The sequence below is a fragment of the Solanum dulcamara genome, chromosome 8 (assembly GCF_947179165.1).
Source record: "Solanum dulcamara chromosome 8, daSolDulc1.2, whole genome shotgun sequence".
Classification (NCBI taxonomy): Eukaryota; Viridiplantae; Streptophyta; class Magnoliopsida; order Solanales; family Solanaceae; genus Solanum; species Solanum dulcamara.
In genome coordinates this window covers 61,705,125-61,777,213 of record NC_077244.1, presented here as the reverse complement: position 1 = coordinate 61,777,213, position 72,089 = coordinate 61,705,125, and the positions used below count along the sequence as shown (strand labels likewise).

Below are 72,089 nucleotides of genomic sequence, written 5' to 3'. Positions count from 1 at the left end.
TAGGAGGCCCATCAATTTGATACCTTAAATGTCATGATATATTCCTTGGTTTAGTTTAAAATGAGTAGATGCTTATGTAATTTTATTTTGGTGCATGTGATATCAATTGGAGTCCATCTTTGGACTCCATCCTTACATATCGTTAAGTTTTGAGTCTCCCATCATCTTGCTCGAATTGCTGGAAAGTTGATACATGAAAAAAAAGCTAATATACATGGTTTGAATATTGATATTGGGCTATATACACGGAATATAGGTGAAAAAAAGTATTATATACAATGATATATAGTATATATACACAGTCCGATATGCAAGAAAATAATGTTATATACACTAATATACAGTGTATATAAAGTCTGATATACAGTGATTTACAACATATAGAGCCCGTTTGGATGGGCTTAAAAAAAGTAACTTTTATGTATAAAGTGCTTTTAGAACTTTAAAGTGCTGAAAGTTATTTTTATAAATAAACAGTTGAGTGTTTGGATAAAAGTGCTTAAATGAGGAAAATTATGTGAATTTTAGGATTAAAAGAATAAAAATGGTAGTTTGGAATTTAGTTAAAATATAAGGGATATAAAAGTAATTTTCATGGTCAAAGAAAATGACTTTAAGCACTTACAAAAAAAAGTTAGAAATCCTAACTTTTCATTTTTGACTGACTTTAAGAACTTTCTGGCTTAAAGTTAGTATTAGGCAAACACGTCCAAAAGCTGAAAAGGGGCTTTAAGTTGGTTTTGACCAACTTAAAGCCAATCCAAACGGGCTCATAGAGAGAACAAACAGGTGATATACAGTCTGTATACAATTTAATATACAGAAATACAATGGTGATATACAACAGAATTGGGCCAAAAGCCCACAACGCAGGTGGCCCAACAGCTTAGTCCAGGCGTACAGAAACTAAGTGTCGGGCCACATTTTCATAAGTTATTTATTATTTATTTTTATTGATTCGGTTTGTAATAATTGATTTACTTATGTTGTTTATGATTGCTTAGATATTAATCTTAGTTTAGTTTAACTTAATTAGATTCCATAAAGATAAATCATTTCATGTTGATTTACTTTATAATTGATTTTCTACCTTTATTTAGCCATTTTGACAAACTTTACTTTCATTTCATATTATTTCCAATGTATAAGTTTGATTATTTTGTTTTTCAAAAATAGTTTTAAAGTCTTTATTTAGTTTTAAATTAATATTTTCAAAAGTTAGTCAAATAATTTTTAAATTGTCGGATAGCCGCGTGTTAGCGGCCACTTTGAATGCTAATACATTCTCAAAGTAGAAATTTGAACCCTTACCTATTTTCTCTAATTTTAAGACTTAAATCTGTTAGGGTCTTTAAAATTAAGGTTTCTTGATTTTTCTTAAAAATTAAGTGGCGACTCTTTTTTCTAAAATTAATTTTTTCTCTAAAATGTTGAAATTAATTTTAAACTGTCTTTTTTCGACATAACAATAGCCCCATAGGCAGCACATAGCCCTCTTAGGCATTATCATAGCCCCGTAGGCAAATATAGCCTTCTTAGGCATCAACATAGCATTGTAGGCAACTCATAGCCTTCTTAGGCATCAATATAGCCCTTTTACGCATCAATATAGCCCCGTAGGAAGAACATAGCCCTTCTTGGCAAAGATCATATTCCTGAGCTAACCACAATAGCCCCAAGTGCAACAATAACAATTCAATAGGCTAAAGGCGCGGACAATTTAATTATAAGCAACCTATACGAATAGCCTTTAAGCCGTGGCCAACATAGGACAGCTACTAACAAAATAAGAATCCTGATAAGGGAAGAATAACCACTCGAGCAACCAACAACCAATAATCATGGCTATATGTGTAACAATGATAACTACAATCTTCTTGTATTGCTCCTAAGCTTTAAGGAAACATGTCGAAAAAAGGAAATAACCTTAACATACCTTTTTCAATGATTTCAAGCGGCCTATGGACTTCTTAACGACCCCCTTGCTACTACAACATGGAAGCACCACAATTAACACATCGAATATAAGACAGCACGACAATCCAATAACAAAAAAATATGGTTTTCCATCGTAGATGGCTATTTGCGGCTTATTGAAGATAGAATTGGTGAAAAGAAGACCTTATGTTTATCTTAGTCTTGTAATACAACTAAAATATATCACAACAACACAACAAAACCCTGCTGCCACAACCTCCACAGAGCTACGCCACACAATTCAAAAAGAAAAGTATACCAAAGCGACAACTCATAACATAGAGCAATTTTCGTTAAAGATCCAAGATGAGAATATCAATGTAAAGAAATGATTAAGAGGTAATTTCTCTAATTTTGGGGGGTTTTCACGAATTAAAAATGAGGATTAATGAAGAATATAACCTTTTATAAAGCTCCACCGACCTAGGGGCCCACTTCACATGCCTGCTTGCGTAGTCTTATAAAAATGCAAATATCTCCCTATTTTAAAGTAGTATGAATGAACGGTTTGATACATTGAAAACTTTGGTAGTTCGTTGGCCCCCATAACTCTTTATATATTGTGAGAAAATCTCCAAGACATTTGACAAAAATTTTAGAAAAATCTTTGTAAAGGAACTTACAATAACTTTCACCAACTTTTTTTTTTGCCACTTGCTTAACTTCAAAACTTGAGATATAACCCTTGAACACTTAAAATAATACATACCACACCATTCTTAATTAATTACTCACCTTCTTTGTATTTCCATGAAGGTACGAGTTAATTAGATGTTTTAAGAAGTTGGGGTGTTACATCCTTCCCCCTTAGAAATATTCGTCCTCGAATAAAAAACTTAGTCACACGGTTAAGTCTTAAGGATTTGCCAAAATATTGGCAGAGTTTACTCTGTAAATGTGACTATCTATGAACTTAAAATGCTAAAATTCCAACCTTGGCATTTCATAGGATTACATAAATAGCTAAGCACCATAGCTCCGTAATAACAGTGCGAGCAAAAATACAACAATAACGACCAAAATAATAAGCAACAATATAAAGACCAAATAGGTATCTTACCTCACTACACTAATATAAACTTATTTGCCATCACCATGGGGTATGAAATAAGTGAGGATATTTGTACCTCATGCCATCTTCAGCTTCCCAAGTCACCTCTTCTCTAATCTTGTTTTTCCACAATACTTTAACCGATGGTCCTCAATCTTTGGACCTATTGATCTAATATGGAAATCAGAGTTAACTTCTTTGTGATCTAAGCATCCTCAATTGCGGCATCCCGAGAGAAGGATCTCCTATGAACTTTTATAGCATCGATACATAGAAAATTGGATGAACAGATTCTAACCCTGAATACAATTCTAACTCATAAGCTACTCGTCTTACCTTCTGAAGGATCCAATATGGCCCAATAAATCTTGGACTAAGCTTGTCTTTCTTTCCAAATCTCATAACACCCTTCCTAAGTAAGACTTTTAAGAATACCCAGTCATTGACACAAAACTTTAAGTCCCTTTATCGCACATTTGAGTATAACTTCTATCGACTTTGAGCTGTGTATAGCCACTCCCAAATGAGCATAACTTGCTCAATTATTTATTGTACTAAGTCGGGTCCAATCAACCCTAACTCACCTACCTCAAACCATCCAATGGGGGATCTACATTTCTACCTATACAAAGCCTCATAAGGTTCTATCCCGATGCTGGAATGATAACTATCATTGTATGTGAACTCGATAAGAGATAAATGGTCATCCCAAATTCCCTTGAAGTCTAGCACGCATGCACGTAACATATCCTCAAGTGTCTGAGTTGTGCACTCAACTTGATTGTTTGTTAGAGGGTGAAAGGATGTACTGAGATTAACTTGTATCCCCAGTCCTTTCGGGAAAGACTTCCAAAAGTTAACGATAAATTATGCCCCTATATTAGAGATAATAGATACTAATTCGAAATAGAAAAATCATCAGTTGGAGAATCCTTTTTACAGGGTAGGACATTTTACAACCAAATAATTTATCTAATATAAAGCCATGCATAGTTTACGATTGTAAAAGTAGTCCTGACTGGTAAGAAATGGACTGATTTTGTTAGCCTATCAATAATTACCCAAATAAAGTCAAGCTTACGTCGCGATTGAGGTAACCCAGTAATAAAATCCATATTAATTGCCTCCCACTTACATAAAGGAATGACATCTCCTGGACTAGCCCAACTGGCTTCTGATGCTCAACCTTCACCTATTGAAAGTTAGGACACTTGGTCACAAAACACAACACTGTCCTTCTTCATCCTGTGCCACCAGTACATCTTTTTAACATCATGGTATACTTTGGTGGATCCTGGGTGAATAGAGTAACGAGAATGGTGTACCTCTTCAAAAGCCTGTTGTCGAAGACTGCAATATTCGAAACACATAACTGATCTTTTAATCTAAGGATTCCGTCTCCTGCTGAATCCAAGGCTAAAGACTCCTATTGCTGAGCCTTGCCTTCGAGCTGCTCTAAGTTGGTATCTTTGTATTGTTGTGCCTTCACCTCAACAACTAAAGTTGATACTGTTGTTTACTGATCTATAACCCCAGCATCATCAGAGTCTAATAGTCTAAGCCCCAAACTGGTTAGTTGATGAAGCTCTTAAAATATCTCTCACTTCTCCACTCCCAAATATAATAGATTATAAATAGACTTATGACTAAGGGTATCCGCTACTATATTGGCTTTTTTTGAATGGTATAAGATATCCATGTCATAATCTTTATATAATTCAAGCTATCGGCGTTGTCGTAGGTTCAACTCTTTTAGTCTAAAAATATAATGAAGGCTCCTATGATCTATATAAATATCAACATAAAATCCATACAAGTAATGCCTCCAAATCTTTAGGGCATTAATAACTTCAGCCAACTCTAAATCATTGGTCGGGTCGTTCTTCTCATCCTTCTTTAACTGTCTAGAAGCATAAGCAATTACCCTTCCGTGTTCCATCAACACACAAACCAACCTAATGCTTGAAACTTCATAATACATTGTGTAGCCCTCTAGATATTGTGATAAGGTCAGAACTGGTGCCGAAGTCAATATATCTTTTAGCCTCTAAAACCTTCGCTCACAGGGTTTGGTCTATTGATACTTAGTTTCTTTCTAATTCAACTTTATCAAGGGTCTTACAACTAAAGAATATCTTTCAACAAACCTTCTGTAACACCCTACTAAAAACTATGAACTTTTGTCGGGGTCATGGGTCTACATCAAGTCTTTACGGCCTTAATTTTCTGTAAGTCAACCTGAATACCAGCATCTGATTCAATACTACCCAAAAAGAAACATATAATGCGACCAAAACTCACACTTTGGGAGCTTAGCATACAACCTCCGATCTCAAAGTACTTGAAGCACTTCTCGGACAAGGTCTCTATGTTTGGTCTCTGAACTAGATATATCAAAATATCAATGATAGACACAATGACAACAATTCTAAGAATGACCTGAAGATACTATTTATCAAGTTCACAAATATTGCTGGGGTGTTCGCCAACCTAAAAGATATCACAAAAAAATCAAAATTTCCATATCTAGTCCTGAAGGCTATCTCAAAATTATCACTCTCCAAAACTTATACCTAGTGGTACCCTAAGCATAAATCAATCTTTGAGAAAAATCAGACTTCTTGGAGCTGGACAAAAAAATCCACAATCTTAGGTAGTGGATAGTTATTTTTTGATAGTCACCTTATTCAGTTTTTGGTAGTCTATACACTTTTGCAACAACCCATCTTTCTTCTACTCAAATAATAGTGGTGCTCTCCATGATGACGCACTAGGCCTGATGAAGCCCTTATTTAATATTTCTTTAAGTTGCTTATTTAATTCCTTTGGTTATGTTGGTGCAATTTTATATAGGGGAATTGATATCGACTGATCATCTGATAATGTAGTGATAGCAAAATCAATCTCTCGTTCTAGGGGAATATCAAGAAGCTCGTCTAAAAACTCATTAGCTACTGAAATAAATTAAAGATTCGATAGCTCAAAATTAATATTTTATAGTTGGATAGCATGGTAAATTCTACCTTTAGCGATAATTTCATTACTTTAATATAGAAAATAAACCTACCATTCAGTGTATTACCCTTCTACTCTCGAACTACTTCCTAGCGGGTAATGGGATAGCATAGGATAATATGGAGCTGGATCTATCAAAACATAAACACAGTGGGGGAGACCACTCAATATACCTATCACAACATCTGCGATAACTATGAATCTTGATGACCTGTAATGGATATGTGCAATTCTGGCTATTGCCAGAACTAGATGATTCCTCTTGGCATCGTCCTTTACCTTTTAAAATCTGGAACCCCGCTTTATAAGATAAACTGAGGAAGATGACTCTCTTGGTAATCTGTTTATCTTTGTTGAACCTTGATTGTCCTAAACGAACAATATCCTTGTATCTGACCCTATTGGCCATAAAAATAGCATGTTATGGAGCCCTGATGGCATCTACTGACATATGTTTACTGCATGTATCATAATATGGTGCAACTGATCTACACTACTCTGAGTCTATGCATTGCTGTGAGTCTGATGCTCGTGAACTTTTACCCAGACCTGATCGCCCTTGAAGATCAACCTGCCACCCTGGGACTTTTGTTGTGGGGTATAGGTGGTCCCCTTAAATCTCGAGGTCTGGAGCAACCTTGGGCCTCTATCTAAAACCCATGGGCCTAGCCCTCTTTTGTTGCCTTTCTCAATTTTCTCAGTCGTATACTACTGATGTCAAAGCACCTCTATGTTCTGCATAGTGGCATGAATTCGTGTGATGCCCATATTGCCATTATGCGTGGTTTGAGAACAAGCCTGATAAAAATCGTAAGTCAAAGAATACAACTCTTATGACTACTCTATAACAAGATTTGATTAAGAAAAAGGTAATCATTCTAACATGCCTTGTAGCTTCCTGCTTATAGAATGTGGTGCACAATACATTTATAAATAAGACTCTACTAGATATAGCTTGCAGACTTCCTAGGATATGACGTTGCTTTAATACCAAGTTTGTCATGCCCCAAATTCAAGGGGCACAACTGGCACCTAATGTCAAAACTCAGGCTAGAGTTGACCCTGCTAAATCATTTGCTATTAGCACTTGGCAGTCACACGCAATCAAGAAAACATAAAGTATATATCAGCTTAAAATTAAGCCCTCAGCCAGTAAGGCCCTTGTCAATAGCTCTATAAAAGAAATAACTATTCTCAATAGTTCATATAAAGAAGTAACCAACTAGCACACAAGTCCTGATTGGGCCATCGAGGCTACCATGCTCTCTATACTGAAGCTGAAAGCAGGTATATAACAAGATAATGCATCAAAAAACTACCAAGCCCAGCAACCCAACAAACCATGCTAACATGGACATAATGTAGCTATACAACCGACATACTAGTCTGCAAACCTCTAAGAGTATTAAAGCTTTGTTGGCTAGATCGTTGAGTCTTCTTTCCAATGCCACCAAAAATATAATTTTTGGAGTTTGGAGTCAAAAGATATAACGATCTTAAGACGAACTAGCACGGCAGGAATTTCAGGCCTGGGTTGCAACTGCTGGAAATCTGGGCTTGGCGCCGCAGTGGCGCGATGCGCCATTATCGCTCTAGGAACAAGCCTTAGTAGTTTGGTCCCTGGCGTGGTGCGCCACTATGAGATGTGCAGGGTTTTCAAGCCTATTTTCCAAAACTCAGAAAACTTGGGCTTGGTGCTGTAAAGGCGCGACGCGCCACTATCGCGCCATAAAATAGCCTCAGTAGTTTGGTCCTTGGCGCGACGCGCCACTAGCAGATGTGCAGGTTTTTAGCCTATTTGACTTGGCACCGCAGTGGCGTGATGCGCCACTATCACGCCAAGGGTGTATTTGGCCTATTTTCTAGATTTTTGGAGAAAGGGCAATTTGGGTATTTCCCCAAATTATATATACACAGCTTTGGGACGTTTTTGGGACCATTTTCAATCCCTCTCTCTCTCTCTAAAAGCCCTAGAAATCCCTCTCTTCTTCTTGTTCTTCTTCTTAGAAATCTTTCTCCAACAAGAAGTGCCTCCAAGAGCTTCAAGAGTTCAAGTTCTCATTGAAGACCCAACATCAAGGTTTTCTTCAAGTATTCACTAAGATATGTAAGGCTAGTCAAAATATGGGTTGAGTCCACCCATGTGCCCTACACTTTCTTTGAGGTTAAATTTTCATTAGAATGGAGTTTCTTGATAGGCCTATGTCCAAATGAGTCTTGTCATCCATTAATGTGATTCTTGTTATGTTGATGTTGTTGATACAATAAATTTCTAGAAAGAACCTTCACGTGAGTATGAGTTGATGAAGATGAGTTGTTAAACATACTTTATTGATTTTATTAACTATGTGGATTATGACAAAAATGCTAATTCTCTTAAATATGTTGTTCATTTTAAATTGTTGGTCTAAAACCTTGGAGTTGTGATGAGTTCCAAAGATGTGTTAAATGAATAGAGAAATGGTTGGATATGTTTGTATGATGCCATAAATGTATATTTAAATTTACTCTTGAATGATATGATTGGAATCGGTCGGATAGTATGATTGGGAGATGTTTGATGGTGATAGAGTTGATGAGTTAACAAGGTTCTAAATGAGACTTGTCGATATGATTTGATTGAGTTAATTGGATGGAGTTTTATGAGCATTGAGTCTTGGGAGGAGTATCGAGCACCGAATTAGGCAAGAGTATAGTCCATACTCGAACCCAATAACTACGTCGCCAAACGTAGGAGGAGATTGAACCGTTAAAGTCGAATGCTTCCCCAAAATTATTGTCTTGAAATTATAGGACTTTTTTGGATTGGATCCATGATTGGTTGATTCGTTCATACCCTGGCAAAGTATGAACGGACTCGGCAACAACGTCGGTTTGTTGTACTGTCACTGGCTCATAAGTGATGGTTTTTGGATAAGAAAAACTCCCACATAGGTATTGATAGTACTCTGAGTCGGATTGAGTTGAATTATATGTGATTTGGTCCCGTCTAAACTATATTCTTGCTTAGACTTAGGACGCTTGTTTGAGTTGTACTTCTTTCTGAGTTGAGATTCCCGAGTTGATTCGGTCCTTTCTGATGTTGTTTCATTCAGCCATTTTACATACTCATCAACCGGCGCATCGTTGAAGATCCACACACTCCCAGCTAGTTGGTGAGTCCTCCTAGTTTCCGGAGGATGTTGAGTTTCCTGTATAGTTTTTTGTTGTTTCCTTTATTTTGATTGTTGGTAGCCATGGGCTTGTCATTGGCACCTCCTAGATTGTTGATAGAGGCTTCATAGATCGGAGCGTAGAAATGTTGGATTGTTCTTTTGAGTAGTTCTTCTATAACTGTTGGTTGATTTGATAATTATTTGGCCTTTGGCCCTAAATTATGAATAGTACTTCATTGATTGAGTCTTCCGCTGAGAGAATGTGTTTGAATGAATGTGTGACTGGACTAGGTGGTTCTCTTAGAGGCCAGAAATGGCTTTCGAGTGCCGGCCACGCCTAGGGTACCCTCCCGGGGCGTGACATACAAGCATGAATACAGTGCCCCTAGGCAGTGGTACATTAGTACGAAATAATGTATCGAGTATGAAAGGCGATAGACTATGAGTAGGTATCATGATATTTTAAGAATAATCAGATAGATAAATCAAGAACAAAATAAAGCATACTGACCTGCCCCTGATTCTAAACATATAAAAAATAATCAAACAACAATCTAACCAAGCCCCCATAAGTTCGACAGGTACAAACAGCAAACAAGACCACCTAGCCTAGGCTCTCATAAGCCAAAAGGTGCCAAATCTGTCTATATACCCCTATAGAAAATCTCCTAGCCTTATAGTCAGTGGCATATCCCTCTTAGGCAATAATATAGCATCGTAGGCAGCACATACCCCTCTTAGGCATCATCATAGCCACATAGGCAACCGATAGCCCTCTTAGGCATCAACATAGCCCCGTAGGCAACTCATAGCCTTGTTAGGCATTAATATGGCCCCGTAGGCAAAAAATAGCCTTCTTAGGCATCAACATAGCCCCATAGGCAACTCATAGCCTTCTCAGGCATCAATATAGACCTTTTAGGCATCAATATAGCCCCGTAGGCAGAACATAGCCATTCTAGGCAAAGATCACATTCTTGCAGCTAACCACAATAGATCCAAGGGAAACAATAACAATTCAATAGGCTAAAGGCGAGCAATTTAGCTATAAGTAACCTATATGAATAGCCTCTAAGCCGTGCCCAACATAGGACCACTACTTACAGAATAAGAATCCCGACAAGACAGGAATATAACCACTCGAGCAACCAACAACCAACAATCATGGCTATATGTGTAACAACGATAATTACAACCTTCTTGTATTGCTCCTAAACTTTAAGAAAATGTGCCGAAAAATGGGAATAACCTTAACATACATTTTCAATGATTTCAAGCAGCCTATGGACTTCTCAATGAACCCCCTTGCTACTATAACATGGAAGTATCATAATTAATACATCAAATATAAGACACCATGACAATCCAATAACAAAAAAATATGGATTTTCATCGTAGATGGTTTTTTGCGGCTTATCGAAGTTAGAATTAGTGAAAGGAGGGCCTTACCTTGATCTTAGGTTCGTAATACAACTAAAAACTATCACAACACAGGAAAATCGCTGCTACCACAACCTCCACGGAGCTACGCCGCACAATTCATAAAGAAAACTATACCAAAGTGACCAACTCGTAACGTAGAGCAATTTTCGTTAAAGATCCAAGATGAGATTATCAACTTGTAAGAATGATTAAGGGGTAATTTCTCTGATTTTTGGGGGTTTTCATGAATTGAAAATGAGGATTAATGAAGAAGATAACCTTTTATAAAGCTTCACTGACCTATGTGCACACTTCACATGCCTGCTTGCGTAGTCTTATAAAAATACAAATATCTTCCTATTTTAAAGTTGTATGAACATACGGTTTGTTACATTGAAAACTAGACTCATAGACTTTTAATTTGATAGGTCGTGGGTCCTATAAATCCTTATATATTAGGAGAAAATCTCTGAGACATTTAACCCAAATTTTAGAGAAATTTTTATAAAGGAACTTACGATAACTTTTGCCAATTTTTTTTGCCACTTGCTTAACTTCAAAACTTGAGATACAACCCTTGAACACTTAAAATATTACATACCACTTCATTCTTAATTTATTGCTCACCATCTTTGTCTTTTACATGAAGTTACCAGTTAATTTAGACGTTTCAAAAAGTCGGGCTGTTACACCCAAGTAGGGATGGATTTGACTCGGATACTATGGTAAGAGTGTTGGGTTTTAAAAGTGTGAAAGATAAACGAAGGGTTGCGACTTTTTATAAAGGTTGTGCTTATTCTAAAGAGTTGTGACTATTTTGAAAGGTTGTCCCTTTTTCAAAGAGTTGTGACATTTCTGAAAGGTTGTCCCTTTTCCAAAGGGTTGTGACCTCTCTGATAAGACACAATTAACACTCTTTCATATTACCCTTTGTTGGTTATAAATAGAGGGATCTTCTCCCTCAATTTTCTCAATTGAATTTCTCTCTTTTGCATACATTTTCTTACAAATAAAAGTAGTCTTTATGTGATTTGGTTCCTGCCTTTTGAGTTCACTGAAGTTATTGAAGTTTGAGGTAACGCTACTTCTTTAATAGTTTATCAGTTTTATCCTGCGAGGAAACAATCCATAACCTCGGATATAGTGAGGGGATTAAATTTCTTAAGAACACACAGTGAATTCTGTGAACTCAGATACTGTCTCTTCTTTTCATCTTACAAATATTTTGTTTTACTATATTGAATAAAGGGACAACAAGGAGAATTACTTATCTATTATCCAAAGAATACAATGATTTAAATATAAGAAAAGAGAAGGCTAACTAAGGTAACTACATATCTAAATCCTTAGAAATCAACTAGAATATTATATACAAAGAAACATATAACTTTATGATTCTCTAACAAGATGGGGCCAAAGTTTTATACAGAAGAATATGTTATATATGCACTCACAAAACTATACATCAGGTTGCAGTAAGAACATCACTGGACTTTGAGATTACCAAGCTACCAACTCTTTATCTCTTCTTCCCAAGAAGAGGCTCTCCAAGACTCCCTTGCGTCTTTCTTGAGATGGAAGTGTACTCACCTGACTTCTTGGTGTTTTGTCCTTCCTTGCTTTGCACTCCCTGTGGAATCCAATTAGAAAGACCAGTAATTTGTTCAGTAGCAGCTCTTAGTGAACAACAAAACAAAAAACTCAATTCACTAATACAGCAAAAACATAGAACTCTCCTCTCCCATCACTATTTTAGTACAATCACATTGTAATGATCTGGAATATTTATAGGAAAAGCAAAAATCAGGGGCAACAAATACTTCATAGTAAACTATATTACCAGTAAAGCCACTTTAAAATTATTCCCCATGGATATATAAAGAATGCATCATCAAGATGAACAATTAAAGAATTATTTAAAAGAGATTCAGACACAAAGTGAGCCCCAACTTTAAGTAGGTTTTAATCTGCAATTCAAGAAGCTATTGCGAGTTGATGATTAAAGGCTTCCCTTCAACTCAGATTTTCTCTTTGTTTCCCTTTTTACCTTTCTTGGAGACTTCACCGAGAAGTTGTTTTTACAAAAGGCAAGGGATGGCGTGAAGGATGAGAGCTCACAACATTGGCCTAGTCATAGATTTGTTTCTATAATCAGTAATGGTTCGTATTATTTCTTTAACTTCAAAAAGCCTTTTGCATTGACAATAGCAAAATAGATGTATAATTTTTTTAAGAAGACGGATATTGTTGCGGAAGCCGAATATATAGAGAATGATGAAATCACAACTACTATATCTAAAGACAGCTAATAAATAGTAAAAATGACAATGAGCCCGTTTGGATTGGCTTTAAGTTGGTCAAAACCAACTTAAAACCCTTTTTTTACCTTTTGGACGTGTTTGCCTAATGTTAACTTTTAGCCATAAAGTTCTTAAAGTCAGTCAAAAATGAAAAGTTAGGATTTTTAACTTTTTTTTCCTAGTGCTTAAGGTTATTTTGTTTGACCATGGAAATTACTTTTATATTCCTTATATTTTAACTAAATTCCCAAATTACCCTTTTTATTCTTTTAACCCTAAAATTCAAACACTTATTTTCAACATAAGCACTTTTATCCAAACACTCAACTGCTTATTTATAAAATTAATTTTCAGCACTTCATAGTTCTAAAAGCACTTCATACCTAAAAGTTATTTTTTTTAAGTCCATCCAAACGGGCTCAATAATAATAAAAAAAAAGAACACCAAGAATTTACTAGGTTCGGCAAAAGTTTATTTTTTTTTGCTTAATCATCGGACACAATCAACCAATATTTATTTCATTCCAAAAGAATACAAGTGAAATACTACAAGAGAGAAAGAAGATCAAATGCCTTAGAAGATGAGAAGACAGGTGAGAGGTGTTTTACAAATGAACCAAGAGCTTCTTATTTATAGGAATGAAATCTTCCTCTTGATGTCATCCATAACACCATTATGAATTAAAATGTCAAGGTTTATTTTGTGAAATCATTTAATGGTTTACCAATATTTCAACTATAAATTTCCTATCCCGACTTTTTATACCAAAGAAGGATTATCTTCCTACCAAATCTTTACATTAATTCAACTAGAATTTTGTCAATTTTAACAGATATACCTACTATTAACTAATAGACTAGTTTTAGTAATAATTTGTGATGAGTCAGGTCCACACGAAAAGCTCTAACTATGCACTTGAAATCACTAAGTATACCGTCCGATGATGCCACAGAATGAAATTATTTTCTTGAAACTATGTGTATCTAGAAAATATTGTGTGTACACACAATGGTGCACTTACGGTTCCCTTTTGGGCTGTTAACCTCCGGATTGATGGAGCTTGTGCCACTGATGAAGCTGCTGCTGCTGCTGCCACACGTATCCTGTAAATATTTGGAGAAAGTTATAATATTGAATTGAGTGAAATAAAGTTCCAGCTCTCACACACCTCTTATGTACATCAACATACTCATCAGTCTCGTCTACTATTTCCTCCTGCACCAACGATGACAATTCTTGAATTGTAATTTCCATCTGTTACACTCAGATGTGTAAAAGAGGTAACAAGAAACTAGAAGAACCCCAAAGATCACATGTAAAAGTTCTTCAAAAACATCTTCCAAAGTGATAATACCTATTACTTCAGCATCCTCAATATCATCTGACGACTCAGGAAATCCATTTGTCACTGCATCAGCAGATGATGGAGGCGTATCTGCCGGTACTGTAGCCTTCTCAATGTCAACAACGACACTCTCCGCCTTTTCACCCTTTTCCATCAAACGATGGGTAGTTACATGAGGATTTCCACCAGCGACTGTACTATCATCAGATTTCTCTTCCTCAAGTACCAAGGGAGGTTTTTTATTTTTCCCTTTAAGCTTCACTACTGCAGCCATATGACTGCTACCCTTTTGGAACTCGTTTAGTATATCATATAGTGGTATATCAGCTGGAACTCTGAAAAGTTTCATGGAAAAGAAGATTTAGAGCTTACTGATCAACACATGCATAGGCAGGAAGTAGAGTAGTAAAAAGTTAATACCGTGGAATTCTGCGGATAGAAACAGCACTAATGGTGTCTCAGTTTCCAGACGTATGTTAAGAAGATTTTTTTACCTAAAATTAAATTGAAACAATCACAATTTCACTGAAGTAGGAAGATTACAAGAGTGCTCTGATGGTGAGCTCCAAAAAACTCACCAGTAGAAGTCCAATAATATTCTTTGGACTACCTGAGTAGACTGGAACTCGGCTATGACCCCGAGCAATAATTTTACCCATTGCCTCCCTATAATAGGGACACAGAAGATCGGTTTAGTCAACTACTAAAGTTCTTCTAGAGAATATTTCTAGGGTTAATACCCAAGAAATAGAGTTGCTTTCAGTTTACATGCATGGTCCATAGAGAATTTTAGAGGCAAAAACAAAATTAGAACATATTATACCAAGCAATTATTCATGTATAGTGAGGTAAGCCCTGCCAGGACTCTCACGAATAAAAAATGACAGGCACAAATATTTGTACTACATAGTTCTGTAAGGAGCTACCAAGATGGAAATACACCATATAGCTCATCTGAAAGAGGTCTTTTCTTCTTCTTCTTCTTCTTTTTCTCTCTTTTTTGTTGGAAAGAAAATAAAAAATGGTGGTCATAGCCCATTGTTCACACCTAAAGTTCAATTGACAAGAGGCTAGCCTTTAATTCAAATTCCTTGCTGCCCCATCCAAAGGAACGGGAAAGTTAGGGAAAACATGAAGAGGAAAAGTTAGCCTTGTTAAATATGGTGCAATACATATTAACCATAATATCACATGCCTGTGGGCTGTGACCATTCAATTTGAACCATATCACCAACCTGATTCAAATGTCACATCATGACATGTTACTGATCAAAAATTTCATTTTGAATCTCCAGATCATGACGGAATAGTTGTCAGCTGAAATATTTTTTAGGTTCAGCTATAGAACTAATAAAAGTCTTTTTAACAAGAAATTAGCCGTGAGCTGAACTTGGGCAACCTAGCATAAAATATAATATAACTTTTTCACTGACAATTCAAAGTTAGTACTTATCAATCGCTAGATCATCATAAGTTGCAGTCACGTTGGAAAACAAAAAACAGTTAAACACTTGTTAGTCCAACGCTGTAAGTTAAGTAAAGATGGTGTGCAGATATTTGATAACAGAATCTCATGCCTTGGAACTAATGTCTTCAGAACCAAAGAAGCTTGGAAGAATAATGGCACCACACTCACCAGTCCAGCTTTGAATTGACATCCAATGAAAATGTCGATTCAATGGGTGTCATGGCCTCCTCAGCAGTCTTTCAACAACACAAAAGCCAAAAAAGGGCAGCCCGGTGCACTAAAGCTCCCGCTATGCGCGGGGTCCGGGGAAGGGCCTGACCACAAGGGTCTATTGTACGCAGCCTTGCCTTGCATTTCTGCCAGAGGCTGTTTCCAAGGCTTGAACCCGTGACCTCCTGGTCACATGGCAGCAACTTTACCAGTTACTCAAAGGCTCCCCTTCTACAACACAAAAGCCAAACAACAAAAAAACCCAGGTCATCACAGTAATGTATCAAGAATATCAAATTCAAAAAAAAAACAGGAGGGAAAAAAGAATCAATTAATTGTTATCGGGTCAAGAGTAAGTATTATAGATAGCAGTGATCTGTATTGAACCATGAAGATTTCAGGATACTGATAATTTAGGCAAAAATTTCTAATTGACAAAAAAAAATCTTCTCATGATGTGGTCCATTTTCACAACTACAAAGAATTCAACAAGGAACTACGGATGTTTTAAAACCCAAGCATTATTAATTGATAAACCTGAGGTCTGGAGAAGCATGGCAACGATAAGACCGCTTCAGTGTCCATACCTTCTCATTTAAATCTAATGCTCCACTAATGATTGTTGTTTCATCATGTGTGAGCTCACCTCCCTTGCCAGCCTGCAGAACATTCCCATTAAAAGAAACCATGGTGTCTGAAAAGCTAAAGGAACTAGAAGTAATAAATTACTGGTTCAACAATCTTTTCAGTACGGAAAATTAAGGATACAACACCGACCTCTTGACTGTGGATAGAAACAAGAGTTTTTAACTGAGCTCGTCTAAATAGTACTTCATGATGTCCTAATGCAGTGTCTAGGATCTGAAATACAGACCATCCCAACATTTTCATAAGAGCTTTTAGAACTTCACCATTAGTCAACAGATGCAGAAAAATGAGAAGAATCATGTGTTATATGTCTCTCGATAAACAGATTTCGATTCTTATCAGCTAAGAGTATTTTAAGGCTTCAACAAGAACTCAGAATCCAAGATGCTTAAATTACGACACTCCTTCTAAGTGGAGAATGCATATGTTTGGCATCATTCATTGACTTAGCTATCTCTACTTTTGGTACTTAGCATACACGTCCTGCTTTGTCTTTGATTACTTCAAAACTGCAATGATTACCTTCCCTATGGGGTAAGCAATTGGGTAGCATAGGACCATCAGAACACGAACAAGCCAAGCAAAGTTTGCATCCACCGCAAGTCCATACCTGGTACATATTGCTTGAGGAATAACCTGCAAAACCAAAATAGGAGGAAGATAAGATCATCATGCAAGGTCTTAAATGTGGAAATCTTAATTGAAGTCAAATGGTTCAATTTACCTCTCCAAATGCCAAGACAAAAGTTACTGATAGTATAACGGCCACATATTGGTTGAACATTTTGTCCAGGTATAAGGGAAGGGCCTCCATTGCAGCGGCATTACATAGAAGTAGGGTCACAAGAAGTTGATGTTGCTTCTGAACAACGGGAAGTATTACAGCTGAAAAGGTGAACATTCCATTAAAAGTAGAAGTTATGCTTTGATACAGATTCTCCCAAAAAAGAAACAAACAAACTGAATGCTATTTCTACATTTATATTTAATCCATTTATCCTGTTTCAATGCAGAGATAAAGTAGATATTGGATCCCAGGAAATTATTTAATGAGCAAATTACAAACTGTTCTTATTAAAAAGTTCAAATTACTTTATAATCAGCTTCAGGACTCAAGTCCAGTACTTTTATTTCATAGTTCGGGTATTAAATAAACACACAAGAGGTGATGAATTGAGTGTTTGTTGAAAAACTTTTGCAGAATACTGATTATCAAAAACTTAAGATTCCAGAAACTAATTCTGGAAATCCTTTAAACACACAGACTGAATGAGAACAAGTAAAGAATCAAAATTAACGACAGTAATTTAAATACAAAGTGAAAAAAGATGCAAACTCGGTTTTATATTAGTCAGCATGCCTACATCCAGGCTCCACTCAATCAAAGTGTTTCACTATGATCAAACTTGTTTAACTCGAGCACAAGCAACAAGTGGTTTTACATGTGCACTGCGAAAACGTGTGGTTTTAGTTCTTCAGTCACCACGAACGAATCCCTACAACAGTGAATTTTACATTTTCTCAGCAACAACAAATTTTGCCTACACTTTCTCACTGTTGAGAGACTAGGACTTCAAGTAATTTGAATACAATGAGAGTGTGTGTAGATATATATATATAATTTCAGCATCCATTTGGCTCTTGAAATCCCTTGATGCCTTGTTTAGTCGGCTAGTCATTGCCTTCAAAACTCTTCAAACAGCTTTCTTTGAATAGTTTTCAGTTTTCTTGTAGACTAAGTAGCCTAGTCCGATCCTCATTCAGTTGTTTTCGTGTTTTGCTCGAGCAATTGATCATAGTAGATTTTGGAGAATAACTGCATCTCCATGATTCTAGCGATTGTGAAAATGTAATTGGGAGGTGTTTGCGTATTATTGAAAAAATTATCATTTTTATTTCTTCCACAACCCAAAACCAAGTAACATTGAAGACTTGATAAAGAAGAAGAACCAAAAAACATGACAACCCACCATAGATGAACCACGTTACTGTCCCAAATGCAATTTCTGCCCCAACTGAATTATTATTGGGGCCTCTCATGGCAATTATAACTACTGCCACTGCATTCATGTGCATCATTCTATTTTATTTTATTTTGCTACTGATTCTTCTTGTTTAAATTGGAACCTTCTTCTTCTCCTTTTTTTTTTTGCGCTTTACGAGATGAACATGGAATGTAACAATTTCCTCTTCCTCTGTCTCAATTTGGGCCACAGTTCAAATTTCGATAATTAGTTTGATCTTGAATTCTTATATGAAATTTTTAACATTTTTCAAAATAAAAATAAATTTATTTAAATCTTAAATTTTGAAAAGTATCCTATAAATTAAAATAGAAGGAGTAATAGCGTAGAACATGATGGAAACTACCTTGTTTTGTTTTTTGGATTCAGTTGCTATTTTGGTACAGTACGGCGGTCCTTCTCCCTGCCGAAGCCACTGTGATTACCAAAAAAGGAAAATTTTGTACTCTCTTCATTTTAATTCATTTATCATCCTTTTTTTAAGGAACTTTATAATTTCAATTTTTCATGTTATATTTTAAATTATAAAATTAAAAGATATTTTGATATATCTGGTATATTTTAAATTTAAGATGCAAAATTTAGAAAACTTTTTTGTTTTTTAAATTTTATATCAACTTAAAATAAATTAAACAAATTAAAATAAAGTGAATAATTTTTCAAGGATTGCAGCGCATACAAAAATAACCCTAACATCTCGATTATCTTAAGGTATAATTGAAGTGCCTACGAACTAACTCAAAAACACCTCGGTTATAATGAGGAAAAAACAAAGGTAATTTCTTAGGTCTTTATAATTGTGTTCACCCCCTAATCTTTTCTTCACTTCTTTTATTGTCACCGGGTAGATGTTATGTACCCTTTGAAAGGGTGACCATCTTCCGAAGTTTTAAATAATTTTTGATGCTATGTTGTAAAGGCGGACTGCTCTACATTAAGCCACACCACAGTGACCCCCCCCCCCCCCCAAAGTGATCTTTATTAACTTTGTTTCCGCTAAAACATGATATGCAAGAGGTCGCCTTGACTCTCTAATCGTCATCTAACCTTGGACTAGCTACATCAGAAGTTCTGAACTAGCTTTTTCTCTTTTTTTGTGCTCAAACTCTGCTGCGCTTATAAATTATCAAAAGATACAGAAGTTGCAGGGTATAAATATGCACAGCACAAACTAAAGTCTACATAGCAAGCGTAGCCTAGTTCAGATATTAGCATGGAATAGCTCTTTTGATTATCAACAAGGTTTGCTCGAGTGCTACTGAATCATGAATTCATCCATGCCTGAGTATCCTTTGTTCACACTACACAGGCTGCTAATGCTAGCTAGAAGCTAGATCGGAGTTGCCTAGAACTTGTAAGGTGTTGTCTTGATGCTCGGCTTGCAAGATCCAGGCTTTGCCATCTGAACCTGTATAAACCTGCCATCTAAAAACTTGACAGTGAAGAGATTATCAGATGTGGATGTAGCGGTGGATCCAAACCAGGAGATATACGTATGTAAATGCTACCTTTCCATTCATCTCTTGGACAGCAGATTGTGCAGATTCATTATCGGGAAACCAAATATATGCAAACCCCAACGATTGCTTACTTTTCTTATTAGTAATGATCTTGACTGCAACACATGGAGGGTGAAAAAGTACGACCTTAGCATAAATGATGCAAACTCCAATGGTTGCTGAGTTTCTTATCAATTATAATTTGATTGCAACACGGGGAGGGAAAAAAATATGGGAGTTTCTTAAGACGAATAACGCCGGAATGACCTGGGAGACCCTTGTACTTGGCACTGTTTGTAAGTTGGACCCTCATACTTACGACTTTGCCAACTAAATCCTTAAACTTACTGAAACACAATATTTTAAACACCTCTAACCATTGACCAAACATATGTGGCATTAATATTGATGACTTGGAATAATGCGTGATTCCACGCGTTTTAAAGCAAGTGAAAAGAATATTTTATATTAAAAAGCATTAAAATTTTTTAAAAAAATATGAAAAACACCCAAAAAAAAAAGAAGATGAAGAAGTCATCTTCTTCAAAGCTTCTGGAGTCCCCCCCTCCCCCCCGCCCCAACTAACCAAATTTCTTCTTCCATTCCACTCCTTTCCTTCTTCTTTGGATCCACCCCATCATTCTCACCTCCTTCTTCTTCTTAACGCCCCCGCATCACTGCCTCACCCTTAAATACTTTCTCAAAATTTTCTTCTTTTGCTGCAAACCAACACCACCCCTAGCCCTTTTCATTTTGCCACATTACCCATCCCAAAATCTCAATTTCATGAGTATTTTTCGAATTTTATATGAGTAAATTGAAAAATTTCATTGATAAGCTTAATGAAGCTTCAATAATAATAAATGGATTTTGTGGATTTATGAAATAAATTTAAAATTGTAATGAAGATTTGTTGGGTTTGTATTTGTGAACTTATATTATAGGGTGAAATACAAGTCAAATAGATAAGAATTCCACCCATTTGACATGAATTTGGTGCTCAATTTGAAAGCAAATATGAAGAAACTAATGTTCAAAATTTCCAGATTATGCAAAAGTAGCCTTATTTTTTTATTTTTTTTTAACATTTAATTTCTTATGTGTAATTAAAAATGACGTGGAATTCCACATGTAAATGGGTGTACTACAGGCACACACATATAGGATGAGAAAAGGGTTTAAAATGTTGTGTTTCAGAGTTTAAGGGTTCAATTGGCAAAGTCGTAAGTATAAGGATCCAGCTTACAAACGGAACCAAGCACAAAGGTCTCTCAGGTCATTCCGCCCACGAATAACTATCAACAGGAGATCTTATTCACATAGTATGATTTTTGTCAAGAAAATGGCAAAGACAAAAATGTACATAGAAATTTCTTGATAAAGAATATGCACCTCGGTTGACATCTCCAAATTGTGAAAACACCACCTTCAATCTTTCCTCTGATGTCGACTTTGCTAGTCCTGCATCAATCAAATTTTAGAATGTAATACCCAAACAAGAAGCAGAATCATTGTCTGAGGCTTGGAAAAACAAAACGCATTATCAAAAGTTCCTGATCCATTTGTTGTCGACTGCTCAGACCAAGCATTATAGCTAATGGAGAAGACTAATGAAACCACGTAATCTATACATCAGCATAGCATCTCTTTCATATGCTTTCAATCAAAGAGAGATTGTAGGTTCAGACTTGAGATTACAAAATAATATAACAACCTTCCTCAAACATAAAGCTCTCCTCAATACCCCTTTATCTGTCTATAGTGTTTGTGCAGCTCAACAAAGCATACTTTTTAAGCTTTATTGCTATACAACTCCACCAAAAATTAAGGGGGTGCGTGATATGACGGAAAACATTTTCCAAAAGAAACTTTGTCTCACTATCCAACACCCTCTAAAATTTAGAAACTATCTCAAATAGATTATCAGAGAAAAACATAAGCTAAGAAAGTTGTTTTTTCCCCTTTTAGTAATTTTTTGGTGTTTGGTTGCCAGAAATATGTCGTTCTTAGGAAAATATTTTCCTTCGTATCAAATACACCCTAAATATAAATCATCATAGACACTCTAAAGATATGTATGACCAAGTCTCTCTCTCTATCACACATCATCTTCACCTCCATCCCCTAACCCCCATCCCCATCCCCACCACTCCACACCCTTACCTCTCAACCCACTTCTCATAGAATTTATATAAATTATATACAAATATTTTTAGGAAAAAAATAATAATTTTGGGTACAGAACACAAGAAAATAAATAAGAAATCCACTTAAATTTCCCAGAAAACATTTTCTTCTACTAAAAACACCCAAGTCCTCACATAGTATATCTTTAATCATAACAAAGTTATTGAAATGGAACATAAAATCGATTGTAGGGAATTTATCAATGTACCTTTCAGGAATATAATTGTAGTAGAATTATCATCATCATTAAATGACTCAACTGAAGAACCCGAGCACTTAGGGGAGTGAGGTTTCATCTGAGACAGGTCAATTACAATACTCGGCTTAAAACTAAAAATGGATAGAGAAGGAAATTGGGGTTTGAAAACCGAGACATGTTGAATTGCAGATGATGTAAACGATGGGGGAGGTGAAATTAAGAAATTATTACAGGGTGAGCAAAACAGAGCCATTGCTAAACCCTAAATTAAATTTGGGGGGTTCCGGGCGAACATGTGTCATAGGAGTGGTAAAAGGGCTGATCCAATTGAATATGGATGGGTCAAAAATAAATATTACTCGTTCATATTTACTACAAATAAAAAATTGAATTTTTTACTCATTCAAAAATAGCTTCCGTACCTTATACTATTTATAATATGTTGGGTTTAAGAGAAGTGTCAATGAGAAATAAGAATTGAAAATGAAAAAAATATTTTTTCCTCATTGGTAGAAGAAAAGAAAAGTTTCGTCCTTATATTAGGAAAAACTTCCTTTAACTCATAAAGGGTTAAGTAGAGAATGCCTCATCGCATCGTCGTCGCTCGTTCAGCTCGACTTCAGCTTCTGATTGATTGATAATTTTTTAGACAAAATTTATTTATTAATCTCATTAATTGATTTCTTTTTTCTTAATATTAATTCAGTATTAATTCAGAATTATTGATTAAATGATTAATTAATCAATTCGCAAATTAATTAAATTCATAAATTAAACAATTACTGAATTAACTAATAAACAAAATTTAAAATTTGTGGATTCAGAAGGGACCTGTTCCTTCCGAACAGATGTTTCCCTTTGCATATTCGGAAAGGACATGTTTCTTCTAAACAGACATTTTCCTTCCCAAAAAAAACATTGCTGGCTATAAATAGAGAGGCTTCCTCTCAGTTTTGATCATTGAATTTTTTTCTCTTTTGCATATATTTTCTTACAAATAAAATTGTGTTCTTTGTGTGATTACGTTGCTGTCATGATCCAAACCTAGGGCCTAGACGTGGCATGGCGAATGAGGAACCCGAAAGTACCTCAATCAAGCCTCTTAGCATTTTTTTAGTCTTTCATAGGTAATGATGATAAATAAATAAGCGGAAATCATAATAGTAAATCTTCAACTTACATATGTCCAACAATACCTCTAACTATTAGATTTAATGGGGCTAAGACAAGTCCCTAGCTCACCCTCAATTATAATAGAAGAAATGTCATAGTAAAATATCTTAACATATTATAAGCTAAAAAGATAAAGGAGTATTGTTCTCGAAACATGGGAACTCACCAAAAGTAGTCTTCAATGGAATATCAACTAGCCACGTGGAGGAGAACGAGGAGGAGCACTGATCCCTACATGGTGATATCATGTAGGCAAAAGAGTATGCGTTAGTACTTTGAATGTACTAAGTATGTAAGGATGCATGAACATTGAGGAAAACATTAAAACATTTATGTAATATGGAATATAATTTAATGTATGCATAATAAATCATATATATATCCTTTAAAACATTCATTTTGTGGGAAATTAACCATAACCGACATTTAAGACCATGCGAGCTATTACATGAAATCCAACATAACCCCCTACGTTGGCCGGGGAGATTACTTGCTGGGTAGAACTCCGTCAACTTCATTCATTTCTTTAACTTTAACTTTAAGGGCTATTTATGGATCCATTAGCCTAAGCCTACAAGGGCTCCTATGTTGGCACATAGTTAATGAGACAAGGGGTTGCTACTAGGATTCCCTTACCGAATTCCACCTCAATGCCTCATTCGGTGCTAAGTCAATCCCACGGAATAGTTTAATACTTCAAAATATTCATAGCATATAACTTGAGAATTCAAACATCATATTCGGTAGAATATCTCATTAAAACATTTGATAATTCAAATATGCAAGAATTGTCCTTATTGCATAAAGAATCCATCATTCATATCATTTCATCATTCTTTCATTTCATAAGACTCCCCTTTTTATCATAGATATTGCTTTCATAAACATTTATTTGGAGTCAAAGCTTTTAAGTCAAACTTTATTAAAAACATAGTAAAACTAGGTGGGTTCAAATCACTTGAACTTGCAAATATGTATGTAAATAAATATTCATAAATACCTTGAAATCCATTAATTAAAAATCATGCTTTAAACAACCCACCATGAATTTCAAGAGCCTTTAAATAGATAAATAGATGAATTACTTGTAAACCATCAATTCATATATATGAAATTATGTTGCATCAAAATAGAGCAATAATCATTAGTTTAACCATGATTCATACTATTAAGTAAAAATAAGAATTTACCATAAGAAAATATTACTTGAAATCAAGAGACTTAATTGAAAGAGTTTTTGGACTACATGGGTGGAAGAACCCATGGATAAATACCCACATAACTTAGAGTAAAGCTTAAAGAAAATAAACATAATTTATCATATAATCAAAATAATTTAGACATGAGAGTGGAAGGAATACTCTCATTGAAGCCTTACATACCTGGAAACCGAAGTTTTAGTTGGTACCGAAAGACTTAATGAATACTCTTGAGTCCTAACTTTTCTTCCGGCCGGAACGTTTTGTGTACTACCCGGAGTATATGAATCACCGGAATAGTATTTCTTCACTACTAAGAACTAAAACTATATTTGAGAATGTGTAAAGAAGTGTATAGAGAGAAGACTTGCTTGAGAAAGCTTGATGAATAAAATGAGGAAATAAGGTGGGTATTTATAGGTGGGAAAGAAAGACCTAACAATAAATAAAATAATTATAAAAAAAAATCTGAAAATTTAATGGAATATATTGATGTCATGAGTGATGTCAAATGTATCTAGATCTTTCCATGGTAGGTGAAATGAGTTATCTTTGACAGAATACTCCTTTTCGGAGCTGTGTTTGAATAGGATAAATTCCTTATTAGGATTTGGTGTCTTCATAAGAATTGTATATATAGAAGTCTAGTTTTATGTCGTTCAAGAATCAACCAATTTGGATAATCCTACAGTAAGATATGATTTTTCTTCTATAAATACTCCTTTTCGTCATAGCATTCTGTCTTACAATAATTAATTTATTTGACCTAATTAACCTCCGAAACTTAAAATATGGTCTCCACAAGAGTTGTAGGTAAAGATCTTGTGGTTACTCAGAAATTTGAATCACCCAATTTGGATATTCCTATGAAAAGTTATGCCCAAAATACAGAGGCTGTATCATATTTAGGCGAGAATTGAAACATCGTATACAACGTTTTTAGGGGATGTTACAGTTGTTGCTTTCTGATTTCGCTAAAATTGAAGAAGTTTGAGGTACTGTTACTTCTTTAATGTTTTATCCATTTTATCTTGGGAGGAAATAATCCATAACCTCGGATATAGTGAGGAGATTAAATTCTTTAAGGACTCACAGTGAATTTTGTAGACTCGGATAATGTTTTATTCTTTACATCTTTATTGTTTCTGGTTTACTAACTTTAATACATGAGATAACAAGCTTAAGGAATTTAATTTTTTTCTTGTATTTGAGGTTTCTGGAGATTAAAACCTTTTTGATTTTCTACTCTATCTGAATCTAATATTGATTCGAAGAATATCAAAACTTTATCAGTATTCAAGATTCATTCGATTAATAATTGGAAGAATATAAAAACTTCATCGTTAAACTAGTAACAGGTCGTATATTTCTGATTCATCTTTTATTTTATTTGAGGGCTGGAGACTAAAATTGAAAGATTTTCTACTCCAGTGATTAATTTGGTTCGAAGAAATAAATTCTTCATCAAGTTAATTAAGTTTTTGTTTCTCTTAGTTCGAAGAATATACAAACTTCATCGAGTTGAACAAAAATCCTATTTGGTCATTCTGTTAGTTAAATACGATTTTTGTTTTGTCAAACAGAATGGGAGATTCCAATGAATATGTTTCTGGAGCAAATATAATGGCTTCATCTAGTCGACCTACACCTGTGCCTTCTCTAACTGTTGCAAAAAAGCCAGACAAATTCTGTGGTGTTGATTTCAATAGGTGGCAACAAAAGATGTTTTTCTACCTAATCACTTTGAGCCTTCAGAGGTTCATCACTAAAGAGGTTCCAATCCTATCAGTTGAAACTCCAGATAGCGAGTGCTTTTTGGTAACAGAAGCATGGAAGCATTTTGGCTTCTTATGCAGGAATTATATTCTGAATGGTCTTGAGGACTGTTTATATAATATCTATAGTGTGTATAAAACTTCAAAAAAGTTGTGGATACATTGGAGAAGAAATATAAGACGGAGAATGTAGGACTTAAGAAATTTGTGGCAGCCAAATTTCTAGAGTTTAAAATGATAGACAGTAAGACAATAATGTCTCAAGTGTAAGAATTGCAAGTTATTGTGCATGATCTCCTCGCTGAAGAGAAGTCATCCTTACAGCAAATTGAATACTCAGTAGAATTTTCCACAGCAAAACACAGTCTATTCCATATGAGAAATGGAAAGGAAGAAAATAAAACTTGAAATATTTCAAAATGTATGGGTGTCTAGCCAAAGTCCAATTCCTAAACCTAAGAGGGTCACAATAGGACCTAAGACTGTGGACCGTGTTTTCATTGGATATGCTGCAAATAGTAAAGCATCTCGATTTTTGGTTCATAAATCCAAACATCTGGATATTCAAGATAATATAGTAATATCTTGAACATCTGTCAATATTGAGATTGATTTAATCTTGAGTAACCATCCTTGAAAATTGGTTGATCTTTCTCTAGGAAACAAACCTTTGAGCTCAAAATGGATTTTCAAAAGAAAAATGAAAGCAAATGGAACTATTGACAAAAATACAATGCAAGACTTGTCTTTAACTAGGATTACATCCATTCGGATGTTAATTGCACTAGCTATGGTATATGACCTTGAAATCTATCAAATGGATGTAAAAATAACTTTCTTAAACAAAGAATTGGAGGAATTATTTTTATATGGAATAACCAGAGGGCTTTGTGGTTCTTGATAAAGAAAATAAAGTGTGCAAACTTGTTAAGTCACTTTATGGACAAAAACAAGCACCCAAACAATGGCATGCGAAGTTTGACTAAACCATGTTATCAAATGGATTTCAGATTAATGAGTGTGATAAATGTGTTTACATTAAAGACACTCCAAACAGAGTTGTCATTGTTTGTTTATATGTGGATGATGTTGACATCCAATTTTGACCCTCCATAACGCAAATTAACTATCTATTTTCTTTAAATTTCGAACATTTTTGAAATAATTAGTTTTTATAAAAACAAAGATATTTTCATGTTATTCTTAACTATTTTTATTTTTTTATAAATTTTAGTATAATATACATATTTCTATATAACTATATCTTTGATTACTATTTATATGGTTATTCGAAAAATCATTTCAAGAAGTTTTTATTTTTAACTAAATACAATGTTATTTAGGTTAGTTTAATTATAGTTTGTATTTTTGAAATTTTTAGTTTTTTCTAATAAAAAAAAATCTCATTCTCCCACATCGAAATTTCATGAAGAATTTAGAGTTTTTAGAGCCTATATAAAGATTTATATTCTCATTAAGAAGAGGAAAGAGATGAGAGGTTTTTTAGCCCTCCAAAATTAGATTTTTTTTTTATTTGACTAGGATTTTGGACTCTTGTCCGCAGCCTAAAAATTATGAAAATTTCTAGCTTTCAATCTATATTTTCCTTCTAGGAAGGAAAATAGGAGATTGAAGTCGAAATTTAAGCTAAGAACAGAGTTCTTATAATGTCGAACTCTGGAAGGTTCGAGTTTAATTTATCTTTTTGTGGATTGGAGTTCCGTCAAGCTCTTGGGTGGTGGTGAAGTCGTCTTCCGCTCGTCGTCTTCAGTCTTGCTGTCCGAAAAGAGGTAAATCTTTTCTCAACTTTATTTTATCTAATTATTTCATGTTTTATATTAGTTGATTCGTAGTCTTGTTTTTTTAGTTAACATATATTAAGAATAATTAGGTTAATGATAAAAATTTCTTATAGTTAGCATGTGTTAGGATTATTTCATGAAAGCTTTTAGTTTTGTTCATTATTTTTTCAAATAATTTTCTTTGACAATATAGATTTTCATGTTTTTAATTTCTTTTTTTAAGATGATTTAGATAACAAAAATATGCTTAAGTTATTATTTAGTTAGAACTTTTATGGTCTAATTGATTTAATTCTTTCTTTAAAATTTGAGTTAGTATAACGTATATATTAATTCTGTGTCCTTTAGTTACTTGAATATATTTCTTCTTTCCTTTCCTTTTCTCTCTCTCTCTCTCCCTCTGTAACACCCCTCAAAAATTTTCCCTAAGATTCGGACCCTTCTGGTATACGGGTAGGGTCGAACTTGAGTATTATAAAGTATATGCATGAGTTAAGATGAGTCCCTGAGTAATTGAAGGGTGTTGGAGGTGATGTGGGGTCACAAAGGACCCCTAGGACCCGGCTAAGTCCAAAAGGTTCGTCGTGGCTACGTTTTTGGATGAGTTCATTTAAGGAGGTCGACTTCTAACGACCCTATCTTTTGAAAGACGAAAATTTGGGTGGCCCATGACCTATTAAATTAAAGTTCATCGAGTCTTCTTTCCAATGCCACCAAGAACGTAATTTTTGGAGTTTGGAGTCGAAAGATATGACGATCCTAAGACGAACTAGCACAGTAGGATTTTAGGCCTGGGTTGCAATTGCTGGAAAACTGGGCTTGGCGCCACAGTGGCGCGACGCGCCACTATCGCTCCAGGAACACGCCTCAGTAATTTGGCCCCAGGCGCGGCGCGCCACTACGAGGTGTGCAGGGTTTTCAAGCCAATTTCCAGAACCCAGAAAATTTGGCCTTGGCGCTGTAAGGGCGCGACGCGCCACTATTCTGCCAAGAATGTGCCTCAATAGTTTGGTCCTTGGCGCGGTGCGCCACTAACCGATGTGCAGGTTTTTAGGCGTAATCGGCCTGGCGCTGCAATGGCGCGACGCGCTACTATCGCGCCAAGAGCGTTTTAGCCTATTTTTCCGAACTTTTGAGAAGGGGCAATTTGGGAATTGTCCCAAATTATATATGTATCATCCTTGAACATTTTGGGGACATATTTTCAGTCCCCCTCTCTCTCTCTCTATAAAAGCCCTAGAAAGATCCTCTCTCTTCCTCTTCTTCTTCTCCAAGTCCTTCTTTAACAAAGAATTGTTCCAAGAGCTTCAAGATTCGAGTTCTCCATTGAAGACCCAACCACAAGGTTTTCCTCAAGTATTCACTAAGGTATGTAATGCTACTCAAAGCATGGGTTGAGTCCACCCATATGCCCTACTCTTCTTTGAGGTTAGATGCCCATGAGAATGGAGTTTCTTGATATGGTTTATGTTTGAATGAGTCTTGTCTTTATTAAATTGATTCTTATTGTGTTGAAGTTGTTGAGCTAAGAATTTCTAAAACCTTTATGTTAGCATGAGTTGATGGAGATGGTTTGTTAATATACTCAGTTGATTTCTTTAACCATGTGATTATGTTGAATGTGTCAATTTCCATAAATGTGTTATTCCTCTTGAGTTGTCGGTTTAAAATAATTCTTAGAGTTGTGTCGAGTCCTAAGGAGGTGATAAATGAGGAGAGGAATGGTTTGTTATGTTTGTGAGATGTTATAAATGCATATCTAATTTAGACATGATTGAGTTGATTGGAGGATAGAATTGACGAGTGGACAAGGTCCTAAATGAGACTTGCCATTATGACTTAATTGAGTTGAGATGAGAATAGAGTTGATAAGTTGGCAAGGTCCCAAATGAAACTAGTCGTGAGAGCTTGTTTGAGATGATTGGAGGGAGTCTTATGAGCATGGAGTCATGGGAGGAGTATCGAGCATCGAAGCGGGTGAGAGTATAGTCCATACTTAAACCCCAGAAACTACGCCGCCAACGTAGGTAGGGATGGAACCGTTAAAGTCGGATGCTTCCTGTGGGATCGAACCATTAAAGTTGGATGTTTCCCCTTTTATTGTCCTGAAATGATAGGACTTGACTAATCGATGGAATCCATGATTAGGGAGGCGTTCATGCCCTGGCAAGGTATGGACGGACGTGGAAACAACGTCTGATTGTTGTACTATCACTGGCTCATAAGTGATGGTTGTCAGATAAGAGAAACTCCCATTTAGGTCTTGATAGTGCTCCGAGTCAGTTGAGTTGAGTGGCATGTGAATTGGTCCCGTCTAAACCATTTCTTGTTAGACTTAGGACACTTGAGTGAGTTGTCATTTTTTTATGAGTTGAGATTTTCGAGTTGGTTGATCCTTTTCTGATGTTGTTTTACTCGGCCATTTTACATACTCGTACATTCCATGTACTGACGCCATTTGGCCTGCATCATTTTATGATGCAGCGACATGTACTAGAGATCATCAACCAGCGCTCCGTTGAAGGTCCACATACACTCCCAGCCAATTGGTGAGTCCTCCTAGCTTCCGGAGGATGTTGAGCTTTCTTGTATAGTTTTGTTGTCATTTTCTTTATTTTGATTGTTGGTAGCCATGGGTTTGTCATTGACACCTCCTAGACTTTGATAGAGGCTTCATGGACTAGAGTGTGGGAAGGTTGGACTATTATTTTTGAGAAGTCTTATTATATTTGTCTTGATGAGTTGATAGTGATTGACCCTCGGCCCTTATATTATGAATAGTGTGTCTATGATTGAGTCTCCCTCTGAGTGAATGTGAATGAATGATAGTGTGACTGAATCAGGTGGTTCGCCTGAAGGCCAGAAATGGCTTTCGAGTGCCGGTCGCGCCTAGGATACCCTCCCGGGGCGTGACACCCTCTCTCTCTCTCTCTCCCTCTCTCTCTCTCTCCCCCTCTCTCTCTCTCTCTCTATATATATGTTACCTCTAGAAGGCCCATCAATTTGATACCTTAAAATATTATGATATATTTCTTGGTTTAGCTTAAAATGAGTAGATGCTTATATAATTTTATTTTGGTGCATGTGATATCAATTCGAGTCCATCTTTGCATATCGTTGAGTTTTGAGTCTCTCATCATCTTACTCGAATTGCTGAAAAGTTGATATATGAAAAGGAAGCTAATATACATGGTTTGAATATTAATATTGGGCTGTATACACGGAATACAGGTGTAAACTGTGTTGTATACACTGATATATAATATATATACAATACGATATGCAAGAAAACAATATTGCATTCACTGATATATAGTGTATATACAAATTTGATATGCAGTGATATACAATAGATACAGGAACAAACAGGTGGTATACAGTGTGTATCCATTTCGATATACAGAAATAATGTAGTATACACTCTATACAGTGCATATATTGTTTGATATATGATGTATATACACCTGTGATATATAACAAGAATTGGGCCAAAAGCCCAAAACGCAGGTGGCCCAACAGCTTAGTCCAGGCATATAAAAATTAAGTGTTGGGTCATATTTTGCCATATGTTATTTATTATTTATCTTTACTAATTCAGTTTGTAATAATTGATTTACTTATGTTGTTTATAGAAAGAGTTGAGAGCGTTATATATAACGGTAAGTCTCGTCACATACGACGAAGACATAATATTGTTAGGCAACTACTCTCTACTAAAATTATCACAATTGACTATGTAAAGTCAAAGGATAATGTGTCGGATCCACTTACAAAAGGCCTAACTAGAGAGGGAGTTGAGAGATCATCAAAGGGAATCGGACTATGGCCGATGACAAATCATCGTGGTAGTAACTCTACCTAGAAGACTCGAGATCCCAAGATCTAGGTTCAAGGAGATCGAACAAAGTCATTGATGACGGTTCAACATTGTCAAAATAATTTTTATGATCCATTCTCATAATGCGACAATGTTCAGTAACAAGGATAAGACATTAGGACCTTTTGATGATATCTAAGTTTGATACATGGCATACCAAATAGTGTTTCTACGAGGTGAAACATTTAGATATCACCTATGTAAGTGTGAAGTGTAAGCTGCTTCAAGGAGAATTCGGTAAGGCCAGTTCTCTACACACATATAGACCAGGAAGTGTTCATGGCTGAAATGAACAAAATAATAAGAACCAGAAATAGTTAAAGGGTTAATTGTGTGACTTATATTGTCTAGGTATACACCAAAGCTCGACGGTTCAAAAATATTAAATTTACCAATTGACTGAGTATATCTGATATATGTTCACTATGAAAAGTTCAAAGGGAAACCTACTTATCCAGATGCAATTAATCCTTACTTACAAATTACACAGATTTTTTATGCATATGTTTTAAACAATAGTCATTACCCATTCATGTACGAAATTGTTGAGTTTAAGTGAAGTGTGAATGGGAAATAAGAATTGAAAAATGTGGGGTCGGAAACCAAGTGAAGGAAAAATAAAAAATTATTTTTCCCTCATTGGTATAAGAAAGGAAAAGTCTTGTCCTTATATTAGGAAACACTTCCTTTAGCTCATAAATGGTTAAGTAGAGGGTGCCCCCTCGCGCCGTCGTCGGCTTGGCTTCGGCAATGACAAATGATGTGATTGATTGATAATTTTTTAGATAAAATTTATTTATTAATCTTATTAATTGATTTCTTTTTTCTTAATATTAATTCAGAATTATTGATTAAATAATTAATTGTTTAATTTGAGGATTAATTAAATTAATTAAATTCGTGGAATTAAATAATTACCAAATTATCCCTTCCGAACAGATGTTTCCCTTCATAGATTCAGAAAGGACCTGTTCTTCCGAACAGGCACTTCCCTTCCCAAAAGAAACCTTGTTGGCTATAAATAGAGAGGCCTCCTCTCAGTTTTGATCATCAAAATTTCTCCCTTTTATGCACATATTTTCTTACAAACAAAGTTGTGTCTTTGTGTGATTACGCTGCTGCTTTCTGAGTTCGCTGAAATTGAAGAAGTTTGAGGTATCGCTACTTCTTTAATGTTCTATCTGTTTTATCCTGGGAGGAAATAATTCATAACCTCGGATATAGTGAGGAAATTAATTTTTTTAAGGACACACAGTGAATTCCGTGGACTCGAATACTATTTTATTCTTTACATCTTTATTGTTTCTGATTTACTAACTTTATTACTGGAGATAACATAATAAAAGTAAAAATCAAGTCTATATGCATGATATATACTATCCTTTTCCTTTTTAATTTATGAAATTATACTAAATTTATTATTGTCATTATAATAGGCTCACTTAAAATGAACTGCAGACTGTTTTTTTGTAAAATGATTTTGTAATGAAGCATTGGACTGCTGAGACCATAAAAGAGGCCAATGTTTGGCTTTGAATTACGGAACCCATCTCTCTTTTACTAGTGTTTTTATTCTACTAACATTTTTCAAAATATATTTATAATTTTTTTGTGATATTTATAAATTTTGAATTCTTTTTCTATGACTCACTAAAGAACCTTTCATGATATATTATGCCAATAAATACCATGTGTATATTTTTATTTTTTTGGTGACAATTTTTCATCAATTTTCTTAACTCACTGCTTTGAAAGTCGTTTTACAGTATATCGATATTTAATGGCTTTAAAGATGGCTTGGTAAAGATAATTATAACTTGATCATATAATTTTTAAACACGAGCTTAACTTTCTTCTTAAATCTTCCTCTAATTTGTCGATGCCATGTGTCTCTTTGCAAAATATGTTCAATGCATATTTGTTATGTATGTATTTGTAATACAAATATCAAATATGAAGTAAATATTTTTAGCGACAATCGTCACCCAAATTTCGTGATCGTGTAATTTCAAATTTGAGTTCTAATTTTTTTCTTTAATCTTCCGCTAAATATATCAATATCATGTCTCTTTAATGAGAGCCACATTTTTCGTTTTTCAATTTTTTCATTATAAAAATATTATTTCCTTGTAAAGTATGTTTAAATTTAACTATATTTATTAATTTTACGTGTTATGTTGGACTCGTCGCCTCATCTTGGGATTAGTCCCACTCCAATGTACCTATTATCTTTACGAACAAAACCAAATAAATCCAACCTCCACCCCTCACAAAAATACAAATGAGTGTTGTAATGACCAAAACAGCCTCGACCGTCTCCTATTATAAAGTCCCTCCTTGTCTTACATCTTAATTCCCAGTCCTCAAAACGTCACTGATACTGTATTTTTTGCTCTTTTTTTTTTTTGTTCCTCTAGTTTGTTAGATTTGGAAATGTTGGGTGTTTTTAGCAGCTCTATTCTGTCACCGCCAAAAGAGCTGGTGGCAGCCGGAAGCCGGACCCCGTCACCTAAGTTGACGGGGGAGGCTTTGGTGAACCGGTTCATTAAAACCGAGCCGTCAGCTGTGTCAGTTCAGATCAACGATCTTGTCCAACTCGCCTACACTCACAACAATGAATCCGCTTTACTGCCAAGGTACTAATTTACCAACTTTTAGTACATATGTTTGTGTGTATATCTGAAAGTAGAAAACAAATTTTAAAAAAAAGAAAAGAAATGTTGAATTGATGATTATTGTGGATTATGATCTTTAAAAATATAAATTTTATTTCAAAAAACTTAAAGATTTCATGTCCGAATTTATGATCAAAATTAAAATTCTCACAATCTGAACGATGTCATGGGCAGAGGGAGTATTTTATTTGTTTGTAAGTTCAATTTAGCTAACGAATATGTGCCTTTACTCTTTTGTTGTCTCTGTGCTTTGATCAATGCCTCCATATATATTGGGACTATACTAATTGCAAAATTAGGTATATGCATTTTATATCTAGTCATCACTCCGATCATCAAATCAATAAAGTAGTGGATTAAAAATCACGCACTTTTTAAATTAATAAATGATAATTTAATATGAAACACATATTTTCAATAATTTTATATATTAAATTCAAAAAAATAAAAATAAAATAATTTAAGTATGTTTTTAATATTTACGCTTAAAAAAAAGGTTGAAAAGCATTAATTGGCTCCACTCTCCTTGCATGGCTAACATGTGTTGGATCTCCTACCCTTGACCGTGTGGTTTGCTCAGAACTCGATTTTGGATTTTCATGGACACGTGGCAAACTCTCATTTGATTATATCAAAATTAAATTTAAAAAGATTCAAATAGTAAAAGTTTGTCCACTAATGCAAGAAAAATACAAAATGAAGTAAGAGTTTGTCCAAAAATGTGGTTGGGCATTTGCATTTTCAAGAAAAGGGTAAATGAATCAATAGTCATTTTAGTTGTTTCTCGAAAAGTATTGTATAATTAACTGACAAATTGTCTTGCTAACCATTGACTCTTTAGTGTTTATGTTAGGCAAGTTTGGCACAAAGCAACTTGTACCTTGACTTTCATATTAATTAAGAGCTCGTTTGGATGGGCTTAAAAAAAGTAATTTTTATGTATGAAGTGTTTTTAGAGTTTTGAAGTGTTGAAAGTTATTTTTATAAATAAGCAGTTGAGTGTTTGGATAAAAGTGCTTATGATGTGAATTTTAGGGTTAAAAGAATAAAAAAAGGTAGTTTGGGAATTTAGTTAAAATATAAGGGATATAAAAGTAATTTCCATGGTCAAAGAAAATGACTTTAAGCACTTTGAAAAAAAAAGTTAGGAATCCTAATTTTTCATTTTTGACTGACTTTAAGAACTTTATGGCTTAAAGTTAGCATTAGGCAAACACGTTCAAAAGCTAAAAATGGGCTTTAAGTTGGTTTTGACCAACTTAAAGCCAATCCAAACGGGCTGCCACTTTTAGGTGTTTGTCTATGAAACATTGAAGCTATTCGATAAAATTCAACAATATTTTTATTCAGACCTTGTATTTATGTTTAAAAATTACTTCATACTCATCTTTGGTCCATATATTAACTAAATTGTAAGGCAATTCATACATATTATGAAGAAAAATTTACGACATAAAGTGAACAATATTTTTCATTTTAATTTTGTCCTTGTAGTTATTCTTAAGCTACTCTTGAAAATAGAAATAACTCAAAGTAAATCATAAATATGAGCAATTAACTTTTTTGAACTTATCACCTAAAAATATAGATGAAGGTCAAAAATGGAAGAATTTCCAACAACTCTCTTGAACATTGAACAATTAACTTATATTATGGACTAGAGGGAGTATATATATGTATAATTTATTTATAACTCAATAACTAAAAATAATAATAATTATAATTCATGACTAATAAACTTAAAAAATATGGTTGCTTATAAGACTAATTAGTTATTGGTGCGAAAAATGGCAGGTCATTTGCTGTTAAGGATGGAATATTTTGCTTGTTTGAGGGATGTCTTGACAACTTAGGTAGTTTGAGGCAAGAATATGGGCTGGCCAAGACTGCAAATGAGGTGGTATTGATGATTGAAGCATACAAGGCACTTCGTGATCGAGCACCTTACCCTCCAAGCCATGTTGTTAGTCACCTTCAAGGCAATTTTGCATTTATCGTTTTTGACAAATCCACTTCTACATTGTTTGTGGCTACTGTAAGTAATTATTTTACCTATTCAATTTCCCCAGTGGATTCTATTGAAACTTGGTCATGTTAAAATTGGTCAAATTAATAACGCATATATAATATATAAATGTGTCTTTTAATTTGACTTTCTCAGTTGATAGCTACGCCATTCAATTTTGGTGTGCATAAGTAGATATTTAAACTTGACTGATACTGTAATTGGGACGGTTGTGGCAGGATGAAGTGGGTAAGATACCTCTCTATTGGGGAATAACTGCTGATGGAAATGTGGCGTTTGCCGATGATGCCAATTTGCTGAAAGGTGCTTGTGGCAAGTCACTTGCTTCTTTTCCTAAAGGTGGGTATTCACAAATTATATCTTGTGCTTTAGGTGGTTTTTTATTTAATTTGCTCCATCAAGTCCTGAGCTTGATATGTTTTTTTGTTTTTTTTAAAAAAAAGAGTTGTCATGCCCAATTGAACATGTGAGTAAATTAATTTGAGAAAATGACATTGATAAAAGACCGGTTTAGTGGAAATTTACTATCCAACCTTAACATTGTTTGATTGGGAACAAGTTATTGTAATTGAATTATATATGGAGATTAAATTACAACCAAGGTTTTATTTAGTGGATATTAATAGATATTTGTTCATTGAAAATATGGAATATACGAGATAAAATATAGAACATGTGTTATGTTTAAAATGGAAAAGGAAAAAGGTGTTATTTTTTTTTCCAGACCAATAATAACAACATATCCCATGAATTTCATAAGTGGGGTGTGTATGCAACCTCATTCCTTGTAAAGCTAGAAGAACTGTTTCATTAAATTATTTTGTTCTCAATGTGAAATAAACAATTACCATATAATTAAACCATTTCGCGATTGATAATCCCACAATAGAAAATTGTGTCAAATAATTCCACAATTTATTCTATTATGATCCGTTTGTTCCACCAATTAAAGGACACCTAACTTGTTCTTTAATTTTTTAAATGTTTAATTATTCTTGTGATCTACTGGATATTTCCTAGGTTGTTTCTTCTCTACAGCAGTTGGAGAACTGAGAAGCTATGAAAATCCTAAAAACAAGATCACTGCCGTCCCTGCAACTGAGGAAGAAATATGGGGTGCTAAGTTTATGGTAAGTTATGATTTTAATACACTACAATAAATAAAAGATTTTACTGTATTTAGCGGTAATAATATGTATAGGTATTTATAATCAACACATTATTTAAATACCATTAAAGGCTTAGCGACTCTGAATACAATGACATTAATTCAATTACCACTAAATATTTTTACAGCAATAAATATTGTGGTTGAAAGAAAAATTTATTGTTACTAAAAATGTCTTTGTAGTAGTGATAGCATATATGCAAATTATTACTGAAAATTCATAAATTATTTGAACGTTGGTCTTTTTGTCCCTATTTTGTGTTGGTCTTCAATTTTACCCATGAAGGCAAATAATTCTTTTCGTAAGAAATAAGTTTATATTTTCGCATCATAATATCCAACAAGCTATGTCCCTATCCTTTATTAACTTATGCACCATTAGGCATAAATTAAATTTCTAAGAGCGAAAATCAGAGATCAAACCATTTGAAAGGCAAAAATTAGTGATCAAAGACAAATTGTACAATTAAATCTAAATAACCCTTAGATACTTTAAATAACCCTTAGCATCATGCTTACTTTTTGTATTAGATCAGTGTCATGGCAACTTAATGTTGCTTTCTGGACCCTATATAACTTTTTTGTTTATCAAAGAAAGATACACTTATATATAAAGCATGACATTTTTCATGGTATGGCAGCTACAATTGGCTGTTGAATATCACTTGTAACCAACCATTAATAGTGCTTTATAGGTCAAGTGTCAACCGAACCCATACATTGCAATTATAAGGGTGAATAAATGACAGAGACGGACTCAAAATTTAAATTTATTTGTTCTGAAATTGTCAAGCTTTAAATTTTTTAGAATTAAGGTTTAAAGATAAGGTGTAATGTGAATGAAAATGAATAGAGGAAAATTTGAAGATAAAGTTGGAACTTTAATTTCTCCATCATTGATAATAAAGAGAACTTTTGTACTTGTATATAAAAACACTTTTTCTAGTTCTTAAAGAGTTGAGAAAAGAATTCCACCTGTATCGCTTTTCTAGTTCTTAAAGAGTTGAGAAGAGAGTTTTCCCTGTGAAGCCGTCACTCAACTTCGGCTTTGACATTTTTCATTTTCACTAATTTTCTTCCAAACAGACATTTACAGATACTGAATCTAAGATTTTTGGTAAATAATGAGGTTTACCTCAGTTTTTCTGCATCGATTTTTTATCCCCAATATTTTCTTACAAATAAATTGAGTAGAACTTCTATGCTTATTAATAACATATCAAACAAACAAAAAAGTCTTTTTGAAAGTATTTTGACAAGATTTTTGTGGTTAATTCGGACTACATATCAATTCAATTCGAATTACATATCAATCCAATTTTAGATAAGCTGAAATGAATTAAACGAAAAGAAATTGAGCTAATAAATAAGTTGATTAATAACTCGCCCAAATTTAAACGAATTGGCTGAGTCATATTTTTTTGGTCTAAATTTTATCACCCCAATTGTTTATATATATCAGGTGGAAGCTGTTCTTACAGCCACAAAATAGAGACAATTCCCTTTTTTCAGAAGAGATGAGCAGATTGAGGGCATGCATTATAAGTAGTATCCATGAAATAATAATGTAAATAAATGAATGGGAGTTACTTTGTCCCAAGCTCTTCTATTTTTCTTCTGCTCTTTCCAATTGAACCTATTTGAATTTATGTAAAAGACTTTGCCATTTTAGGCCTTTTCATGGTTTCAGTAACTTCTTCACCTAAATATTACTAGTAATAAAGTATGTTGGTAATGGCTGATATATAGGATCTTGGTCTTGTAGCACTTCTTTTTCTAATTTTTATTTTCTGACCTTCCCCCAATATCTTAATATTCCAATACGTATCGTAATATGTTACTCCAATTAATAATTAAATCACTTTGTTTTCTCAACATTTGAATGTGCACGATTTGTCTTTACCTAGAAACTCCTTTAATTAGTTTCAATTATTTGTGATAAAACTATTGTAATCATTTAAAATTTATTAAATATAAATCTATAAATGATTTGAATTATATTAAATTCAAGATATATTAGTCCAAATAAATATTATGGATTAATATAATTGGATTAATTATTTTCCAATAAATATGAATTTAATTAAAGTTCAATTCTATTGGGCTGGTCCATTGATTTGGGCTACAAATGATGAGCCCACTTTGCTAAACCCAATATCATCTCATTCTAGAAGTCTATTTTTGGGTGTCACGTGTCAAATGACATGGCATACCAAGTCAAATAAAGAAGCCAATAGGATCATGCCATATGTCAATATGACAAGCCCATTCGCTAAAACCCATTATGTCATATCACTTGAATATGATTGGCCGAAGGAAAATCTGTTTTCATCATAATTTCTCTATTCCACAACTATAAATAGGGGTCCTCATAATTTAGAAAAGGGATTAGAATTCTAACAAGAAGCCATAGAGAGCTCGTGGATCAAACGCCACAGATTTCTCTACAAGCTACAAGCTACAAGTTCAAGAATTCAAGATCAAGTTCAAGAGCAAGTGAAGATCAAGTTCGTCAAGTTCAAGAACAACTCAAGATCAAGACCACCAGATTAAAGAACAAGCCCAAAAGCCCTTGAATTCAAGTACAAGATCAAGTTCAAGAACTAGTGAAGATCAAGCTCATCAAGTTCAAGAGAAAGTGAAGATCAAGTTTATCAAATCCATAAATCAAGATCAAAACCACAAGATTCAAGATCAAGCCCAAAAACCCTTGAATTCAAGTATAAGCCGAGATCAAATTCATCAAGTTCAACTAAATTCAAGATCAAGCTCAAGAGCCCTTGAATTTATAGTTGAAAAGACGAATCAAAGGATATATAAAGATTTTAACACTCATATTCAAAAATCAAATACTACGATTGTTGCGATATTTTTTAGTCTTGATACAGATAATGATAGACTAGTTCCCAACTCAGATGAAGATGCCAACACCAGTCCAATCAGAACTCCAAGTTCTAATGAAGAATATAAAAGTAATGATTATCAAGACGCTCAAGGCCCATATGAAGATGATAATTCAGGCATGAGCTTCGACTCCATTGCCTTGCATAATCTGGATACTTAAGCTTTGGATACGTTCGGAATACAAAGACAACGATGATACAGCCAAAACAATAGATGCTAAAGAGATAAGATTCTTGTGAATAGCACACCAATAATGTAAAAGTTAGTACATAGTGTGTCATGCGGGTATGCCCACAAATGTCTTGTAAGTGCTTTCATTTTATCATTACCCTCCAAGGGAAAAACTGTTGACAAGCACGCGTATGTCAGTCAGAAAGAAAAATTAATAATGCATGTGAAGATGAGTCCCACTGAGCATCCGACGCGCATTATTAAAGGAATCTTATCAGGATGTCGGCCATCAATAATTGGGCCACGTAGCTTATTTTAAAACCTTTCGTTTCCTATCTCTAATGTCTATATAAGAGATAGTTGTGTGAGTTAGAAAGACATATTTGGAAAAATAGAAAGAACCTTTTAATTGTACAGTAGTCTGTTTTATTTTATATTCGCGGTATAATAATCAATATCTAGACCATACGTCTCTATATGAAGGATGTCTTTTCATAAATTTTTTGATCGTGCTTTGATCTGTATTACTAGTTTATATTCTAAACGTGATATGGTGTCTATCAAATATTCTAGTCTATAGTTATCCTCTTTGGTATAATTAAGCCACTTATATTGCGTATACAATTGTTGTAGCTTGACTTTTGTTTCTTGTAAAGCTTGATTATTCTTGAAGGGTCTACGCATATCTTGTTCCAGAAACTTCTTGCTCTAATACCAAATTAATATGCTTTAGATAAAAGATGTGATTACACGTTGGTTTTGTTCAAATAAGTTGTAAATCTTACTCAGTACTCCCTCTCTCTCGTTTTAGTTTCATCATGCTTGTTTAGTAAGTAAATCCTGAATATCTCCATTTTTACTTTTTTTTTTTAAAAAAATTACCCTGTTCATCTCTCCTTCGGAACCTATGTTCTTAAAAACTTCTTCTTTAACCACACCCCGAATATATGTCTGGCAACAAATACGTCCTTTGTTCATGACGGACTTTCAAGGCCAGGAGTCCTAGGAATTTACAGGTTAATCCATCGTTGTTATTAAGAAGTTCAGAAGTTAACCATATACTAAGGGCAAACAATTATGACTGTATAACAGTTTACATATGAAAACCATAAAGTAACAACATACTAAACATATTTTTGGGGGGATTTTTGAAATAAAACATCATAAAACTTACATGAATCGACAGAGAGAGGTTTTCCTTTCGGGAACCCCGAAGAGCTTTGCAAAGAAGTTGAAAACTTTATACAAACACACTTGTTATTATTCAAACTTTAGTACAAGTCAGGGATAGTTGTAGAAGATTAGCTTTATTATACATGAAAGGAGATGTGTTAAGGGTTTTTTAAGATTTTTTTTTTTTCTAAGTGTTCTTTCTATTTTTTCAAATCTGTCTTTCTAACTCACACAACTCATTTAAAACTTCACTTTTCAATTTAAGACCTCAAATTCATATATCAACCCCAAATCTGTTTCCGACGACTCTCCTAGATCAATTTCCCCATTCCAAAGCTGATGGAACTGACAGAATCCTGTTCCGAGTCTCGTAGCTCCATTTGGTACCAAAATCCACTTTTTCACCTCTTAACTCTACAGAACTCAAGAATATGCCCATTTGATTGTCTATTAAGATTTTAACACATTCAACCACATAAACTAAACAAATAATACTCAGGGACACTAATGATAGAGGTAAAATAGTAATTTCGCACAAATTTCCGAAAATGACCCTCAGGGTCATTACAAAAGGTGAAAGTGTTTATTATTTATTTGAATTTAAATTTTACACCATAACCACTTTTAGCAGATTAGATAATATTGGGGTCTTTTTTTAATATATATTTTATTTTATCATTTCTGTTATGCATAATAAAACTTATTAATTTTAATTTCACGTTATACAAAATTTACCCATTATAAAACGTAAATAGATAAATAGTCAATCAATATCTCTATTTATATGTTACAGTAATACAAAATTATAATTTAAAATAAATAATCAACCAACTCTATTTATATTTTGTAATAATACGAAGTTATCATTTAAACTAAAATATAATAGATAAATTTAAATAATAAAAAAGATTTGAGCAAAGAAATAAAAGTTTAGAAATAAATTTAATTCCAGGAATAAGAAAATGGACAAAAATGGAGAGTGCGAATGAGGGTGGGAAGATAATATTAATGTTATGAAGTATTTAGACAATACACATATTATTGTCCATAAATTTAAAATTGAAGAGATGCATGTGAACAATTGAATAAAAATTAATTTTTTTTATAGTAAACAAAATAAATATATCTATTTTATATTAATAAAAAGAGCTCTTGATTATATAAAGTCAAGTGATAAACTAATAACAATTAATATTAGTGATCTAATAACTTAAAATAGTGAACAATGCGAAAACGAAAACTATGAAACATAATTTTTTTTTGACTTACATGATTCATCGTCTCTATATAATATTTGATTATGAAGGGATGGATCGGTACATTTCATTGAGGAGAAATATAATAATTGCACTTTTTAAAAGTAATACTCCTTCCATCTTATTTTATATGACACCCTTTGACTTGACATGATTTTTAAAAAAATATATAATAAAATATAAGATAAAATTTTATATATATTTTTAGAAAGTGTTTAACTTAAATTTTAAATTATAAACACTTCTAACACAGTAGAATATTTTGGAGTCTTTTTCTAATCTATATTTCATTTATGTTATCATACATAACAAAATTATCTATTCTAATTTCTATATTTTGATATAAGAGAAAGAAAACTCAACTGGTTATTCTTTGAACACAAAAAAAATAATTTAATTCAAAGTTAAATTAGAGAAAAGTGAAATAATTAAAATACAATAGAAAAAATGTAAACGGGGGTTGGGGGTGGGGTGGGGGGAGATGAACTATTTTTTATAATATAACGACGTACTTAGATAATACACATATTATTATTTATAATTTTTAAACGTGAGAAATGGGAGAAACGTAGAATAAAATTTTTAATTATTTTTGATAATCAAAAATCTTTATATTGTAAATAATATAATAAGAAAAAAATATTAAACGCAAATTTTTTATTGTTAATTACATAATTATTTTCAGTCATGTAGATTTTGATTAGAGGTAGGGTAGGGGGGGGGGGAGATATTAACAATCTAATAGGTATAGATTTTGAATAATATAATTAAAAAATATGAAGAATAAAAGTCTTTTCTTTTTACGATTACATGAATATTTTTTTCCCGTATAAACTGGATTAAAGGTCGGGATATTAAAGTCATGGGGTATTAGTAAGTTAAATTAGAGAAACGCAAAGTAATTAAAATACAATAGAAAAAATGTAAATGGGGGTTGGGGTGGGGGGGGTGGGGGGATGAACTATTTTTGATAATATAATGATGTAATTAGATAATACACATATTATTATATTTATGAATTTTAAACGGGAGAAATGAGAGAAAAGTAGAATAAAAATTTAAATTATTTTTGACAATCAAAAATCTTTATATTGTAAATAATATAATAAGAAAAAAATATTAAACGCAAAAGCTTTATTGTTAATTACATGATTGTTTTCACTCATATAGATTTTGATTAGAGGTAGGGTAAGAGAGAAGAGGGGGGGGGGGGGGGAGATATTAACAATCTAATATGTTTAGATTTTGAATAATATAATTTAAAAATATGAAGAATAAACGACTTTTCTTTTTACGATTACATGTGTTGACACCCAAATTTGACCATCTACAACGCAAATTAGCTATCGAGTTTCTTTGAATTTTGAATATTTTGAAATAATTGACTTTTATAAAAAAAAAAGATATTTTCATGTTATTCTTAACTATTTTTATCTTTTTTATAAATTTTAGTATAATATGCATATTTCTATATAACTATATCTTTGATTACTATTTATGTGGTTATTCGAAAATTATCTCAAAAAATTTTATTTTTTACTAGATACAATGTTAGTTAGGTTGGTTTAATTATAATTTGTATTTTTGAATTTTTTAGTTTTTTCTAAAAAAACAAAAAAAACTATTCTCCCACATCGAAAATTAATGAACAATTTGAGATTTTTGGAGCCTATATAAAGGCTCATATTCTTATTAAGAAGTGAGAGGTTTTTTAACCGCCCAAAGTTAGAATTATTTTTAACTTGGTTAGGATTTTGAACACTTGTCCCCAGCCTAAAAGTTGTGAAATTTTTTAACTTTCAATCTATATTTTTCTTCAAGGAAATTAGGAGATTGAAGTCGAAATTTAGGCTAAGAACAGTGTTCTTATAACATCGAACCCACGAAGGTTCGAGTCTAAAATTTAATTTTTTCTTTTTGTGGATTGGAGTTTCATCAAGCTCTTGGGTGGTGGTGAAGTCTTTTTCTGCTCGTCGTCTTCAGTCTTACTGCCCGTAAAGAGGTAAAATCTTTTCTCAGCTTTATTTTATTTAATTATTTCATGTTTTATATTTAGTTGATTCGTAGTCTTATTTTTTTTAGTTAGCATGTATTAAGGAATAATTAGATTAATGATAGAAATTTCTTATAGTTAGCATGTGTTAGGATTAGTTAGCTATCATGTGTTAGGATTATTTCATGAAAGCTCTTAGTTTTGTTTATTATTTTTTCAAGTAGTTTTCTTTGACAATATAGATTTTCATGTTTTCAATTTCTTCTTTTAACATGATTTAGATAACAAAAATATGCTTAAAGTTGTTATTTAATTAGAACTTTCATGGCCTAATTGATTTAATTCTTTCTTTAAAATTGAGCTAGTTAGCATGTTGTTAGTCACTTCTAGGATGCCTATCAATTTGATAACTTAAAATATCATGATATATCCCTTGGTTTAACTTAAAATAAGTAAATGCTTATGTAATTTTATTTTGGTGCATGTGATATCAATTCGAGTCCATTTTTGGAATCCATCCTTGTATATCATTGAGTTTTGAGTCTCACATCGTCTTGCTCGAATTGCGAAAAAGTTGATACATGAAAAAGAAGCTAATATACATGATTTGAATATTGATATTGGGCTGTATACATGGAATGCATGTTTAAAACAGTGTCATATACACTAATATATAGTATCTATACAGTCTGATATGCAAGAAAATAATATTGTATACACTGATATACAGTATATATATATATAGTCCGATATACAGTGATATATAGAAGATATAGGGAACAAACAGGTGGTATACATTGTGTATATAGTTCGATATACAGAAATAATATTGTATACACTGTATATAGTGTATATACAGTTCGATATACAGTGTATATACAACCGCAATATATAGTGGAATTGTGCTTAAGGTCCAAAACGCAGATGACCCAACAACTTAGTCCAGACGTACATAAACTAAGTGTCGGACCATATTTTCATGTGTTATTTATTGTTTATTTATATTGATTCGGGTTGTAATAATTTATTTACTTATTTTATTTATGTTTGCTTAGATATTAATTTTAATTTGTTTTAACTTAATTAGATTCCCCTAAAGATAAATCAATTCATGTTAATTTACTCTTTTAATGATTTTCTACCTTACTTAGTCATTTGATAAACTTTTACTTTTTTTATATACATATATTATTATTTTCAATGTTTAAGTTTCATTTTTTTTCTAAAAAATAATTTTAAAGTTTTCGTTTCCTTTTAAATTAATATTTTCAAAAGTTAGTCAAATAAATTTTTAAATCGTCAGATAACCGCGCGTTAGCGGTCACTTTGAATGTTTAACACCTTCTCAAAGTGGAAATAAGAACCTCGTTCCTTTTTCTCTGAATTTTTAAGACTTAAATCTGTTAGGGTCTTTTAAATTAAGTTTTCTTAATTTCTTTAAAAATTTAAGTGACGACTCTTCTTTTCTAAAATTGATTTTTTCTCTAAATGAAATGATCAAAAATATTTGTTTAATATTATTCGCGCATCGTGCGGATACGTATACTAATTGTATAAAAAACTTTTTAAAAAAAATTAATTAGAAAAATCTTTATTTATAGAGATTATGGGATCTTGTGCCGATATGATTGTTCTCTGCCTTGTATATTAGGACAAAAAGTAAAAACATAAAGGAAAGGAAGATAATTACATCGAACCTCCTCAGAAAATATATGAAAGTTGGCTACACTCAATAAAAAATTACTACTACATTAGTAATATTTGGTTATTGAATCCTTATGCAATCCAATTTCACAATTTCTTTCTCTAGTTATATTCCATACGTGTGGGAGGTGTAAATGAGCGAGTTTTGATTGTCAAAAAATGAAATACTTTCAAAAATTATAATTTAAAATTTATTTATTATATAAATAGATAATCTTTAGGAATTTGTAATAGCATATATCTCTATTATAAATATAGTGTAATATTAAAAACAAATTGGAAGACGAAGAATTTTGCCAATATAAAATAAAAAGGAAACTAGGGAGGAGGGAATCTTTATGTGACTACCATTATCAGGGTTTTTTGAGGAATTAGTTGAGAAAAAAATAAATTTATTCATGTTGGATATACGTTATGGACTGTGGGAGGGTGATATTTTTTGAGGAATTATTTGAGAAAAAAAGGGAATTTTGTCTGCTTAATTGATATACTCTCTTAGTCCCAATTTATATGAGTTAGTTTGACTTGATATGAATTTTTAAAATTTATGATCTAAAATAAGTAATAGATATTTGTCTGGCTAGAAATCATAAAAATAAAATAAATATTTTAAAGTTAAATTGTTACTAAATATAGAAATATGTCATTTTTTTTTGGAGGGACAGAAAAAGAAAGTAGGTCACATAAACTGAGACGAGACGGAGAAGTATTACTATTTATTTTTAAAATATGTAATATCTTTATTAATATTTTATAATTACATAAAGTTCTTTGTATTCGAGGGCTTATAAATATGATCCTTCTCCATGAAAGAAATCACCACATGATAAACTTATTCTATTTATTCATTATTAGCAATATAATTCAAAGTGTGTTTGCAAATATGGCTGCTAATCATCCACCAGTCAACAACTTTGCTATTTTCTTCATTCTTCTCTTGGCGATGACTATAGCAGGTTTATATATAGTGTTATTTTTCTTATTAATTTTACGAAATTCATGCTCATGCACGGATGGGCACACCGCGTATAATAATTTTGGCTTCGACCCTATATTTATGTTAAGAAAATTCATTTAATATATATAAGTAACATATCCAAAATCTTGTAAGTTACATCTTTTAGAGTTCAAAATCTATAAAATGAAAATCTTAACTACGTCTCTATCATGTATTAAGAAACGTTAAAACATAATTATATCAATAATAAGCATATCATGATGTGCATGAGCTTTTTGTGAGCACTCTTTGTGAAAAATAAAGATGATTTTTTGGATGGTCAAATAATCCTAGATATTTAGTGTAACTTTCTAGAATTCTGTAGAGTTACTTGTTGTATCTAAGAAATGTGTAGATGTTCTAGAAAATGAAATGTTTGTAGTTAATTATAGAATAATCTAGAGTAGTATCTTAAGAAAATTCTACTAAACTTTTCTCTGTAGATGTATCTAGAAGAATTTCTAGAACCATCCATGAACAAGTATAAATATGCGTGGTCTTGTACATTTGTAACAACCCAAAAACAAACTTAAATCAAAGAGTCTTCATCAACAAGTTCTCCTTTTCAAAATATTCCTTCTCATTTCTAGCTTCCTCTTTTTTAGTTGAATCTTTCGATCTTAGTTAACGATCTTGGGCTAGCAGAAGGTCTCCCTAATTATACTTTTCTTCTACTATTCTCTACACTCTTAGTGTCAGTCTATTAAATTTATATGAATATTTGTATGTGCACGTACAAATATATAGTATTTTTTGAATTCTTAGATTGATGTTAATTTCATTATATATAAAATGCAGTTGATATGCCAAAATTACAAGTTATGGGATCTTGTGGCGATGATTGTTCTTCTAACAGTGAGTGTGGTGGCTGGACTGCTTGTCAGTGGTGTTGGGAGAAGACGGATTTTAATGGTAATAGTTACCGCTCCTGCAGCATCTTGCCATGAACAATATCACTAGCTGGAAATGCTTTCATTGTTTATATATATCTGCTACCTCTAAATATATACTTATGTATTTGTTTCTGATTTGCGTTTGTGTTTCTTTTTTCCTTTTTAACAATAAGTTTATTGTAGTGTTGTCTTTATATGTTCTTTCCCTTCTATAACATATAGCTCTAATTAGTTTGGTGTGAAGGAATATCAATGTAGTATTAATATTGGCTTGTGTAAACCATAACATCCCCAATATGGTCTCTTTTAATTAGTTATTTTCATTTTTAATCAAAATTGTCTTGTGGTGGCAAGGGTTTTGATTTGATTTTAGTTTCGAATTCTACCTTGTATGTTAGGAAAAAAATTAAATACATAAACAAAAGAAATATAATTAATCGAACTTTAGAATTATACGAAGTTAGATATGCATGCCAATAAATTACAAATGTAAACAAAAAATATTAGACTAAATACATAAAAATTTTCTGAACTTGTCCGCTAAACTTACTTTAGCACTTTAAGTTTATAGGTAATTATTTACCTTCCTAATCTCATTTCAAGTAAATTTAAATCCACTTAAATTGTTGATGTGACAAACAAAAAAAGCGCATAAAAGATAAAAAAAATAAAGAGAAAAAACAATTGGGTGCCTTTTTTTTTTTTTTTCCAGACAATAATATTTTTCTTCCTCACAACCCACCACACTTATCCACCAACAACCCCACCCCTTCTTCTTCCTCACACCCCATCACCCCCTACAACCGCCACCACCTTCACCACTCCCTTCTTCTTCTTCTTCTTCTTCGACGAACCCCCCTCCCCACCTTATTTCTCCTTATTCGAAACCCTCCACCCCCACCACATTTCTTGTTCTTCGAACCCCTTCCTCCCACCAGCACCCATCTTTCTCCTTTTTCGAACCCCACTTCCCTCAGCCAACACCTGTCTCACCCCTTTCTTCTTCGTCTTCGAACTCCCCCGGCCCCCCTCCACTTTCTTTCTTCTTCTTCGAAAACCTCCACCCCATTACTTTCAATCAGTAAATGAGAATTTCTTCATCTCAAATTATTCTTGCTTATTCTTAGATGAACAAAAAAAAAAACCAGCAACTTATCCTTGCTTCAAGATCGCTACTTATGGCACGGTTTGTTGATTGTGATGAACTTGAAGTTTGATTGAGAATCTTGAATATGTGGAGTATGATTTTTAATTTTTTTTTTTAATAATCTTGTATTAATTAATCCTTAGTTTTTACTTTTCTAAAATTGTGAATAAATAAAAAAAAACAAAAAAAAGAATTAAAAAAATCAAAATTTAAATAATTTTCAATGTGGCACTGAAATAGCGTTGACGAGGCGTGTGTGTAATGCACTTTTCATTGTGAGATTGGTATTGTAGTGTAAGGGTGTGATTAAATTCATTTGAAAGTTGTTAAGGGGGTATTTGAACGTTAAAATGCTAAAATAAATTTTGTTGTCAAGTTCAAAAGGGATTTGATGTATTTACCCAAAATATTACTACCACGTCAATAATATTTGGGTATTAAGCCGTATGCAACCTATGCGATCGAATTTCACAATTCCTTTCCTTGGTTAGTCCATACGTGTTGGAGACATCGATCTCCAAACTTAGCAAAATATAATATTCTAGTCCCAAAATAATAAAAATATATATTTTTTTTCTAAATTAGTTGTCATGTTTTGCTTATTATGTCAATAGTTAAATTATGTTAATTTTAATCAATATTTTAAAATATTTTTTTATCAAATTGACATGAGAAAAACTATTGCAATTTATAATAATTTTTTATTAGTATTTGAATATCTAAATTTTAATGGTAAAATGTTTGAGTTGAGCTAATTAGGAGAAGGTCCATTCTTGTAGTGTCTCTTATTTTATAGGCTGGACAAGTGATTTTCTCTGGTTGGTTTGTGCAGCTTCCATTTTTTACGTGCTTTCGAGTTAGCACTACATTTTTCTACAAATTATTGCTTAGTAATTATTGTATATTTATATTTTACTTTTTATCTGTTTAGCACCAAATTTCAATTTTAGTGGTAAGCAAATTATCTTTTTTCGCCCCATCATGTTAGTGACAGTTTTGTTTTTACATATTAAAATTTATGGGTTCTTACCCTAATTTCAAATTGATGACTCCATCAATGGAGTCTTTACAAGCAGCAAATAGAAGCAAAGAAGGCAACGATGGTGAAACACACAGTGAGCACAGAACAGAGAAGAGAAGATGAAGAGATGAAGTGTAGAGAGAAGGAGGAGAAGAGTATAGAGAGAGAAAGAAAAATCTGTAAATGAGATGTATTATTTCATCAGTGGGGTCTTGCACCCTTATATACTATTCTATTTGTACATAGTGATGTATTGAGTATATGTACAAATATACTTAGTAACTAATTCAGTTACTAACAACTTTCTAACTACATCTAACAAATTGTAACTAATTCACAACTAATTCTAACAACTTCTTAACCATGTTGCTTGCCACTACCAACTATGGTTAACACTCCTCCTCAAGCTCATGGTTTGAAGAGATTCAGTACACCAAGTTTGTTCAGTAGTTGTTGATGCTGTGTTTTACCTAAGCTTTTTGTGAGAATATCAGCTAGTTGATCCTTGGTATGAATGAAGCTAGTTTTCAGCATTCCTTGACATATCCTCTCTCTTACAAAATGACAGTCTATATCAATGTGTTTGGTCCTTTCATGGAAGATAGGATTTGCAGCAATTTGGATTGCTGCTTTGCTGTCACATATCATATTCACAGGAAGTTCAATGGGAACTCCTAGTTCTTTGAACAAGCTTAGCAGCCAGGTGACCTCAGCTGCACAGTTGGCCATGCTTCTAAACTCAGCTTCAGCTGAGCTCCTGGACACTGTCTCTTGTTTCTTTGATTTCCAAGATATCAAGGCTCTACCAAACTTTACCAGATATCCAGTAACTGACCTTCTTGTTTCAAGACAAGCTCCCCAGTCTGAATCACAGTAGGCAGTTAGTGTATTTGTCTGATCAGATGGCATTAGTAGTCCAAGACCTGGAGCTTCCTTAAGGTATCTGACAACTCTAAGTGCTGCCTCCATGTGTGATTCTTTGGGATTATGCATGTACTGGCTCAGTACCTGGACTGGAAAGGCTATATCAGGTCTGGTCATGGTGAGGTACAAGAGTCTGCCCACAAGTCTTTGATATCTTTCGGGCTGTTGCAGTAGGTGATCACCAGCACTGCTCTCAGATGGAATCAGTTCATCATATTTCACTGATGTAAGTTTTTTGTTCTGCTCTAATGGTGTTCCTTCAGGTTTAGCTCCTCCTAGGCCACATTCAGCAATCAGTTCCAAAGCATATTTCCTTTGGGACATATGAATTCCTTGACTGGATCTGGCACACTCAATGCCTAAGAAAAACTTTACCTCACCTAAGTCTTTCATTTTGAATTGTTTTTGCAGATCTCTTTTGGTGGTTTCTACTAACCTTGTGTTGCTCCCAGTGACTAGCAGATCATCTACATAGACTAGTACCACAAGTATATCACTGTCAACTTGCCTGGTGAACAGAGAGTAGTCATGATGACTTTGGTGAAAGCCCAGCTTCAACAAGGATTCAGTCAGCTTCAAGTTCCACTGTCTGGGAGCTTGTTTGAGCCCATACAAAGATTTATGAAGTTTGCAGACTTTAGTAGAGGACTCCCCCAGTCTAGCAAACCCTTCAGGAATAGTCATGTACACTTCCTCCACTAATTCCCCATTGAGAAAAGCATTATGGACATCCATTTGATGAATAAACCAGCCCCTAGAAGCAGCAAGAGCTACAACTGCTCGCACAGTGACCATCTTTGCAACTGGGCTGAAGGTTTCACTATAGTCCAAACCAGCCTGCTGATTGAATCCCTTGGCCACCAGTCGAGCTTTCAGTCTTTCAATCTCACCTGTAGATTGGTATTTAATCTTGTAAACCCACTTACAGCCAATAGGTTTCTTGCCAGGAGGCAAGTCAACTAAGGACCATGTATGATTAGCCTCTAAGGCATCAATCTCTAACTGCATGGCTTGGACCCATTGGGGATCAAGGGATGCAGCTCTGTAGGAGGTTGGCTCAGAGATAGCTGAATAGGAAGCAAGACAAGAGCTATAAGAGGGAGAGAGATGAGCATAGGAGATTTGAGCAGCAATGGAAAAAAAACAGGTGTTAGTTGCAGGAGTGGTGATGTAGTCTTGAAGCCAAGAAGGAGGCCTACTAGGTCTGGAGGATTTCCTGGGAGGATCAGGAACAGCTTGAGGCAGGGATTCATCAGGTGAAGAAGTTGGAGAGATAGGTGGGTCAGAATCAGGATGTGTGGCAGAGGAAGAAGGAGTAATTGGTGTTAGTGTAGAAGGGGAAGGAGACTCTAGAAGTGTGAGGACAGGAAATATGGGATTAGGGGATACCTGTACATCCTTGAAGGGAAATATATCTTTTTTGAAGACAACATGCCTGTTAACAAAGAAGGACTTAGAGTGCAGATCATACAACAGATAGCCTTTTTGTGAAGAGGAGTACCCCATAAGAACAGCTGGAATGGCTCTTGGAGAAAATTTGTCAGGAATATGTGGACAAGAGGCATAGCAGAGACACCCAAAGACTCGAATATGGGCTAAGGAGGGGGGATGAGAGTGGAGTAGTTCAAATGGAGTCTTATACTGGAGCAACTTGGAAGGTACTCTGTTAAGGAGATAGACTGCAGTGGTGACACATTCACCCCAGAATTTTAAAGGAACAGAGGATTGGAACCTGAGTGCCCTGGCCATCTCCAGGATGGTTCTGTGCTTCCTCTCAGCCACACCATTTTGTTGAGGTGTGTATACACAGGTACTCTGATGTCGAATTCCCAGAATGGACAGCATGGCCTGAAAAGCAGTACTGAAGAATTCACTTCCATTATCAGTCCTCAGAGTTTTAACAGTGGTGGAGTAGAGGTTGTGGACCTGTGTAAAAAAATCTTTTAGTACTACAATGGCATCTGCCTTAGAAGCTATAAGAAAGACCCATGTAAACCTGGAATAATCATCTACCACAGTCACAAAGTACTTCTTCCCATTATGAGTAGGAACCCTGTAGGGGCCCCAAATATCACAGTGAACCAGCTCAAATATAGTATGTGAGACATGAGTGCTTATAGGAAATAGAAGTTTAGTTTGCTTAGCAAGTGGGCAAACAGTACAAGCAGGATGTTCATTGTCTAATACTTCAATAGTAGAAGATTTTTTTATTACATCCACAGGAACATGGCCTAGTCTTAAATGCCAAAGAGTGGCTGAAGCAGAGCTACAAATTGAGGTAACATTGCTCCTTGTAGAGACCACAGGGACTGCATGCTTGACTGCTGCCTTTAGATCACCTTCCTGCAGAATGTAGAGTCCTTGATCCTCTTTACCAATCCCCTTGACCTGACCACTGAAGAGATCCTGAAAAACACAGAAGTCAGGAAAGAATGCTGCCATACACTTGAGTTCTTTAGTGAGTTGTGAGATAGAAAGGAGATTGCACTTGAAGTCTGGGACAAACAGAACATTGCTAATAAGTTGATTATCAAGAATTCGAGTACTTCCAATATGTGAGACTGATGTAACCTTTCCAGTGGGTAAGAGTACTTGTCTTCTCTCAGAAGATGGTGTTGTGTGAAAAGTATGTAGTAACTCAGTCTGGGAGGTCATATGATTTGTGGCACCGGTATCAATAATCCAGCTTTTATCTACATATTTAGACACTAAAGCAGATAAAGCACTACCTGCAGTAGCTGCCTTAGCTGAGTGGTCCCCTCCATTTTCACTTCCCTTTGCTAGCAGTTGGAGGATCTGATGATACTGATCCTGTGTAAAGAATGCTGTAGGTGCATCAATATTGGACTGTGAGCTTGTGACTTCAACCTGATTAGCATATGAGTTTGAGTTGGACTGTTCTCTTTTCTTTTTTGACTTCCATCTAACTAGATATCCTTTCACTTTAAAACATTGTTCCTTAGAGTGCCCTCTGTAGCCACACACCTCACACACAATTGGGAGCTTCTGGCCCTGGAACTTTGATGGTTTGTATTGATTATCATAGTGTCCTCTTCCTGAGTTGTCATCACCTCCTGGATGCTGACCAAAGCTGACTCCTCCTCCTTTCTTAGAGAATAAGGCAGTACTTTCTACAACTCTCGATATAACATTTTCACGACCTGTACTTGTTAAATTTCTTTGGCTCTCATGATCTACTATCAGAGAGTAGGCTTTGTTCAAGTTTGGAATTGGAGACTGCATCAATATTTGACCTCTAGCAGCCGAGTATGACTCATTGAGTCCCATAAGAAACTCAAGTAGTCTCTGATACTCAAAATGCTCTTGGAACTTTTTTGATTCAGCACACGAGCACCCTGGGCATGGCATGATGGAATCAAACTCATTCCACAATCCCCTAAGTTGAGTGTAGTACTCAGTGACTGTCATAGTTCCTTGAGTCAAGCTGTGAATTTCTTTGTGCAATTGAAACACATGTGCTCCATTTATTTTGTCGAATCTCTCCTTCAGATCACTCCATACCTTATGTGCATCACCAGAATAGACAATACTACTCAACAAGCTAGGTGCGACAGCATTCATTATCCAGGACAGTACCACAGCATTACACCTTTCCCAGATGTCAAACAACTCAGGTGCAAACTGAGTTTTTTTGAACTTTCCGTAAACAAACCCAATTTTGCCCTTACCTAGGAGGCCAATGCGCATAGATCTGCTCCACACTGCATAGTTCTCGGAGCCAGTAAGTTGAAGTGAGATTAGAGAGCTATCTGGAGTGTCATTAGGGTGGAGATACAGAGGATGGTTGTGACCTATGACTGGAGCTTCATAGCTGGATGGTCCAGTGGTTGCATGAGGCGTGTTCAGGTTCATATTGCCAGTTTCCAGTGATCCAGAGGTTTCTTCAGCTGTGTACATCTTTGCTGATGGTTTAGCGACTAGATCGTTGGTTGACTGTCTCTTCTAGGTTGAACGAGAACTTCACGCGTTCTTCTTCTGGCCTACAGTTCTTGTAGGCTCTGATACCATGATGACTCCATCAATGGAGTCTTTACAAGCAGCAAATAGAACCAAAGAAGGCAACGATGGTGAAACACACAGTGAGCACAGAACAGAGAAGAGAAGATGAAGAGATGAAGTGTAGAGAGAAGGAGGAGAAGAGTATAGAGAGAGAAAGAAAAATCTGTAAATGAGATGTATTATTTCATCAGTGGGGTCTTGCACCCTTATATACTATTCTATTTGTACATAGTGATGTATTGAGTATATGTACAAATATACTTAGTAACTAATTCAGTTACTAACAACTTTCTAACTACATCTAACAAATTGTAACTAATTCACAACTAATTCTAACAACTTCTTAACCATGTTGCTTGCCACTACCAACTATGGTTAACACAAATCAATTGATAATATAATTGGGTTCACAATTAAATACATAAAAATATTTCTATATAGTGTTAGTGTTTGTGTGAAAGTTTTATAGTTGTTAAAGGGAGGTGTTGTTATATATGTGTATTGATATTTGACGTTTAGATTTCATTTAGCTGTTATAAATAAAAGTATGCAAAATTATTATTTTTTGTATTTTTTATGTAATAACGAAAACAAAATACGCATTAAATTTAAAATCTCAGTTGATATTCATATTTCATTAATTGAAAATTAAAAATACTAATACATTACTAATAATACATAACTAATTATACCATACTGACAAAGAATTAGAATCTAAGGAACTTATGCATTTAAAATTAATTAAAAAATTAAAAAATATCAAGTTTCACGTAAGAATTTTATAATTATAGGTTGTTTCGTATAATCCCCACGTTGTGGGATTTCACTGGGTTGTTGTTGTTGTTGTTGTTGTTTCGTATAATATAAAAAGGCGTTGCATATACCGATATACGGGGGATTGAAAATGACAAAAGATAAAATAGTTCTAAATTGCACAGGATAAGAGGGGAACAGTAATTATTTAAAAAATATCAAGTTTCACTAACTGTTTGCTTTCTATTGTAAAGTTATTGAATGCTAGGCATAATTATTTACTTGATGATTTCGATGTCAATATTTTCTCAGAAGGTTAAAGAAAACTGATCACTACGCACTTTTAATTGTTATCATTGTATTTTAATTTTTTTATTTTGAAAATGTTTTCCTTGCTGATTTTAATTTTCGTTCAACTAACTCCTCTCATTTTTCAATATTTTTTTTTGTTCTTATTTAAAACTCAGTGTTTTGTTCTTAAACTCTGGTGGTACAAATTAGGATAAAAATAGGATATAACAAGATGATGATTCTTCTACTAAATAAGAAGATATAAAGAAATTGAAAAGATGAAATCTCATTTTTAAAGTGATAGGCGAAATTCTATCAAGATATTATTATGTCCAGGCTCATCAATTATTTATTTATTTAAGTTTCACTTGTTGATTTATTTATTTAGTATTTTATTATTATTTCACATTATGAGGTATTTTTTAGATGTTCAGAGAAAAAAAATACCCTCAATCTTTAATTTATTCCAAATGCGTCCATTGCGTAGGATCTTGGGTGTTCCTTTTTATAGCTATTTTTCGTCCTTCATATTTAAAATATTTCATTAGCAGTCCATATACATTTTTAATAAATATGACCAAGTTTGAGTGTTTTAAACGTATGAAAAGGGAATTTTGTGCTCAATGACAAGGTGGAATGACCATATTAGTACTTTTAAACTATTGTTTGAGGTAATTAGAGATGGGAATATACATACATATATAATCAAGATATAATTAACTTGTTTTTTCATTTTATCCTAAAATTTATTTTTTTGAAAGAATAACATATTGTAAAATTTCAAAAAAAAATATCTTAATTTAACTCTTTTTTATGCACCCTATATTTATGTGCCTTAGTTATTAATTACACTTTTAAAAATGAATTAATTGTATTGGTAAAATAATAAAAAAATTAATTTATTATATCTTGATTTTGTAAATTGACAATAATTTGAGACACCTATTTATTGTAAAGTGGGCAACTAATATGAAACGGAGAGAGTAGGAAAGAAAGAAGAACTATTGTTCATGTTCTCGAGCATGTTTGTGTTAGGTTATTGAGGAAATAACGGTTTTAGTCCTTATGTAATTGTATAATTTCATTTTTAGTCCGTGGGTTAGTTGACTGTGCACATTTAATCTTCATTTATTTGAAATATGAGGTTTTAGTCCTTAAAGTTAATAAAAGTTAACTATTTAACAAAATAATTATTTGATAATATATAAAATAAAATAAAATAAAGGATTGGTGATTTTAAATGCTTGAAGAATTATGTATATAAAATTAGAATTATATTTTATTCATCAGCTCCATTTTATTCTAATGCTCTATGCTCTGTTTTTTATTCCTTAGTGATTCGTTCTTCCCCTCCTTTTCAATGGTTACTAATCAAGGTCAAATACGATTAAATTTGAGGGTTTAGTAGGTGGAGAAACTCCTTAAGGCTATCAATGATGTCCTAACAACTTTCACTCTTTAAAAAAATTAACATTTAACTTTTATTAAATTTAATTTTTTTACCCACATAGTTCTTCAAGCATTTAGAATCATCAACCCTTCAATTTATTTTATTTTATATATTTCAAAATAATCATTTTATTAAATAATTAACTTTTGTTAACTCCAAGGACCAAAATTGCTTACTTCAAATAATTGAAGGTTAAATGTGCATAGTCAAATAACACAAAGACTAAAACTGGAATTATGCGATAACACATGGACTAAAACTATTTTTCATGTTTTCAAGCATGTTTATGATACCATGATGGTATCATTCAACAATTGTGATGATATCATGTCAGTATATAATATATATTTGAAGGACTACTCATTGATGAATTATACCATGCTATTATATATGATATTATTATGTGGTGACATCATTGAGGAATTATAAATTCCTCACTTGAAGGATTGCTCATTAGTCAATGATACCATGCTATTATATATATAATGTGTTTGTATTATTGAGGATTGATTTAGTTGTACATGCATTAATGTAGAAAACCTTAATAATACCATAGCAGTATACGAATATATTGTTATGATATCATTAATGAATGAGTAATTTTGTGAATGAATGAATAAAGGAAACCTTAGTGCTACCACAACAGTATATTCACATACTGCGATGATATCATACATAATTTGAGGAGTGTTACTAATTATATGAAACAATTTTTAATAATACCATGTCAGTATATGATGGTATCATGGAGATGTCGCTGAAGAATTGAAGTAGACATCAATAATACTATGAAGGTATATAGATATATTATAGTGGTATCATTGCGAACTGAAGCAAACCTTAATTATACCATATAAGTATATTGATACTGCGATGGTATCATGGTCGTGAGTCGCATGCTTTGGGGGTATGAATTGTAAAGGGGTATTTGTCTGTTGTTATGTCGGAAAAAGACAGTTTAAAATTAATTTCAACTTTATAGAGAAAAAATTATTTTTAGTAAAAGAAGAGTCGTCACTTAATTTTTTAAAGAAATTAAGAAAACTTAATTTAAAAGACCCTAACAGATTTAAGTCTTAAAAAATTTAGAGAAAAAAGGTACGAGGTTCATATTACTATTTTCAGAAGGTTTTAGCACTTAAAATAGCCGCTAACATGCGGTTGTTCGACGATTTGAAAATTATTTGACTAACTTTAGAAAAATGTATTTTAACAATAATCGAAGCATTAAACAATTTGAAAGAAGTATAAATTTTAAAACATTTAAGATAATTTATAAGAGTGATAGACTTGGTATAAAAATGATGAAATAAAAGAGGGATAAATAATTTAAATGAAACAAACGATCATAAAAAATGGTTTCTCTTCAAGGAATTTAATTAAGCTAAACTAAATTATTGATGTTAGAATTAATACAAGATAAATAAATATTATTAACTAATTAAATAAGGGTAAAGACAATAGAAATTAGTGATGCCTAAAAGACAACAATTTAGTTTTTAACATTAAACTACTCCAAATATATATCAAAAAAAAATAATTAAAAGTAGACAGGAGAAAATATTCATGTATTTATATTCTTCGGATCAACGCCGGCTTATTAATCGGAAGACAAAAATATAGTATTTTGTCATTTTTCTGCTCGGGTCGACTTCCATCATTTTCGAAGGGCCTATCTACCCCTGCCCCTCATAGGTTTATCTATTATTATAATCCTAAAGCAATCTAAAAGAAATAATGAAAACTAACGTCTTAAAAGATGTCTAACGTCCCAACTTAATATCCAAGAGACATTAGACGTACTATTAGGGTAGGTGTTAGACTAAAGAAAATATAGGCATCCTAACTAGACATATCGTCAAACAAAACAGATAGGACGAGCAGTTAGCACATAAAATCTCAAGTAAGCCTCTAGATTAATTAATTAGCATGCCTAAAAACACAGATAAATAGTGAAAAGTCATAAAAATTATCATATGTACGTACACAATTATGAGTCTTAATGCAAAACTCAAAATGATAAAGAAAGGCTTTCTTGAGAATTTTAATTATTAACATGTTAAAAATAAGTATAAAGATTCTGCATCGTAATCTTGAATCCGAATGACATACTTATACTTTTAAAAAATATATAAAAATCCTATAGGCATGATCTCTATATAATATGATATGATGACTCCATTAAGTCTATAAGCATAATTTTAATACAAAATCATCTGTAAATATTTATCAAGGTCCATTAACATGACATATATTTAATTAGCATGCTGTTGACACCCAATTTTGGCTCTCTATACTCGAAATTAACGTCTTCAGACTACTTGATCATTAAAGAACACAAAACATAATTTTTTATATATATTTTTTAGTTTTAATTATTTTTTTATTAATAATTATCCTTATTTTAGCATTTTTATGATTTTTTATTTTTCCCTTTTAATAATTTATGGATAAACATTCTTAATTTCGTAAATAATAAGATTCTTATGAATTTATTGTCATTTGAAAATTTTAATAGTCATATTATTTTTACAATCATCTTTAAACGTACACAACATAACACTGTAATTTATTCTCTACAACACAATATATCTTAAAAAATATCGATTACATTTTTTTATTTTTTGTGTTACATATCGATACATATATATATATATATACATATATATATATATATTAATGACTCATTAAGTCATTTTGAGAATGATTTCTCACTCATGTTCAACAATTTAATCAACACAAGAAATCAAATAACTTTTTATTAACACAAGAAACCAATTAACTTTTCTTTTAATTAACATAAGAAGCCAAAAAACTTTTTTTTTATCAATACAAGAAGTCAAAGAACTTTTGATTTTTGGTTGATTAATTGTTCAAACAACTTGTTTAGGGAGTCTAAGATAGAAGATTTCATCCAAGCTAAAATTAAAATTTTAAAACAAAATTCTTTCAACACCACTCTCTCCATTATCGTTTCTTTTTCTCCCTCATAAACAATCTATTCTCTCCATTCTCTTCTCTTTTTCTCCCTTTCAACACCACTCTCTCTATTATCTTTTCTTTTTCTCCCTCATAAACAAACTACTCTCTCCATTCTCTTCTCTTTTTCTCCCTCGAAAAGTCTCCAATGAAGCTTGTCCTTTCAGCTAGAACAAAGCAACCCCTCCCTTGTTGGTAAGTAAATCGAATTCGATTTTTGAAACTGCATAGCTGTTAGTAATTTTAGCGTATCTCATTGTATAGATCTTTGTTTTTAGTAAATAAATATGCTTTGAAAAGATGAAACACGTACCTACAACTTTTATGTTTATGTTGGAGCCTAGATCTGCTGTTATTGGGTCAAAAAATAGGACGCAACATAGGACAAGTTTTGTCCAGATTTTTATTTAAAATTCTAGCATGTACAACCGCTAGTATTTTGATCATATCTTTTTGTACAAAATGTATTTTGTGATGATTCTTTTCTTTTTGCAAGCTTAAGACATATATCTACAACTTTAATGAAGGACATAAAGTCCAGTTTTACCGTTTGGAGTTTCAAATTTTAGGTATAACATGAGGTATATTTTTGGTCGGATTTACTGTTTTGATAGCCTTAAGTGTTGTTGTTTGTTGTTGTTGTTGTTGTTGTTGTTGTTGTTGTTGTATAGCCTTAAGTGATAATATGAAATATTATTTCAAATTTATATATAGTTCAAATTGTAATTGGCCAATGAAAAAATCTTTCCGTCGATTTTCGAGGCCTCCCCATTAAAAAAAAGACGGAGATTTTGGTTTAAGTTTATATTTTACGTTATATTTTGCAAGCTAAAACAAAGTCCAATAGTGTTAAATCAATAACCTCCGGAGTGGCTCCATCTTCGGGAAACAACAAACAGCTATCGCGATGGTAAATTCGGTAAGAAACTAACAAGTAACAACTCTATCTCTCCTTTGTTTTATTATTTTTTTTCATTGTTGTTTTTACTTTTTTTTTTGTTTTTAGATCTACTTTATTTTATCATAGATATAATTATTGTGATTTGTTTCTATTATTTTTTTTACTTATTGTTGTTGTCTCCATCATATCTTTTATTAGTGACATCTATTGTCATATATATTTTAATTGATTGTTTTAAAAGATATGATAGTTTTAATCTACTTTATTTTATGATAGATATAATTATTGTGATTTGTTTCTATTATTTTTTTTACTTATTGTTGTTGTCTCCATCATATCTTTTATTAGTGACATCTATTGTCATATATATTTGCTTTTGATTATTTTAATTGATTGTTTTAAAAGATATGATAGTTTTAATCTACTTTGTTTGATGATAAATATAATTATTGTGATTTGTTTCTATTATTTTTTTTACTTTATTGTTGTTGTCTCAATTATATCTCTCTATTAGTGATATCTATTGTTTGTTGAGTGAAAATTATTATTTTGTTTTTGTTTGACTATTTTTGTTAATAGTTTAACTTCATTTGTTTTGGCTATATTTATTCATCACTTTTGTTTGTTGTTGAATTATAATTGATGATTAGTGTATACTTTATTTATTTATAGTTATCTTGTATCTATTTTTAACTTTGTTTTACTACTTTTGCTAATAGTTTAACTTCATTTGTTTTGATTATATTTATTTATCAAAGGATTATAATTGATGATTAGTAATAATTTATTTTCTTTAATACATGATTTCTTATTTAATGGATGTTGATATTATTGTTTTTATTCTTTTTGACTATGTAGGATATACTAAAGCTAGGTTGATTCACTTGTCATTAACTTTAGTATTACTATTTTATTTTTTATATTATCATGTGTTTAAGTTAATTGATAAAATCTTCTCACTTATTTTTTTGTCATATTGTACCTTTATTTTTGTGGGTGTTGGTGCTTGATTATGTAAATATTCACTAGTTTTTTTTTTCTTTTGTTATTTTATTTATGTTACTATTTTTGTTGAATTATTGTTGTTGGTTTGAATTTTACATCTTTTATCTAGTGTATTTCTTATTATGTTATTAATTACGCTATTATTGTTTTACTTCTCAAATATCTTATATGTTGTCTCTATTATGTCGATTATTTCATCAATTATTGGTTGTCATGGCTTTCACGCCATTTTATTGAAATAATTTTATTATTTTTAATTATTATTGTAATTCGTCGTCATATTAAATAGAGATTACACCTAATAGGTCGATGAAGAAATTACCGTCGATTTCCAAGGCCTTCCATGTTTATAAGACGGATTTTATTTTTAGTTATTATTATTATTATTATTATTATTATTATTATTATTATCATCATCATCATATTTATTCCTTACTAACACTTCTATTAAGTCTTTTACAGGTACTCAGAATTGCTTCCTGAGAAAGCTATTCGAATTAAGTTCGAATAATATATTTAATTTATTATTGTGTATATTATTGACGTTAGGCAAACATTAGGTTGTTCCTTATATTATTGTTTTAATTTATTCTTTATGTATATTTCATTACATATTTGCGTAATATTTTCATCTCCTCAATTTAAAAGCTGAGTTTAGCTGGGACCTGCAGTTGAATTTCGAAGGATGTTGATACCTTCCCTTTGAAATAACTTGAACCCCTTACTTAGGATCCATTGAATTTGTAGACATTTTAAAATAATTGATTGGTTTCTAATTATCCTAAAATTATGGTGACTCCTTAAATTAAACTATTTTCTTTTAAAATCTCTTTTGAACAATTGAATTGATTTTTTTTTACGAATCACCATGACGTTCTAATAGGAATGTAACACTTATTACAGTTACGCCTCTGAGCTTACTATAAAATAGAATTCTATTTTTTGTATTATATATACACACATATTTTAAAATTATTTTGATAATAATTTATTCATTATTAATATTTTACCAAGTGTTTGTACATGTATTCACAGATATTTTCTGTAAATGATATTCAAAATTATTTTTCTTTTCATATGATAAAAGAATTCTTTGTTCATATGAATAAAGGGCTATTCTTTTAATATTGCATAAAAACTACTTTTTTATATATATACATATACCTTACTCATATTTTTCTACACATAATTGGTGATAATATACTTTACTTACTTAGTACATACTTTTTTTATACATATATTCTTATACAATTTTAGTGTATATATTTTTATATATATGTTTGTTATACTTGCAAATAATAATTTTATCTCCTCCCTTTTTGATGAATTAAGTCTAGCTGGGTACCACATTTTGTGGATTTCGAAGGATGCCTAACACCTTTCCTTTGGAATAATGTAAACCCTTACCTAGAATCTAAGCTGGTTTTTTGCAGATTAAACGTGAGTCATACAGGTCATGCATCAAATAGGTTTTCCTTATTTTCCTTAATAAATTAGGTGGCGACTCTATACAATAATTAATCCTTTTAGAGTGTATGTTGTGCTTTATCTAACCTCGATTAAAAATAGGGCATAACAGTTTGGCGACTCTGCTGGGGAATAATCCAGGTTTTAACCATGATAGATTCAATTTTTCAATTGAGGGAGGTATTGTTTTATATTTTTCACATGTCAATATATTTTTTTTTCTCGCTTTGATTCTTTTCGCACCCTGTGTATTGTGTATTTTGTACATAAATTCTTCATATTATTATTATCAATTTTTTAATTTAATATTTATTTATAGATTGTAGCTATATATTTATTGACACTCTATTGGTTACTTTATTTCTATCGAGTCATAATTGTACAGTATCACACACTGAACATGCGATTAAGTGTCTTGTACTTCTCTGAAATCTTTTCAAAACTCATTAATTTTAGAATCAGTGTATTTAGATTACAATGCATCATTTTGCATTGCCTGTACATTCTAAAAATACATAGCCTCACCTCTTTTAAACACAATCATTAATACATATAGTCATAAAAAGACAGGTACGTTTATATTGAAACTACGTTTGACCTGATTCCTGCTTCAAAGGGATACGTAGGCGCCACCACGGCTCAGTCATGTTCCCCATGAGCTTTCTAATATTTTACAACAAAAACTGGGGCAAATTTTTTGAAAAGATAAGAAAAAAAATCACAGTCTTGAACTTTGAAATCCAAATCCGTCTAAAACATAAAGAAAATGCAAGTAGTATACAAATAATATAGAGGTATAACATGATTATATGATTTTACTTTAACAAAGTAAACAAGCAAGGCAAGAACATTTTTAAAAAAATAATAATAATCTAACATATCAAGAGAGGTTGGAACTAACCTGGATACTTTAGTTAAGAGAAATACGTAAATCCAAATCTGAAAACCCAATGCTAAACACTAGAAATAGAATATTAAAGTGTGCAAGAAAATCTCTTTTTGTTTTTGTTTTCGTTTGAAATTTTGAAATGTAATGTAAAAATATTCTCTCTTTTCTTTCCTTTCTTTGTTTTTTTTTCTCTTTCGCTCTTGTCCTCTTTTTTTGTGTCTCTGTGTATCTATCTTTATATTGCTAAATTAATAGGCAATAAATACACAGTTTAACCAACATAGACAACTGTCAAGATTATTAATTCAAAACCTCGGCCAAATAAGTCAGCGAGGGCAAAAATTTTCAAAAGGATAGTAGGATTTTTTCAAAGTTTTGTCCACAAAAATCAAACAAGATCTGTTTTTCCAAAATTTGGTCCAAAATTCATTCAAAAAGATGTTTCAATAGTCAAAAAGGTCATGCCAAGGGGACCCACTATCAATAATTGTAAAAAAAATTATTCAACCAAATTTACGGACAAGTTTAAACTTTCATCAGTGTATAATATTCCAGATTTCAACATGTACACAAATTCAATGTATAGATTTGAGCAAAGATAAAAATATTAAAACTTTTAACATAGATGTTTGAAACAAAATTAGTATCGGATTTGTATAGATCTACGTGACAGTTGAAACAAAATTATTGAACTCAACTTAAGGCAAAATTATCACTTTCATGATTTTCATATAACAAACAACATCATAAATTCATATTAAATTCTTAGGGAAATTAAACTTAACAACTCATATCTTGATGTAGCAAACAATACCATAAAGATTATATTAGATCTGTAAACAAATCAATTTTCATAAATAAAGTTTAAACCACTAATAATTAGAACGATAATACCTCAGAGAATTTGTAAAGATCCGTCTTCAATAGAACTATCTAAACTTGTGTATAATTAAAATGTAATAATATGAACATGAACATGAACATGAACATGGACAAAATCAACATAAACATGTTCTATGATCTCAATCGAGTAAGAACGAACAAACATCTTTGAATCTCGAGTCTAACCAATCATTTGAAGCAAAAAATAATGAACTAAAGTGATGTGAACAGTATAAATCTTACAAACAAGAGAATAAGAATAATAGACAATGTAATCAATCAGCCCAATATTAGTTATGAAAATAAAAATCTGTAAACGGAGTTAAATATGAGAAGATCTGGATCTTTCGAGCAAGGAATTTGTTATCGAATACAAAATATAATCAGCCCAACATGTACACAATAATCATAAACGGAGTATGCACAATACATAGAAATAAGAGTTAAATAAAAACATACGAAGATGGATTAGTCTTCGACCTCTCGTCTTGTTCGTCTAATGGCGGCGCCGCTCGTGTTGCTGCTGGTGGAGGGAACTGCTCACTGGTGGAGTTTTGCCGGTGGTCTGTGGACAGCAGCTCGTTCGTTGTTGGTTGCTCGTGCGCCAGCAGATCAAGGAGCCGCTGCAGCCGTTGGAGCCACCGCTAGAGGTGTTGGTTGTTCATATTGTTGCTGTCCAGCTCACTGCGTTGCTGCATGGTTTGTCATGACCCAACTCCGTAGGCCGTGACTAGTGGCCGAGTTGGGCACCCATACGTACCCTTAGACCCACTTAGCATTTTAGTAGAATAAATAGATGTAGAAATCAAATAAGGTTGATAGAGGGCGCACAAAAACAAATGCAGTACACGAAGGCCGTTAAGGCAGTCACAGAACACAAACGCCTAAAACATATATACAGAACCCACACTTATGTCTACAGACCTCTACAGAACGATATCATATTCATATGACGGGACAGGGCCCCGTCGTACCCTTGACCAAAGTGTACAAATATACAACAGAAAAGTTAATACCAAAATAGGGCTCCGGACAAAGGAGCACTGCCGACCAACATGGTGGATGTCCTAAGCGATCAGATTAGCAAACCAATCATATGTACCTGCGGGCATGTAACGCAGACGAAAAATGTACCGAGTATGTAAAGCATGGACTGTAATAAGTAAAGACATTACCAGAATAGAATGTACAAAACTGAGCAAAATATCCAGAGATATCAAATGCTTATCAAAACCACAGCTAATGTATGTAGAAAAATATATGCCATATCCGGCCCCATTATGGGACTCGGTGAACAAAACGTGGTCGCCCTCCTGTCATTGGCGCCACAGCACAACATAACACCAGAGTAGGGAATATCTCCATAATAGATCATATCATATCAGATGGCCATATCAAATTATATCATATCATATCATAAGCATATGTGTACATGGCACAACATAACTCTGTGGCATAACATACACCACCCCATGTACATGTCATACCTGCCCTCTCACGTCGGGACACGACGAACAATGCAGAGAAATATGCTTGACAACATATCCTAGCCCGGGCTTAGTGAAGGAAGCATTGAGGCATCCACGAATGGAGTAGTGAGAAACTAATGCAATTAAAATCATATTTGAGACTCGATGGAATAATCAAAACGTGCTATTGTTCAAAAAATCAAGACAAGAGTCATATCAAGTACCATTTGAAAGTCATTATTGATTATATCAAAATAGAACTTCTAGGATCATATATTCGTATCAAAGCATAATAAAATATCTTTTGAAAATCAAGAAATTGGCCATCCTAGTGGCTCTAGGAATAGGAACTTCTTTGAAACCATATTAAAGTCATATTTTGGTTTCATAAATACCATACCAAAAGAAAGATTAGCTTTACATACTTATGTCAAAACATGAAAATCGAAAGAATAAACTTTACATACTTATGACAAAGACATGCCAAAAGAAGGAAAGGTTAGCATTACATACCTCTTACGGATTACTCTTAACTATGCTCGTCTCGTCGTCTCTTGAAACTATTTAACATGAAATTAATACTAAGGTTAATAAACTTTCACTTTCGAATTTCCAACTCTACACCCAAGTACCCATAGGAATCATTTCCTTATCTATATCTCTCGACTAGTTTATTACTAGCTCCGAATCTACCGAAAATCGGGCAGCATCTCCCCTATAACTTCAACATCCCCGAGATTTCAACTCGGCCACCATGTCAACAACCACACCAAAAACAACAGACAGCAGCATGTATACAAGTAAATCACTTCAACTTTACACAATACAAGCTCTAAACAACTCGTTCCAAACTACGATACCAAAATAGAGTTTTTAACCTTTATTTCGTAAAATATTTAATCATACCAAATGGAGGGTCGTGTGGCTGCAACCAGAAGCACCCACACCATTTGTAAAACACTTTTAATCCCTGCAACACGAAACCATAACAGCTGCAACTGCAACACCACAACGACAACAAACTACGCGACTTCGATTTAACTACTACGACTTTCATTTAGTTGTTTCTAATGTCAAGCATCCTTATACATCTTTTTACACTTCCAGCATCACTTAAGACATGTAATATACCTCATAACATCATCATAAACTCCAGTTCGAAAGAGAAAACTTTACCTTACCCGAAACTCGCCAAAACTTGCCGAAACTCGCCTCAGAATTTCCTTTAGCGCAGCTGAAACTTAGGGACTGTTTGGTAACGTTTTGGGCTGCTTCAAACCATAAAATTTCATTACTAACATATTCATAACATCATGGTATATCTCATATAATTAATTATCAGAACGGAATCGGAAAACTTACCTTTTTCTCCTCCCAAAACCATAGCTTTTTCTTCTTTCTAGCCTAAGTTCCTCTTCTCTTCTCTTCTTCCTTTCTCTTGAATTTCGTTTTCCTTGATCTTGAACTATCTAGATGAGTGTGGAAATTGATGAGTCATAAGACTAATATATATATATATATATATATATATATATATATATTACTTTAGGGGTGACACGTGTCAAGCCCTAAGTGGTGACACGTATCAAGCCCTAAGTGGTGACACGTGTCAAGCCTTAAGTGGTGATACGTGTCAAACTCACATTGGTCCAACACACCCCTTTACTCCAATCACGGGCTACCATGTGGCATGTGGGTCCCACATGAATCTTCTTGACCACTTTGTGAAATTCCCATTTTACCCCTAGCCTTTCACAATATTACCATGGGCCACTTTGCGAATTTTCCTTTTTGCCCTTTGCCTTTTCCAATATTTTCATACTATTAATGTTCATAAATAATATTCATAACCAACTTGTATATTAAAATAAATTTAGGAAGATGGTCATTCCCTTAACTTTACCACCACTACCTTAAAATATCCAACCGTATAAAATACGGGATATAACATCCTCCATGAGAAATTCCAAGTTTTGTCCCTCACCTTTTCTAATATTTCCAAGTTGAAATTCCAATTTAGTCATAAGAATTTTGTATCCAACAAAATCAAACATAGACTTTCCCTTGACTTGTTACCGTTATCTCCAAAATATCCTAATGTACAAAATACGGGTTATAACAATGGTTGCTGCAGTTTTCTCTGGACAGCAACTCGCATGGCTGAGGAGAGGAAGAGAGAAGGGCGTCGATGGCTGCCTCCTGGTGGCTACTGGTTTCAGCAGCATGGAGGAGAAGAAGAGCAGTGCTCAGCCGCTGCGTGGTGATCTTTGCCAGTGGTGCCGTTTGCAGGCGGTGTTGAGGAGCAGAGAGGGGCGTGGTGGCAGAAGGAGAGGGGTTGGGCGGCTGACCTTCTTCTCTTCTTAAGAAGATGAAAATCAAAACATTAGTTAGGTTTAAGGTGTGGGGTAATTAGAAAATAAGAGTTGTAATCCTAGCCGTTCATTAATTTTGATGAGCGGTTGGGATTGAATCTTGGTATTTGATAAAGACGAGATGGATGGATATGATTAAAAGATGGATTTAAGATTGGGTTATATATTGAATTTACGGAAAAAGGCCAAAATTACCCCTGAACTTTGAAAAATAGTTCATCCATGCCCTTTGTTATACTTTAGGGCCAATTATACCCTTACCGTTATAAGTTGGGCCAAATATGCCCTTGAGTATAATAGAGTGCCACGTGTCAGTTTCTCAGTGGCCAACTTATTTTACCTCTTATTTTTTCATCTGAATCAAATAAATATAGTTCCGACCCAATCAATTTAGTACCCGACCCATCAATAACATATCATACCCAAATAAACCAAAACCTAACCCATCAATAACACTGCTCTCTCTGTCTAAAACAATGCATACCACCTCCCTCTATCGTCTTCAACCTCCATTTCATCATCAAATATTGTACATATATGCATTTATCTGTTGTTGTTGTTATTCATAAGGTTCTTATTGGAAGAAGGTTCTTCATAAACTCCATAATTTTTGTTATCTGCTACTGCTATTGTTGTGTTTTCAGTTTTTCATTTGTTCACTGGATCCACTCTACGCTCTCCATACCCCACTTGTGCGATTTCACAAGGTATGTTGTTGTTATTGTTGTATAAGATTATAACTTTGCTAGATCATTGAAATTGAAACTTGAATCAGAGGTAAATCAAACCTGGCCAAATCCGTCATTCCAGAGAAACAGCTCTTTGCTCGTCTGGTTTCAGATGGGAATGAAGTGGAAAACGGCCATGGATGTGGGCGCAGCTCAATAGTCTCATTCTAGAAAATACATATTAATGGTTCGTGGTAATTTAACCAACTTGCCATAAACCCAATATAATATTGAATAACCCACGGATACTTGATTTAACGAACCAGTGATTTTCTGGACCCCCTCTCCCAGTTGGTCTCAGAGTCATGATAGATGTTAAAGACGTGGAAGTAGATATTATACAAAACATGTCAACATTAGAGATAAAAATTAGACAAGAAAGCATTGAAGATAAATTTGATAGAATAACTAACTCACTAAGGTGTGATGAGAATTTTAATGATATAGATATAGAATGAAAAGACATCTTACTTTTGCAGATATAAAAATAGATAATAATTATTT

General features: G+C 33.2%; 3 protein-coding genes and 1 pseudogene across 4 annotated transcripts; 2 read left to right on the top strand and 2 right to left on the bottom strand.

Annotated features, from left to right (window-relative positions):
* Nucleotides 1-12,035: 12,035 nt before the first annotated feature.
* On the bottom strand, nt 12,036-17,421 carry LOC129900632 (DUF21 domain-containing protein At4g14240-like; annotated as a pseudogene).
* Nucleotides 17,422-19,663: 2,242 nt separating this feature from the next.
* On the bottom strand, nt 19,664-22,846 carry LOC129899347 (uncharacterized). 2 transcript variants are annotated; one of them, XM_055974286.1, is made up of 4 exons: nt 22,511-22,846; nt 21,508-21,576; nt 20,125-20,231; nt 19,664-20,041 (listed from the first exon to the last, which is right to left on the bottom strand). In XM_055974286.1, the coding sequence occupies exons 1-4, from the start codon at nt 22,752-22,754 to the stop codon at nt 19,940-19,942; spliced, it is 522 nt and encodes a 173-aa protein (XP_055830261.1). In that variant the 5' UTR covers nt 22,755-22,846; the 3' UTR covers nt 19,664-19,939. The 2 variants fall into 2 exon arrangements, with proteins under 2 accessions (XP_055830261.1, XP_055830262.1); XM_055974287.1 differs by having other exon boundaries at nt 19,667-20,048; nt 22,511-22,845.
* Nucleotides 22,847-34,609: 11,763 nt separating this feature from the next.
* LOC129900195 (stem-specific protein TSJT1-like) lies at nt 34,610-39,920 on the top strand. The gene is made up of 5 exons (XM_055975122.1): nt 34,610-34,963; nt 36,797-37,037; nt 37,247-37,367; nt 38,049-38,158; nt 39,659-39,920. Exons 1-5 carry the CDS (start codon nt 34,761-34,763, stop codon nt 39,686-39,688), a joined length of 705 nt encoding a protein of 234 aa, XP_055831097.1. The 5' UTR covers nt 34,610-34,760; the 3' UTR covers nt 39,689-39,920.
* An 8,268-nt stretch (nt 39,921-48,188) lies between these two features.
* LOC129900858 (fruit-specific protein-like) lies at nt 48,189-49,553 on the top strand. Its single transcript, XM_055975937.1, has 2 exons — nt 48,189-48,353; nt 49,193-49,553. The coding sequence occupies exons 1-2, from the start codon at nt 48,191-48,193 to the stop codon at nt 49,339-49,341; spliced, it is 312 nt and encodes a 103-aa protein (XP_055831912.1). The 5' UTR covers nt 48,189-48,190; the 3' UTR covers nt 49,342-49,553.
* The last annotated feature ends 22,536 nt before the right edge of the window (nt 49,554-72,089 follow it).

Coding starts and splice junctions, on each gene's coding strand:
- LOC129899347 (XM_055974286.1), bottom strand. CDS start 22,754: ATGGCTCTGTTTTGCTCACCCTGTAATAATTTCTTAATTTCACCTCCC. Junction 20,232..21,507: donor ATTTGGAGATGTCAACCGAG/GTGCATATTCTT, acceptor CATGTGTTGCAG/TCAAGATCATTACTAATAAG. Junction 20,042..20,124: donor TCCAAGAGATGAATGGAAAG/GTAGCATTTACA, acceptor TCAAGTTTTTAG/ATGGCAGGTTTATACAGGTT.
- LOC129900195 (XM_055975122.1), top strand. CDS start 34,761: ATGTTGGGTGTTTTTAGCAGCTCTATTCTGTCACCGCCAAAAGAGCTG. Junction 37,368..38,048: donor ACTTGCTTCTTTTCCTAAAG/GTGGGTATTCAC, acceptor GATATTTCCTAG/GTTGTTTCTTCTCTACAGCA. Junction 38,159..39,658: donor TATGGGGTGCTAAGTTTATG/GTAAGTTATGAT, acceptor TATATATATCAG/GTGGAAGCTGTTCTTACAGC.
- LOC129900858 (XM_055975937.1), top strand. CDS start 48,191: ATGATCCTTCTCCATGAAAGAAATCACCACATGATAAACTTATTCTAT. Junction 48,354..49,192: donor CTTGGCGATGACTATAGCAG/GTTTATATATAG, acceptor TATAAAATGCAG/TTGATATGCCAAAATTACAA.